The sequence below is a fragment of the Pleurodeles waltl genome, chromosome 5 (assembly GCF_031143425.1).
Source record: "Pleurodeles waltl isolate 20211129_DDA chromosome 5, aPleWal1.hap1.20221129, whole genome shotgun sequence".
NCBI classification, from domain to species: domain Eukaryota; kingdom Metazoa; phylum Chordata; class Amphibia; order Caudata; family Salamandridae; genus Pleurodeles; species Pleurodeles waltl.
In genome coordinates this window covers 134,204,125-134,276,213 of record NC_090444.1, presented here as the reverse complement: position 1 = coordinate 134,276,213, position 72,089 = coordinate 134,204,125, and the positions used below count along the sequence as shown (strand labels likewise).

At 43.1% G+C, this 72,089-nt stretch overlaps 1 protein-coding gene across 1 annotated transcript; it reads right to left on the bottom strand.

Moving 5' to 3' along the window:
- Positions 1-38,198: 38,198 nt before the first annotated feature.
- CAPN14 (calpain 14) lies at positions 38,199-70,743 on the bottom strand. Its single transcript, XM_069233808.1, has 22 exons — positions 70,214-70,743; positions 64,048-64,117; positions 62,751-62,869; positions 61,454-61,590; positions 59,998-60,172; positions 57,378-57,443; positions 56,610-56,695; positions 55,751-55,825; positions 55,154-55,314; positions 54,359-54,522; positions 53,887-53,898; positions 52,225-52,430; positions 51,424-51,454; positions 51,126-51,188; positions 49,974-50,031; positions 48,756-48,820; positions 48,249-48,317; positions 47,510-47,588; positions 46,722-46,838; positions 42,923-42,978; positions 41,361-41,750; positions 38,199-39,522 (listed from the first exon to the last, which is right to left on the bottom strand). Exons 1-21 carry the CDS (start codon positions 70,586-70,588, stop codon positions 41,724-41,726), a joined length of 2,211 nt encoding a protein of 736 aa, XP_069089909.1. The 5' UTR covers positions 70,589-70,743; the 3' UTR covers positions 38,199-39,522; positions 41,361-41,723.
- Between the last annotated feature and the right edge of the window lie 1,346 nt (positions 70,744-72,089).

The following is a 72,089-nucleotide window of genomic DNA, read 5'->3' as shown; positions in this document are numbered from 1 at the left end:
TGTTGGAATAGTGATAAATCTGCCCCTTTTGCCACTGTTCAGCACCTTCTCTGAGCTCTATACTTTATCGAAGTTAGAATAGAAAACTTGTCTCCCACCCACTGTCCAGCACCTTCTCTGAGGTAAGTACTCGGTAGATTTAGAATAATAAATTCCCCCCTAGTCACTGTCCAGCACCTTCCCTGAAATAACACTTATTGGAGTAATATATGTAATTGGTTCACACAGTTACTATATGTTTCTGCCTGGAATATTTTTTGTTTGGAAAAAATAAATAAAAGTAAATTATTTTTTTATATATTGCAGGCTTTTTTTTGCTATTTCAATTTATAATTTCTGAATTGTTGTTCACTCACAGTTATGACAAACTTCTACACATTGACAAATCAAAATGTTATGACAGTTGGTAGACTGATAGATCCTAAGGGGCATATTTAAGAGCCCCTAATGTCTCCTTGTGCCACATTAGCATCATTGTTTTACGCTAATGTGGCCCAACAAGGCCAAAATCGCAGCGCCAGATTTCCAAAGTGGCGCAATCCATGCATTGTGCCATTTTGTAACCCCTTGCGCCACATTATGCCTGCGCCAGGCATAATACATGCAAGGGAGGTGTTCCCTCGTTAGGGTGGCCAGAAAAATGGCGCAAAGGAATCTATAAGATTTCTTTGCAGCATTTTTATCTGCATTTTTTATGCCTGCTCAGACTGTTTTCAATAGACCTCCTAGGTGCTTTGCAGGATTAGCGTCAAAAGTTTTGATGATAAGCGTTGAAAGCGCCAAACTAGCATCCAAAATTTGGACGCTACTTCCCTAACTACCGCCATGGTGCACTGTATGTTAAATACGACACCCACACGGTGGCATTAGGGAGGCACTAAAGGGCGCAAGAAAAGTGGTGCTGCACTAGGTGCAGCACCTCTTTTCTTAAATCTCCCCCTAAATTCTAAAAATGTTTAAAAAAATTATTGAATTTCATTAACTGTAATATGTTTTTACCCTCTACCACATACTAGTGTGCATATTTATACTTAAAGTGACAGGTAGTTTTCACTGTTCTGCAGAGCACCTCTGTTGTAGTCCTGCTTTCTCCCTTGTGTGTCGTCGCTTCAGAATACTGCGTATTTGTGTATGATGCTTCACAAAATTGTGGACACCTGCTGTTATATGTTTAGTGAAGTTTAACAATTTTCAGTAAAATAAATGTTTTAGTCTCTGTTTTTGGGTGAAGAAATGCGTGACTAAAAGTATAATTATAATAATTATAGCTCAAGTGTTTTTTTGATATGCATTTGACCTTCTTCAGAAACTTTGTCCGCCATTTTCGTCGGGCACAAAGTTAAACAATGCATACTGTTGTGATGTTTTCTTTTGCATTGAGCTGTTTTCTGTTGCACAAATACGCACCGCACAACAGTACTTTTTATTAATCTAAAAATATTTTGTGTATATTTAAATATATTTGGTTTATATATGCAATTTTTCACTATCTTTAATCATAATTTTTACCAAGCATGGTAAAGGTTAGTGTAGTAAAGGTATGTATGGTAAAGGCATGCATGGCAATGGTTACTTTAATGTATTCCTATATACGTTTGTGGTAATAATGTGCATGGTAAAGACATGCATGGTTAAGCTATACATGTTGTAAAGACTACATGGTAAAGGAATGTGTGGTAAAGCAACGTGTTGTTCCGTCGTACATCCACTTTCCAGGCTTGTCTGCCCAATTCTAAAGTATCCCCTATTCTTTTGTTTAATAAACAATACTACTTTACTTGTTCTGTATTGTTGTTTAAAAAGTGGGAGTTCAATGATATTTTCAAAGATATTTTTAAAGCCCATACTAACTTGAACTTCCCCACAGTCTGCCTAGGCACACTACCAGCCCCCAATATGATGCCACTCTTGACCCCAGATAGGAGACTCATTGGCCTATTACTCTCAATAGCATCACAACTCACTGTGTTTGTCTCGAAGACCAAGCAAATTTCCATACACACTTGGTGGGTTTGGTTTCCCGTATCCATGGTGCTCACAATACATTACACAATGCATAATGCACCTCTACACATTATTCCAGAATGGGGAACACCCTGAACAGATTTTTACAGAACCTTGACCCCCCATAAACCAAACTCACTCCTCCCCAATCTTATACAACAGTTCTATATTCATCCTCACTCTCATTTAGCTACTCTCCAAGTACATGCTTTGTGTGATGATCCCCTTCCATCCCTACTATCACCTACCCCCTCTTCTCCTCCCTACCTCTCTCTGGCTCTTATCTTTCACATCTACTGCTTTAGCACAGTAGTTTTCTTGTCTTTTCTATCAGATAGATATACATGGATGTGTTTCAAGCAATTATGTTTGCGCTGCTCCGTAAGGTCATCACTGCACTACCATTCTACAATGTATTTTAACTGCAGCTGTTGCCTATCTTTTTATTGCTATGTTGCACCACTGGGACCATTTCCAACATTTTTGTTTTCTTTATTTCCTGCCCTGTACTAAATAATTTCAATAAAATGACTTGAAAATAAAAATGTGGAAGTTAAAATAAATACAAAGTGCCTGATGTAGAGTTTGGGGGAGGGGTCACTCTGTCACAAAAGTGATGGATATCCCATCCACTGCATTACAAGTTCCATAGGCTATAATGGAATTGTAATATGGCTGACTGGATAGCCTCCATGTTTATGACGGCGTAACCCCCTCCACCAAACTCTAAATCAAGCCCAAAGTGCCTGAAGGCTCAGCAGGAGATCAACTGGAATATGATCCCAAATAATTATGCCTTCAGCATAAAGCAAAGTATGTAATAGTTGTCTCACCAATGATGAATGCAGAGTTCCTAACTTTGGCAAAGATAGAGAGCAGGGCACAATTTATGTATACAGAAAATAGATGGGGTGCTAGAATACATCCTTTCTTCCTTCCGCCTGTTTTTGGGGGCAACTTTCTTTGATAAGCCATCATTAGTGGCGAGTAAAACCTGATATCACATGTCAAATTAGAATTTGTGAGAAAGTGGATTACTGGTTAAGGGTGGGGGGTGAAATCCTACTTAAGCAGCAACCACAATTCTTGTCAGTGTGAGGCAAAAGCAAACCCTAAATTAACCTGTGCTCAACCCTCTGCTAGCTTGGCACTGAGCAGTCCCTCTTAACTTTGAGGCAATGGTTAGAATATTTATGCAGCACATTAAACAGTACACAAATAAAAAGACAACACAAGAAAAATCCAATTTAGAAAAATAGAGTAAAATTTAAAATTTAAATCAAGACCAAAACTACAAAAATCCAGTCAGTAGAACTGGAGATATGCAATTAGAAGGATTTATGTGAAAATAGTGCCAAAAAGCCCAAAGCAGCACTCGTGGCCATCTGGTTATGTGAGACGGGGAGAAAGTTACAAGCTTGGGCTGACTGCGATGGAGCGAAGGTCAGATAGGGGGAGCAGGTTAGTCTCACTGAAAATGTATCTTCTCAGTCCAGCACAAAGAGTCCCATTCACATGGGAGGGAGCCGCCCGGAGCAGGGAAGTATTGCAGACAGTCATTGACCTAGGGCGAAGAGCAGGCTTGAGGTCACTGACAGACGTCAATACATCGTGAAGATCCTGATGTCATTTTGAGCAGTTAGGTCAGAGCTTTGCTATGGTTTTCCCAGTGAGCAGATGACTCTGTAGCGTGAAAGCTCCGATGAACAGAACTTTGTGTTGGTGGACAGTACAAGCGACTATGTTTTGATGCCATTGGGCTTGTTCAAGGGCATGAAGATCCCAAAAACTTCAATTCAGCTTCACTAAGGCCATATCAAGGAAGCAAGACTGGAGGGGAGCCACTTGGGGGTCAGGGTCCTCCTCCTGCTGAATCTGGGTGCTGGTGCAGGTGGTTAGGAGCCTGCCATGTCACTATTGCTCCGAACAGAGGCCAGCAGACTAGCTCTTAGAGTCACTCTGGGAGTCCTGGGTTCAGGCACAGATCCAATCCCTCTGACTCAGGCAGGGCGCAGCAGGGCAGGAAGGCAGCAGTTCAGCAAGGAAGTAGTCCAGCAGGGCAGCAGTCCAGCAGAGAGGCAGTCCTTTCAGCAGCACAGCAGTCCCTCTTCCTGGCAGAGTCTCCACAGTCCAGATGTGTAATGCGGAGTTGGTGTCTGGGATCCAATATTTCACTATTCACTATTACAGTAATAAAAAATAGGGCACACTTAGGAGCAATGGTGGCAGCTGTGGCAAGTAAAAATGTTTTTAAATGTATGTTGTATGTGCGCCTGTGGGTTAGAACATGTTTAAGTGAGAGAGAGAATGCCTATGTGTGAGAAAATGTTTCTGTATGTGTAAACATGTGTGTGAGTGAAAGTAAATGAGAGTCATGACAGGTAGGGAGTGAGGTTGTATGAGATTGAGGCCCAGATTTACTATTCTCTGAAGCAAGGAAAGGCTGAACCAAAGTTGCTGCACTGCCTTGCATCAAAGAGGGAGACAAAAAAGTAATAAGATATGGTGTATTTTTTCTCTCCCAGTGCAGTGGCACATTTTTGACAGCCATGCTCCAAGGCACATACCATTGTGCCAGACTGCCACATGTGTGCATTCTCTGAAGTATAGGTTTTGTACTGGAGGGACTTCTTTCCAGCAGAAAAACTACACTTTAAGGTGTTTCCCACTTTGTTTTGGAAAAACGACAAGAAATGAAAAACATTCTACCCATTATGCCTGCCTTGAGGAGACATAAGACTTTGGTGCAAATTCCTGTCTATAAATGTTGGCAGATAGGGATTTGCATCAAAGTCAATGGGTGATTGTATGGGAACACCTGTGCACCATCTATGTAACCCCCCTTGATACCAAATAATGCAAAGCAGCTCATAGTGCAACTTTGCATTAATTTGTGATACTATCCAACACAAATCCTCAATTGTTGTGATGTTAGGTCATATGACGCACCTTCCTGGAAAATGGAAAAAGATCAGGGTCAACCGTCATAGGATATCACTTTCTGTGATGTCATTGAGGCCACAGGGTATGTGATGTCACTTCTGATACCCCTAGCGTTTTGGTGAATTGACACCCTTGAATGTTTCACTTCCAGGAGTTCAGGATTTAACTAGTATGTGACTTGTACATGCATTATAGAGTGGAGTGAGAATTTCTCTTCATTTTACTGGATACATTTTTTAATGTTGAAATGGGAATTTCGTCTGGACTGGAGTTTCAGAGTTTCTCATAGATCCAATTAGCAAGGCTGAGACACTCCTCCGGGAGTGAGCTGTGTGCAGTACCAAGTGCAGAGTAAAGTAAAGTAGTGTCACAAGACTATGGGCCTAATTACGAGTGTGGCGGTCCTAGGACAGCCACACTCGCATTGACGGTCAGACCGCTGCACTCCGGACAGGCTGACTACCCAATTATAATCCTGGCGGGGGGACCTGCAGGGGACCGCCATCCTTGCCGGGAACATTGTTCCCGACGGGCTGACGGTGGTCTTGGTTGTAGTCAACCACGGCAGCATTGAACTCAGTGCCACCTTGCAGATAACAACCTTGTTCTACACAAGCCTTTTCATGGCGGTTTCACCACCATGAAAAGGCTAGCAGAGAACAGGTGCAGAGGTCCTCTGCCCAGCACCCTATTATGAGCCGGGAACAATCCCGCCACACCTTTCCCACTGGGCTGACAGGCAGGAACCTCGGTTCCCGCCCGTCAGCCCAGTGGGAAAGATCTTATTGTCCCAGAGAGAAGACCTCTAGGACCACAGGGGTCTTCTCTCAAGGGGACTTGCAGGCTGCTGGGTGGCCCACAAGCCTCGTATTGAGGCCCTATGTGCACTAGGATCCTTGCAGTTCTAGCAGACTCAATAGAGGAAATAAGTAGGTGGTGTTAAGGTGTGGTTATTAACAGTTATGATGTGATCAAAGTTTAGTATGTGATCTATGCTGAGGATGAAAGAAGTATCTTACAGAGAGAATTTGCTGAATGTAGGTACTGAAGCTAAAGTGGCTAAGATATCTCTGAGTTCAGCACATTTGGGCATTTTGATGTAAATCACCTAGCATTCCTTACTGGGCTAAAAGGCATTGCTGAAGGGATTTTCTGTGGAAGACTCTGCCAGAATGTTCCAGGTGTAAGCATCACATTTTGTACACAACATTCCTTGACAGTTTTATAGCTCGGAGTACTAGGCACTTACTTTAATTCCAGACACATGTTTTGCATCAGCCCACTGCTTAATTTGTAAATAACAAGGTGCTGGTGCTCAAAGCTCTCCTATTAAACACGCGCTGCGTCAGTTAAATGTGGGAACACGGAATACTGAGGCAGCGTAATCCTGAAGCCATCTTGGGTCTCCCATACCATTTACAGCCCCTCCCTGCCCCTTCAGCTCACTCTTGCAGCTTTTGGCTTTTTCCCATTGTGACGCTTTTTTGTTTTTCTCTTCCCCCGTCTTTCCCATATGTGCCTTTTGCTCGCAGCAAATGCTTGGGGAGGAAGAATAAGCGCAGGCCCTCAAAAAAAGTGCCGGTGCTCAGCACCGGAAACAACAAGCACAAATTAAGCACTTCATCAGCCCATTGACCTTCACAGACAGCAGACATTTCTCTCTGAACGTTATCCTTGTTCAGAAGGAGGGCTTCCTGCTGCATGTCATTTATTATGGGCGCTATTTCAACAACTCAGACAGGGAAAGTCGTTCGTATTAAGTGTGTCACTGCGCATATTAATGTTCCTTTCCTCTCTAGACATCTTTGCTGTGTTTTCTGTAATTGCGCGGCGTCTAACACTACGAGATACACGTCACTCCGGCTAAGGAGCTCTAGTTTCCTGTGTTAGGCGCTCATCGTCAGATGCCTGGTAAAGCCATCTCAAGTGTCATCCGGGTTTTGTTTTCGAATCGTCATTACAAACTGTGCGAAATCATCATAAATCCGAGAATTTTCCTCACGAAGGTTCCCCAGGGGAAAAAAACCTGGCAAAATTTGCAAGAGGTAAAGGATGGACAGAAATATTGAAATCTGCGCTTATCAAATGCAGAAACGCCAATGTCATGTTATTCCTCATTTTGAAAAAAGTCGTAAAAAGAGTGCTCATTTTAACCTGGCGAAAAAACACACCTTGTGGTGTTGGTCTGTCCAAAGACAAAACTACCAGCCGGTAAATCCATCAGACTAACAATAAACGTATTCGAATCCCTCTTCTCAAACTTTGGCAAACATATATATTTGTACTGCTATTATCTAAACATCATTTTTGTTATATTATGATGTTTTTTTTAAAGCTGGCAAGTACCCTCAGACAGGATCTTTTGAGCTACCTGAATAAAGAGATTGCAACACTAATATTTTAATCTGATAATTGTTTTTTTGTTGTTTTTTTGGGGTATCTGCAAGTGAACCTAGGCACCTTTTTAAAATGCATTCGGAACATGGGGCCAGATGTAGGAAAGGATTTGCAACTCGCAAACGGCAAAAACTGCCGTTTGCGAGTTGCAAATCGCATTTTCCTATGCAGAAATGCATTCTGCGAGTCGGACCGACTCGCAAAATGCATTTCAGAATCGCAAATAGGAAGGGGTGTTCCCTTCCTATTTGCGATTCCTAGTGGTATGCAATACCATTTGCGACCGCATATGCCAAAGGTTAAGTTTTTTTTTTTAAGTGCAGCTCGTTTTCCTTTAAGGAAAACGGGCTACACTTAAAAAAAAAAAAAACTGCTTTATTTAAAGCAGTCACGAACACGGAGGTCTGCTGACTACAGCAGGCCTCCATGTTTGCGAGTGCCCATAGTCGGTATGGGGCCGCAATTTGCGACCCACCTCATTAATATTAATGAGGTGGGTCATTGCGACCCCATACCGACTCGCAGACGGTGTCTGAGACACCGTTCTGCATGACATTTTGCGAGTTGCAAATAGCGAGTCGCTAAGACTCGCTATTTGCAACTCGCAAAATGCTTCTTTACTACATGTGGCCCATGAAGTGGTTTGAGGCAAAAGTCTGGTCTAAAGTAGGCAGCGTCAGGTCGCAGACATTTTCTTTCCTGCACCTACCACAGACCAGAACTTTGCTTGTGAAGCATAATGCAGTCTTAAAACAGTGGCTGAGATACTGAGCCAGTGTGAATATCTTAGAAATAGCTAGCTGGAGTTTACTAGCTCTGAATAGACGCCCTGTGGGCAATTTTTTGGTGTAGGCCTTCCTTCCCACTTAAGCACAATTTTAGGTTAATTTTGCGCACCTCGCAAATACCACTTACTTATCAGGTGCACAACTTGCCCTTTGGAATACCTATTTCCAGACTAGGGGACGATGCACTAATAGTTCCTGTTATTCCCCATTCTGATGTGTGCACCATTTGCCTGGACTAGTGCACCAGGTTTTACCCAGATGTGGCACAGGAGTTTGCACCGACCCGGTATTAGTGGCTGACTGAGAATGAAGGCCTGGTACATGTAGAGAACGAAATCGAGAACCCCCCCCCCACAAATTGACTCATAATACACATAAGATTTTCACCATAGTTATTCTGTCCTTGGTGGCAGAGAGGCAAGGTTTGAGTATCCAAAGGGAGGTTTGTATCCAGTTAAAAACTCAGGCTGTGTGGCTGACACTGGTTTGCGGCGCTCTGTAAGACCCAAAGCTCAGACCTGGGTGCCTCAAGTGCCACTTTCCATCATTACCATCGCCTAAGATTCCTTGGTGCTGAGTCACAGCTACTGACTATCCATCCAGTTCTGAAGATTCTTAATGTCCTTCTGAACACTGAAAAACTCTATCCGTATCGCCTCTCAAGCAAAGTGTGAGCTGGACATCAGCAGTGTTTATCTTGAAGTGAAGTCCGGAACAGCTCGGGCAAGCCAGTGTTTTACAGAGACATTGTATTTGAAGGGATACAGAGGTTGGACAAGGAGACCATTTGATGATGGTCTGGGAGGTGTGACTTCAACCAAGATAGGTTGGAACCCAGTAGCGACTGGTGTTAGGGCAGAGTGGCGGGGACAGGGGATTCTGCACAACACGAACATTAATAAAAAAACAAACGGATGAACACAAACAAAAAACACAAAAGAAGTTACCTCCCGCTCTTCCACTCCTCTCCACTGCAGCAAAGGCTCTCAGACTCGCCTGTGGCCAATCCAGCGCCGCTGCTCTTATGCTGCTGGCAGCATGAGAGCAGCATTGGGATTGGCCTGAGCTCCCTGGCTTTGCGCTCCCAGAAAGACTGGGAGCCTGTGCCTGCTGTCTCCAATCCAGCAACTCAGCTCGGGTTGGAGACAGCTCAGTGCACATGTTGGTTTGGCTGTCCTGAGACGGTCGACCACACCCACATGCACAGTGATAGCAGTGCACACCACTCCCCCTATCACTGTGATGGTGCCGCCCCCAAGACTCAGCCCGGCCCTTAGAACTTGAAAAATAAAACGCTAATAAACCTGTTTTATTATCCTTTTATTGTTCAACTTTCGGGGCTGCTGGCAGTGGGGGGTTGATGCTCCTCCACCATAGCCGAGGATCCGACGCTGATGGATCCACTGATACTATAGGCCCTGGCCACTTGACCAGGATGCATTGGTCTTCGTGTCAGATGCTGATGGTAGATCAAGTATATAGGGGCTGATTACAACTTTGGAGGAGGTGTTAATCCGTCCCAAATGTAACGGATATACCACCAGCCGTATTACGAGTTCCATAGGATATAATGGACTCGTAATACAGCTGGTGGTATATCCGTCACTTTACCGTCACTTTAGGGACAGATTAGCACCTCCTCCAAAGTTGTAACCCAGCCCATAGGGGGTCATTCCGACCCCGGCGGGCATCGGGCGCCGCCCGCCGGGCGGAGACCGCCAAAAGACCGTACCGCGGTCAAATGACAGCAGCGGTCATTTTTACTTTCCCGCTGGGCAGGCGGGCGACCGCCAAAAGGCCGCCTGCCCGCCCAGCGGGAAAGCCCCAGCAACGATGAAGCCGGCTCCGAATGGAGCCGGCGGAGTTGCTGGTGTGCGACGGGTGCAGTGGCACCCGTCGCGATTTTCAGTGTCTGCTTTGCAGACACTGAAAATCTTAATGGGGCTCTGTTAGGGGGCCCCTGCAGTGCCCATGCCAGTGGCATGGGCACTGCAGGGGCCCCCAGGGGCTCCACGACACCCGTTCCCGCCAGCCTCTTCCTGGCGGTGTAAACCGCCAGGAACAGGCTGGCGGGAAGGGGGTCGGAATCCCATGGCGGCGCTGCTTGCAGCGCCGCCGTGGAGGATTCCCTGGGGCAGGGGAAAACCGGCGAGAAACCGCCGGTTTCCCTTTTCTGCAAAATTGCCCCTGAAGCACCGCCAGCCTGTTGGCGGTGCTTCCTCCGTCCCCGGCCCTGGCGGTCCATGACCGCCAGGGTCGGAATGACCCCCATAGTCTTGAACCCATCTACAACTGCCACCAACTTGAAATTGTCCAGGTAAGATATATATACTACAGATAGCAGAGGCTTTAAGGGGAGCCTTTGGGAAGAGAAAATCCAAGAACTATGCTGAAGAAGACTTGAACTAGGACTGTTGAAGTTTACTGTAAGTAATTATGACATTTCTGTCTTGATCCTCTTGCTTATCATAGTCCCCACCTTATTGATGATGCATCATGTATTCTTTAGACCAGTGTTACTCAAAGTACGGCCCGGGGGCCGCATGCGGCCCTTTTGACCTTTACATACCGCCCCCAGCACACCATTAGCACAAGGCTGCTGTTTACTCGACTGAGCGCCAGTGTTAGGAGGATGTTAAATTAACAAGCAATCCTTTATTTAAACATTATTTGAAGTAAAGAAGTTGTCCCGCACTGCTTAACAGCAGGCACACTTTAATTCTTTAAGAAATCTTGTACCAAATATCTACAACTATGATAAGGGTTCTTAAAAATTCTAAAAGTGCATTTCATTAACACACAGAACCATTTCATCTTAGAACATCAGATTATATCAGTGCATGGAGGAGTATTCTTTAAAAAAGTGATAGATTTCAAACATAAATTCAGAAACATTAATTCTTCCCCCACTGTGATAACAATGCTAATAGTGAAATATGAGGCACGTCAGTTGTTATCTGCACACTTTGATTGGCCTGATTTCCTATTATACATGACCAACTTCATCATTTATTAAATCAAACACAGTAGAAGGGTTTGCACAGCGCACATCCTGAAGTCATGCACTGAGAGGTCTTCTTACATACAAAAAGGAAGAAAAAGAAGTGAAACTGAAATAAAACAATTGCCTAAGATAACTCAATTTGGTCAAGAGGGGAAGCTGTGATTAATGCCAGGTTTTCTGGTTTCACATTGTGCAATTCTGCTACTAGATCTATATGCTTTACTGCCCCGACACCCATCAAAAGCCCTCCCCACCCTGAGTCTTCTCCTCCCTTTGATCGCCACGCTGGTAGCATCAATGCGGCCCTCGGTCACACAACAGACCAAACTTTGTGGCCCCTGGGAAAATGTTTGTGAGTACCTATGCTTTAGACCCTACGAGTTAGATGGGAAAAATAAAGCACTCCATCCTAGGGTTGCATTACTGGAAAAACTGGTTAGTTTAATAAAACAATGATAAACCATGCATATTAGCCAACCACCTGCATCAGCTACTAGTGTCAACAGCACAGCACTGAAGGTTGGTACAGAATAAGCCATCTAACAAATGTCCTTCATGGATAGTACCTGAAAGCTCAACCAAATATTGCCTCGTAGAACTAAACCATTGATTATTACTGTGTCTTGTAGCACCCAGGACTCCAGGCACTAGAAGCAGGCCAGAACTTCACTGCTATTAAACTTCAGGCCCAGAATTGACAGAAGGCCGAAACCCTGCTGACATATATACTAATGCCCCAGAGACCAGGAGCTATTGAGTTTCACTTTCACTAAAACCGATGACCAGGCACTGGCCGCTGACAAAATACAAGCATTTGCAAAGCCAATAGGATGAGCCTAAGCAAGAGCACATTTTTTTTGCCAATGTGTTTTGGCCATGTTTTACACCAGAATGACTGCTGCTCAGCATGGCTAAAAGTTTGTGGCGTAGAGTGGCATTGAGTGAAGTATCATAGAGTGAGGTTGAATAGAGTGGAGTGTTGTGGAGTTTCATGGAGTGGGTTAGAGTGCCGTGGAGTAAACTAGAGTGGAGTAGCATACAAAAGAGTAGAGTGGATTGTCATGGAGGGGCATAGAGTTGAGTGGAGTGTTGTGGAGTGGAGTAGAGTGGAAGAGTGTACAGTGAAGTAGAGTGCTGTACAGTGGAGTGGTATAAAGTGGAGTAGAGTATTGTGGAGTTGGGTAGAGTGTCAGAGTGGAGTGTTGTAGAATGGAGTGGCATAGAGTGTCATAAAGTTGAATGGTGTGGAATGTAGCAGAGTGTTGTAGATTAGAGTGGCACAACATAGATTGGAGTAAAGCGGTGTGGAGTTGAGTAGAGGAAGTTGCATACAGTGGAGTAGAGTGTTGTTGCATAGAGGTAGTAGATTTCCAAAGAATTGAGTGCCATAGAGTGGACTAGAATGTCATAGAATCTAGTGGCATAGAGTGTTGTGGAGAGGCACAGGGTGTCAAGGAGTGGTGTAGACTAGAGTAGAGTGGAGTGGAATGTTGTCAATTGGTGTAGAGTGTCATAGAGTGGAGTATCGTGGAGAGGCTTAGAGTGGAGTGTCATAGAGTGGCCTAGAATGGAGTGGCATAAAGTGGTATGGAGTGTTGTGGAGGAAGTGCAGTGGAATAGCGTGAAAGGACAAAGAGTGGAGTGGAGTAGCATAGAGTGGAGTAGAGTGGCGTAGAGTAGAGTGGCATAGAGTTTTGCAGAGTGGAATAGAGTATAGAACAGTAGAGTGGGGTGGCATAGAGTGTCGTGGAGGGAGTAGAGTGGAGGGGCATAAAGCTGAGCAGGCTAGAGTTGAGTAAAGTGTTGCGGAGTGGGTTAGGGTTCTGTAGAGTGGAGTAGAGTAGAGTGTGGTGGAGAGGAGTAGAGTGGAGTGGCGTAGCTTGGAGTAAAGTGGCATGGAGGGGCACAGAGGAAGTTGCGTAAAGTGGAGTAGAGTGTCACAGAGTGAAGTAGATCATTGTAGGCCACACACTCTACCCCATCTTCTCAGCCAGCAACCACGTCTCTTTCAGCCACACCACCAAACTCAGCTGGACAGACCACCGCTGCATCCACTTCTCCTAACAAAAACCAGTCACTCACCACCACCGCACACAACCCCCCGACTCAACTGGAGCAAAATATCAACGGATCAACTGATCTCCACTCTCGCCCGGGCCCCACCCCCTGGGACCCCGGATCCCAACACAGCCACCACCAACCTGCATCGCTGGATAGAAGATTGCGCCAACACCATTGCACCGCTCCAAAAAAAAAAAACCACCTCCCACAGAATCAAGACCAGCTGGTTCACCCCAGAACTACAGGAATCCAAACAGCTATGTCGCAGAATGGAAAAAACCTGGCACCTTGACCCTACCAACTCCAACCACATCACTTTCAAGGATGCCCTACGCAAACATCACCAACTGATCCGCACCACCAAAAGGACCCACTTCAAAAACCGCATCAACGCCAAAGCTCACAACAGTAAAGAGCTCTTCGGCATTGTCAATGAGCTCTCCACCCCCAGGACCTGCTCCAACGAACCCCCGCCATCACAGGAGTTCTGCAACTCACTGACAACCCACTTCCGTCGAAAGATAGAAGAAATCCACAATAGCTTCAAATCCCAGACCCACCAGCTGACTACAAACACCCAAGAACCCAACGCTCCAAGCAACACCCACCTCCTCCACACCTGGACCCCCGTCAACATAGAGGACGCCGCCACCACCATGGCCTCCATCCACTCCGGATCACCATCGGACCCCTGCCCACACCATATCTTCAATAAGGCAAACATCATCATTGCCCCCACCTCTGCAAAACCATCAACAGCTCCTTCGAGTCAGCCACCTTCCCAGAAAGATGGGAGCACACAGAAATCAACGCACTGCTGAAGAAACCAAAGGCAGACACAGATGACTTCAAGAACTACCGGCTGATCTCCCTCCTCCCCTTCCCAGCCAAGGTCATCAAAAAAATCGTAAACAGCCAACTATCCCGGTTCCTGGAAGACAGCAAGGTACTCAACACCTCCCAATCCGGATTCCGCAGAAACCACAGCACTGAGACTGCACTCATTGCTGCCACGGACGACATTAGGACCGTGCTCGATGAAGGAGAAACAGCAGCACTCATCCTCCTGGACCTCTCCGCAGCTTTCGACACGGTATGTCATCACACTCTCCGCACACGCCTCCACAACGCTGGAATCCGCGACAAGGCACTCAACTGGATCTCGTCATTTCTCTCAGGCAGAACCCAGAGAGTCCGCATCCCACCGTTCCTGTCAGAAGCCTCCAGAATCATCTGTGGCGTTCCCCAAGGATCTTCGCTCAGCCCCACGCTCTTCAACGTTTACATGGCCCCCCCTCGCCAAAATCGCACAAACCCACCACATCAACACAGTTTCCTACGCAGACGACACTCAGCTCATCCTCTCCCTCACGAAAGACCCTACAACTGCAAAGAACAACCTCCACAACAGACTTCTCGCCATCGCCAGCTGGATGGAATCAAGCCACCTCAAGTTAAACACAGACAAGACAGAAATCCTCATCTTTGGCACCAACCCCTCAACTTGGAATGACTCCTGGTGGCCCACCTCCCTAGGAACCGCGCCCTCACCCACCACCCACGCACGCAACCTAGGCTTCATCTTGGACTCCACACTCAGCATGACTCAGCAGGTCAATGCCATCTCCTCTTCCTGCTACAACACTCTCTGCATGCTCTGCAAAATCTTCAAGTGGATTTCCATTGAAACCAGGAAAATTGTCATCCACGCCCTGGTCAGCTGCCGATTGGACTACGGAAACGCCCTATATGCAGGAATAACAACCAAACTCCTAACAAAGCTGCAAAGAATCCAGAACACATCCGCCCGCCTCATTCTGGACATCCCACGCTGCGACCACATTTCCCCCCCACCTCAGAGACCTTCACAGGCTACCAGTATCAAAGAGGATCACCTTCAAACTCCTCATCCACGCACACAAGGCCCTCCACGACACAGGCCAAGCCTACCTCAACGACAGACTCACCATCCACACCCCCACCCGCAATCTTCGCTCCGCCAGCCTCGCCCTCGCCTCCATCCCCCGCATCTGCTGCACCACCGCCGGAGGAAGATCCTTCTCTCACCTAGCCGCCAAGACCTGGAACTCCCTACCGCTCCACCTTCGCCAGACCCAAGACCTCTTGACATTCAGGAAACGCCTCAAGACATGGCTCTACAACCAGTAGCTCCCCCTGCCCCAGTGCCTTGAGACCCTAACGGGTGATTAGTGCGATCTATAAATCCTTGATTGATTGATTGATTGATTGTAGAGTAGAGTGGAATGGCATGGAGTTTTGTAGAGTGGAGTGGCATAGAGTGTTGTACAGTGAAGCAGCCAGGTAGAGTAGAGTAGAATAGTGTGTCATAGAGTAGAGTAGAGAAAAGTGGCATGGATATGTGTAGTAGAAGTTACATAGAGTGTCACAGAGTGGAGTAGAGTGTTGTAGAGTGGAATAGAGTGAAGTGACATAGAACAGAGTGTTATAGAGTGACATAGAATGGAGTACAGTGTCATCAAATGGAGTAGACTGAAGTGGCATAGGGTAGAATGAAGTAAAGTGTCATAGAGTTATGTAGTATGGAGTGTTGTATAGTGGAGTACAGTCCTGTAGAGTGTCATGCCTTAGAGTGACATGTCATACAGTGGATTGGCATAGAGTGTTGCATCAAAGAGTGGTGTAACATAGAGTGGAGGGGCATAGAGTGAAGGGATGTGGCATAGAATGGAGTGGTGTAGAGTGACATGGCATACAGTGGAGTGGCACGTCGTAGTGTAGAGTGAAGTGGCATTGAGTACATTGGAGTTGCGTGTCATAGAGTGGTGTGTCGTAGAGTTGAGTGACATAAAGCAGAGTGGCATGTTGTAGAGGAGAGTGAGTGGAGTGTCGTAGAGTGGAGTGGCATGTCCTAAAATGGAGGGAAGTGTCATAGAATTGAGTGGCGTGTCATAGGATGGAGTACCATGTTGTAGAGTGCAATGGAGGAGCATATAGTAGAGTAGAGCGCTATCGAGTGGAGATGTGTAGAGTGGTGTGGCATAGTGCGGAGTTTGCATGGTGTGGTAGCACACTGCCAATACAGACAACACATTTTTACTGGAAATTACCATTACATTAGCAGAGGCTTACAGTTTTAATGATGAAAGTATACAGTAAATAAACAATAATGTTTAGAAATGTCATCACCTAGTGTATTGATTTGTTTTGATCGTAATAAAATATTTGTTTCCACCACACTTCAGAAATGCAAAAAGTGCTTCATTTGTGTTTTTCTAATTCTGCTACATTCTGAAATATCTGCATAGTTTATTTACCGACATTTACATTTTGTTGTGTGCTAGGAAAAAGCCTTTTCATTCAAAGCAAGATTGTCAAAAAAATCCTCTCACTTTGAAGTAAAAGAAAGGTGAGTAAACTCCAAGCTCCCTCAGAAGACAGAGCTTGACATGTGACCTCTGTCTTTGAATGCACAGCAAATGTGACAATATGAAAATAAGATTTAAAGGTCTGTTTACAAAAAAGCAAGCTCTTGTGGAAGAATGCAGTAAATAGGTTATGCTCCACAGGAGGGACAAACTCAAGCTGGAGAGCCTAAAGCAAATAAAGCCAGCAAATAGGAAGCAAGCAGATGTGAGCTACAAAATACAAAGCTAATGGTAAGCAATGTGCGGAAACGTTCCAGGGGAAGCTTTCAGAATGTCCCAAAGATGTTATTAGCAAATCAGGTGGCTGCACTGTCTGGTAGGTGTCACCCTAACTACTGTCATTTTAACTGATGATGTGATGGAGTTGGTGGTATCTTTCTGATGTATCAATGGCAGGAACCTCCAACATACTTTGGTGGGCGCTCCACCACTTTGTGCTACGTCACTGTGCAGAGCTGGGCTTCATTATTTCAGGAACAGGAATGCTGAATAAGCAGAAAAAATATGACAGTCTTTATCAGCTGAAGTTCTCAAGTCTTGCCATTCAGAGTTACTCGCTTCATTCAATAACCTCCAAGGCTACTACCAAAGTTTTGAAATACAACAATTGAATGGCATCTTTTTTGCATCAAATGAATTTTCATAAAACATTGGGGGTCATTATGACCCTGGCGGAAGTCAGAGAAGCGGGGGTAAGACCGCCAACAGGCTGGCGGTCTTTTTTTTTGTATTATGACCATGGCGGTAAGCACTATCAGTGCCAGGGAATTCCTTCCCTGGCACTGATAGGGGTCTCCCCCAACCCCCACCCCGACTCCCTCCCCTACACCCCTCACCACCCCTGCCACCCCCCAAAGGTGGCAGGGCCCCCCTCCCCATCCCGACCCCCAACATCACATCACCCATACCCACACGACACGCACGCAGGCACCACCTACACACTTACACGCACACACGCCGACATACATGCCTACATCCACACACACAGTCAGACACGCACACCCACATACAAACATACACGCACACATCCATACAGACATACCCACAGACATACACGCACTCATTCCCAAAACACGCAACACCCCCGCAAGCATACACACACTTACACACCCCCTCTACATACACAGCCGCACACCCCCATGCACCCACACAACACACAACACCCCCCTCCCCTAACGGACGATCGACTTACCTGTTCCGTCAATCCTCCGGGAGGGGACGGGAGCCATGGGTGCAGCTCCGCCGACACCACACCGCCAACAGAACACCACCACGGCGAATCACAGGACGTGATTCGCTGGGCGGTGTTCTGTTGGCGTGGCGGTGGAAGTGGAGCAACCTCCACTTCCCCGCCTCCCGCCAGTATGGCTGTTGGCGGCTCTCCGTCCGTAAAAGGACGGAGAGCTGCCAACGGTCATAATAGGTCGAGCGGCAAACTGCCACCACTGGCGGTCTTCTGCACGGCGGACCCTCGGCGGTCTTGGAAAAAGACCACCGAGGTTGTAATGACCACCATTGTCTTTTATGTAGGCCCGTAGGTCATTCTCTGGTTTACTTCACCCTGCGCCCTGATGCGTGGTTCAAGGCGACGCAAAACCCTTGATAAATATGCCCATATATTGCTGCCCTTGCCACACTCACCACCACAATTAGCACATGACTTTAAAGTATTTTGCCATCTCCGACTTCTTTCAGTCACCAAAAGTCTTTCTCTACTTTAGTACCATTGGTGCTCATGAGTTGATTTTATTTCGAAACTTCAGATGCACCATGGGGTTCTCTGACATTTCCCCAATGTACACTAATAAATGCATGCAATTGGTTGAAGAGAGGTATATTTTGAGCTTTTTAAGTGTAGCTCCAGAAGTGATCAGGTATAAAAGATATATGTATGGCACCTTGTGTTGCCCAGGATTTCGCTATAATGTACTATTGTGAAACCACAGCAGTTCAGAACTCACAAGAATAAATAGTCACAGGTACCATAATGATGTAAGTCTCCAAAGGGGTACTGTCCTCCTTCAGCAAATATTTCTAAATAATAGGGGAATGTGGAGCAGATTTCAAGCATACTGAGGGAGAAGAGGATACCTAAGGGAAACGTAGGCCCTGATTTATACTTTTTGACGCAAATCTGCTTTAGCGCAGGTTTGTGTAAAAAAGTTTACCGCCGGCTAGCGCCATTCCTGGATGCCAGCCAAGCTTCATATTTAAGGAATGACGCTAGCCATAGGTAAGGCCCAGATAGCGTCAAAATAAATGACGCTAACCGGGTTGGGGAGACGTAGGGGAAACAGGAGGTTGTGCGTCAAAGAATGGAGAAAGTCAGGTTAGAGTTAGAAAAATGACTCTAATCCGACTAGCGTCATTTTTTGACGCACAACCCCCTTGGACATGACTCCTGTCTGAATAAAGCCCTCATGCTCAATGGCCATGCCCAGGGGACTTATTTCCCCTGGGCATGGCCATTGGGCATAGTGCCATGTACGGGGCCCAAGTTAGGCCCCCCATGGCACTTAAAAAAAATAATAAACTTACCTGGACTTACCTGGGATGGGTCCCCCCATCCTTAGGTGTCCTCCTGGTGTCGGTGGGGGTGACCGTGGGAGCAGAGAAGGGCACATGTGGGCTGATTCCATGGTCTCTGACCACGGAAATATGCCCACAGGTCCCCTAACGCCTGCCCTGATCCAGGCGTTAAATAAGGGCGCTAAGCAAGCTGAGCACCATTATTTAAGGCCCTCCTCCTCCTGTGCATGATTTTTGCTTGGGAGGATAAATAAGGCGCTATGGCCTTAGAGTAATTTTTTGCCCGGGAACGCCTACCTTGCATCTCATTGACGCAAGGTAGTTTTCCGCAGGCAAAAAATGACGTTAACTCCAATATTTTGACGCTAGGCGGGTCTAGCATCAAAATATAAATATGGAGTTGAGTTTGCACCGGATTTGTGTAAAAAAAAAATACGCAAATCTGGTGCAAACAGAGTATAAATATTCCCGCAATATCTTAGTTAACTCATTTAAAAACTATTGCGAAATGTTGAGAAATGTTGAGGAAGGTGCAGACACAGAGACCTTTCTTGACCTGAAATTAAAATTTTATTCTGCCCTCATAGAAAAAATCAGAGTAAAATTCATAGAACTATATTTTTTCCAAGAAGAGTATTGAAATAATTTATTAAAGAAAATAACACACTATCAAAATGATGAAAGGACATTTAAACTAAGAAACCACTAAAGGGGCACTTACAGTACATAAAGACCTTTAACATTTGAGTAAACAGAAAGTAAGCTGCTAACAGGAGTGGCTGGTCAAATTAGGTTAACAATATATGCCCAACCACAGCTCTTCCAAAATATCTTTCCCACTTAATAAATCCCTTCTCAGTAAATACCTTCCAGAATTGTGTGACATAAAAGACTGGTGTGTGAAGTCCTTGCAAGAGAGTCCACTGGCAATTAGAAAATACTCACCCCAAATTGTGACAACCGGGGTCTTTCACTTCTGATGTTTGACACCATTTCAGTTGTATTCCTGCCTATATTTACACCACGTCGGTGGTGTTTCCAAATTTACTCTAAGTACCATTTTGTTTTATTGTGTGCATGTGCATCCCTAGGGTTCTCTGCTGTGTCGCTGACAGGAGCAGAGCTGTTCATATCAAGGGTGGACTTGTTCTTGGCAGCAGCATCTGTATGCTTATATTTCATTACACCTTTCTGAAATACTGTAAGTATGGCTTTAAGACTAGAAGCCATAAGGAAATAAACTTCCAACAATCTGTTTTATTGCCAAAGCACTATTGTTAATAGTGCTACCAACATGAGTGGCAACATTAGGGATGGGATCAAAATCCAATCACTGAATGCCAAACTTGAGAGGCTACATAAAAAGAACTTGCCAAGTGGTGAGAGGCGGAATCCCTCCAAAAATATATTGACGTGGAATGTGTTCCTAAGGTTCTTAGGATCTTCACAGTCCCTACTTACGAGGACCCTGACATACTCGGAGACTGGGCTTACAACTCTGAAGATTGTTCCATCACAATGATGACGATCCTAGCAAAATATGCCATCAAGGATCCCAGTAAACTACTAGATGAAATCCACAAATTAACTGTGGAACTGGCCAGCATGGTGTCTAAAGAGGCATTTGATGAGTTCACAAACAACTTACAAGTATGTTTAGCCAAAACAGAGGAGGAAATTAAAAGCAAAAAGCAGAGCAAGTTTATTTGTGACTTTAAAGACTACCAATTAGGGAGGACCCTGACTTTTCACAGGAAATACAATCATATGTTTACTGATTTCATTACAAGACCGGAGGCTACCATTATGCATTCACCTTTTATTGCTGCCCCCAGCATGCAGCCCTCCAAAGAACATTAAATACATCATGAACAATATATTCCAAGGTGGAACCTTCAAAGCAGTATAAAGGTCCAGGTCACACAAACGCATTCCTCTTTTATTGGCTGCTTCTCACAAGATAAGTACTAAGGCTTTACGTGTACCTTTATAATTAGAGTTCATAACTTGATTTTACTTACTTTTTTGTAGGTTGTTATATTTGTTTAACCTCTCCAATATATGGTTGTGTTCTTTTCTCTCTCTAACTTTTCTTTCTTTACTATTTTTCAGGCAAGCTTTTTCCTTGTTCCTGGGTCTGGTTGGACCTCCTGGGTTGTCACACTTTCTTGGGAGACCGCGTGACAGCCTCCGATACATGAGGAACCTTGCAGGCTGCGAGTACCTTTGTTTTTGCCAAACCACTGCATCTTTTTAATAAGATGCGCAGGAGGTGCATACGGAGGACTCTCTGGCTCTCAGACACCAAGAGACTGGAGCGGCACCTCCTCCTGCTCAACACTGAGTTAGGAGTTGTGCATCTACCTTCCGTCGGCTACCCATTTTGCTTGGCATCTTCGACCACCCTCATATGCCGAGCCCTCGTTACTGATCGAAAGAGGACTCTGCATTTAGCCGCCATTTTCAATCAGGTTGTTTTGTTTATCACCAACAGTGCGTTTCTGCAGGAGTAGCATTGCTATGAAAATGTGCACCTATGACAGATGACTCTGCTTCACTGGACCTCCCTTCCTCAATACTTAGTGAGGATATGTTTAAAAAATATCTTGATAGGGAACTCAGATCTTCCCTAATATAAGCAGTGAAGCCAAATAGAGAAGGAGTTCTCCCTCTGTAGAGACATTTGTTCTCTTTATCTGAGGATGATTCTCCAATTATTACCAATTAGGGAGGTAAGGTCTCAAAAAAAATTATAACATATCACAAGGGAGGAGTCCATAGTCGTTAGAGACTTGAGACAGGTTAGCCTTAGTGCTACAAAAGACCATGGGTTCCATAGCGGCTGTAGGAAAGTACCACCTTGCCTGGCATGTTACCCCCAGTTTACTGTATGTATGTTTGTTTTTGCCTGTGTCACTGAGATCCTGCTAGCAAGGACCCCAATGCTCACAAAGTGTGCCGTATATGTGTTCCCTGTGTTGGGCCTAACTGTATCACTGAGGCTCTGCTAACCAGAACCTCAGTGTTTATGCTCTCTCTCTGCTTTTAAAATTGTCACTGCAGGCTAGTGACTAATTTTACCAATTCTGATTGGCACACTGGAACACCCTTATAATTCCCTAGTATATGGTACCTAGGTACCCAGGGTATTGGGGTTCCAGGAGATCCCTATGGGCTGCAACATTTCTTTTGCCACCCATAGGGAGCTCAGACAATTCTTACATAGGACTGCCACTGCAGCCTGAGTGAAATAACATCCACGTTATTTCACACCCATTTTACACTGCACTTAAGTAACTTATAAGTCACAAATATGTCCAACCCTCACTTAGTGAAGGTTAGGTGCAAAGTTACTTAGTGTGAGGGCACCCTGGCACTAGCAAAGGTGCCCCCACATTGTTCAGGGCAATTTCCCAGGACTTTCTGAGCGTGGGGACACCATTACACGCGTGCACTACATATAGGTCAATACTTATATGTAGCATCACCATGGTAACTCCGAACATGGCCATGTAACATGTCTAGGATCATGGAATTGTCACCCCAATAACATTCTGGTATTGCGGTGACAATTCCATGCATCCCCTGGTCTCCAGCATAGAGCCCGGGTACTGCCAAACTAACTTTCTGGGGTTTTCTCTGCAGCTACCGCTGCTGCCAACCCTCAGACAGGTTTCTGCCGCCCTGGGGCCTGGGCAGCCCAGTCCCAGGAAGGCAGAACAAAGGATTGCCTCTAAGAGAGGATGTTACACCCTCTCTCTTTGGAAATAGGTGTGAAGGGCCTCAGCGGAGTAGCCTCTCCTGGCCTCTGGAAATGCTTTGAAGGGCACAGATGGTGCCCTCCTTGCATAAGCCAGTCTACACCGGTTCAGGGATCCCCCAAGCCCTGCTCTGGCGCGAAACTGGACAAAGGAAAGGGGAGTGACTACTCCCCCGACCAGCACCTCCCAGGGGAGGTGCCCAGAGCTCCTCCAGTGTGTCCCAGACCTCTGCCATCTTGGATGCAGAGGTGTGAGGGCACAATGGACAGCTCTGAGTGGCCAGTGCCAGGAGGTGACGTCAGAGACCCCTCCTGATAGGTGCTTACCTTTCTCTGTAGCCAATCCTCCTAGGAGGGCTATTTAGGGTCACTCCTGTGGGTATCTCACCAGATAACGAATGCAAGAGCTCACCAGAGTTCCTCTGCACTTCTCTCTTCAACTTCTGCCAAGGATTGATCGCTGACTGCTCAGGGACGCCTGCAAAACCGCAAGAAAGTAGCAAGAAGACTACCAGCAACATTGTAGCGCCTCATCCTGCCAGCTTTCTCGACTGTTTCCTGGTGGTGCATGTTCTGAGGGCTGTCTGCCTTCACCCTGCACTGGAAGCCAAGAAGAAATCTCCTGCGGGTCGACTGAATCTTCCTCCTGCCAACGCAGGCACCAAACTTCTGCATCACCGGTCCTCTGGGTCCCTTCTCATCTTGATGAGCGTGGTCCCTGGAACACAGGAGCTAGATCCAAGTGTCCCCAAACAGTCCAGTGGCCCTTCTGTCCAAATTTAGTGGAGGTAAGTCCTTGCCTCCCCACGTCAGAAAGTAATCCTGTGTGCTGCATGAACTGCAGCTGCTAGGGCTTCTGTGCACTTTTGCAAGACTTCCTTTGTGCACAGCCTAGTCCAGGTCCCCAGCACTCCATCCTGCATTGCCCACACTCACTGAGTTGGACTCCGACTTCGTGGGACTCCGACTTCGTGGGACTCCCTTTTGTTGTGCTGAGACAACCTCCATGCTCAGGTTTTCTGAATGCCTGTTCAGGTGCTTCTGCGGGTGCTGCCGGCTTCTGCGTGGGCTCTCTGTGCTGCTGAGCGCCCCCTCTGTCTACTCATCCAAGGGGCTGCCTCCTGGTCCTTCCTGGGCCCTGGCAGCACCCAAAACCTTCAACTGTAACTCTTGCAGCTAGCAAGGCTTGTTTGCGGTCCTTCTGCGTGAAAACAACTCTGCATCCTCCAGCACGCCGTGGGACATCTTCTGACCAAAGGAGAAGTTTCTGCCGCCTTCCGTTGTTGCAGAATTTTTGGCTTCTTCCACCCGCAGGCAGCCCTTTTGCACCTTCATCCGGGTTTAGTGGGATCCTGCTCCCCCTGGACACTTGCGTGTTTTGCTTTCCTTATCTTATGACCGAGCTGACAAAACTTCTCTGGAATGCACTTCTTAGTTTAAAGAAGACATTTATTATTATTACTTCACCACGAGGTTCCTGAGAGACGAGATTAGTAGGTTGGAAGCACACGTTTAAAAGTAGTCATAGCAATGAAAGCAAAATATATCAAAGTACTTCTCAATTGCAATGTACACAGCAAATACATGTGATTATATTATAGCATAACTTCAAAGCAAAGAATAAAAGTAAAAATTAATCACCGTAGGGCCTATCACTGCTCGTCATCTTTCTCATGCCTGCAAGTTGATGACTCCTGTTCAACTGCGAGAAAGGGATTTTCCACCCAAACAGGAGGTCAGGCAGCTGACATCCACTCCTGACTTAAGCCTTGGAAAATTCCCACTTGCTGCTGCCCAGGGACACCGTAAAAAGCCTGCTAACAGGCCCCTTAGTCAAAACATGCTGGCTCAGAGTGGAAACAGAACAAGAGTTGGAGAGTGGCCAAGTCTCCAAACCTCGCTCGTTCCCAGGCTGGATAGAGAGGAAAACACAAAATATTTGCTCTCTTATCACGCTAGGGTTCGGTGTGAACACAATACGAAAAATACGGCTTGGTCTACCATGTGGAAAAACACAGCTCATCTGCAATATCTCAACTGCAATGCCGAACTCCACGATAAAGCCAATAGGCAGCTAAACTTAATACAAAAATGTAATGTCTAATGCCAGGTTAAAGCCAATAGGCAGCTAACCTAAATACCAAATTTAATGTCCAATGCCACGTTAAAGCCAATAGGCAGCTAAACTGAATACAACATGTAATGTGCTACTGATGAACATTGAACAACTAATATGCGCAGTGGTGAAACACAAAGTCATTGGTCAAACACAATTAATGGCATAACACTTGCATGACTCTTGGACTTGGTACCCTTCCTTTACAGGTCCTCAGGTCCAGGAATCCATCTTCAGTGCTTTGAAGTCAGTTGTTGTCTTTGCAGAATCCCCTATCTCGACTTTACTGTCTTTCTGGGGTAGTAAGGTAACTTTACTCCTACTTTTCAGGGTCTTGGGGTGGGGTATCTTAGACACCTTTAGTGTTTTCTTACACTCCCAGCGACCCTCTACACACTACACTAGGCCTGGGGTCCATTTGTGGTTTGCATTCCACTTTTGGAGTATATGGTTTGTGTTGCCCCTAGGCCTATTGTCTCCTATTGCATTCTATTGTGTTCTACAGTAGTTGCACTACTTTTCTGTTTACGTACCTGATTTTGGTCTGTGTGTATTTTTTGTGTATATTACTTACCTCCTAAGGGAGAATATCCTCTGAGATACGTTTGGCATATTGTCACTAAAATAATGTACCTTTTTTTTTAGTAACTCTATTGTGTTTCTTATGATATAGTGCTAAGTGATATAAGTGGTATAGTAGGAGCTTTGCATGTCTCCTAGTTCAGCCTAAGCTGCTCTGCTATAGCTACCTCTATCTGCCTAAGCTGCTAGAACCCTCTAATCTACTAATAAGGGATAACTGGACCTGGCCCAAGGTGTAAGTACCACAAGGTACCCACTATAAGCCAGGCCAGCCTCCTACAGCGGCACAACAAGCAGGAGCGACCATTTTGATACAAAAGAGATAGGTGTACATTGCGGCACAAGCAGAATGAGTGACCTTCGTGGCACAAAAGGCAACAATACACATGCTAAGGATACTATGTATGATGATGATCTGGATCAGATGTACGAATATATATTCGATCCTCAAAAGACCTTAGAGACTGAGGCCCTCATTCTGAGAGTGTTAAAGTGGTGGTAATACTGCTGGTGGTAAATATCGCCAAATTATGACCATGGCGGTGATACCTCCCATAGACAGACAATGTACCACTCCAGCCGCCAGGGTGTTAACACCACTGACCACAGCATTAGCCATCAACAGCCAGACGGAAGACAAGGTACTGTCCACCATATTATGATATAGCAAACTGCCAGGATTTCCGGGACGGTACCAACGCCATCAAAAGCCTGGCGGAAACACTGCACAGAAGACGAAAGACTCACCTTCAAGGACACAAAGGATACTGCCGCCGCCATGGAAACCGGAACTTCAAGTCTAGCCGATGCTCTTCTACACCATGGCCCTCCTGGAACACCAACGCCGACGAAGATGACGGTGGTGAGTACAGCCACCTAGCACACAAGGGAAGGAGAGAGTGACACACACGCGCACAACACACACCATTCACACACACCATACACAGAACCAGCTGCAGAGTAAAACGAATGTCACAGGACCTGTAAAATTAAAACAAGGACCACAATGAGAATGAACGAACACTGTAATTTGATGTCAACAGCCACCATAATGTTTATTCAAAAGGAAATGCAGGCTTCAATGTCCAGAATGGGCCCATGGCCAGTACAAAGTACAAAAGGGCCACATGGCCACAGGGCACAGCCCAAGGCCCAACTTGACTCCTTACACAATCTCGAATCCACTGTGCAGGGGCATCATGTTGGAAATGGACAGGCACCTCAGGGGGAAGCGAGGAGAAAAGGGGGGCACCTCAGCTGAAGTGGGGAACATGCCCACTGGTTCTGGAGGGGGCTCCTTGCCCAATTGTCTCTGGATTGGGCAACATGCCCACTGGTTCTCGAGGGGCCTCCTTGCCCAATTGTCTCTGGTGCGGGTTATAAGGCCACAGTCTCTGGTTTACCGCCGTTGAATGTCCACTGTGATGATTCTTGGGTCATAATGTGGAGGGCGTTGTTTTGTTGGCGTGACGGTATGGGTGTTCCTACTGACACTTTACCACTTACCTATGGACTGGCGGATATGTGTTTGTGGCAGTATTCTGTCGGTTTAGTGTGTGTGTCATTATATGGCAAACGGATGTTCGCCGCCACAACGATATGTTGGCGGCTGTCACCGCGGCAGTAAGTGGTATTTTCTGTCAATGTCATAATAACCCCTGAGTTTTTAGATGAAGACCTAGCACAGCCTTTAACCTCATGGGCTATCAAACACCCTGTAGGGGCGGATATGTTTAACCCTAACCTCATTACGCATGCAAGAGGTTCATACTGGTGGCCTTTGGACTACGTGGCTAACTTTATTAAGTATTGGATACTCAAGTTTCTCGATAAGGAGACTCATAACCTTATGAGGGCTAAATGTCCAAGACTGTTCTTGGATAACAATGCAGGAACTACACCTAATCAGGATCCCAAATTAATCACATTACTCTTTAAATCAGGGAAGGACCCTAGAAAACATCTAGATCACTGCCTAAAACAGTGTCAGGACACGTTATTGAATGTTCTGGGTCCAGCAGCAGGAATTGACATGGCTGAAGAAACAAACTATAAAGCCATGCCTGTGGACGTGGAATTAATCAGAGGCTGGAGCCAACAGGCTATATGCATGCTGGAAAATGCCTTTGCTGGTTTAATAGCAGAGAGGAAGAAGACCATCCTTATGAGGATGAATCCTAAATTGAGAGATCTAGCCAACAGGGAGGAACCAGGTCACCCGGATGGGTTGCTTTTTCACAAAGGTTTAGTGAAACCCCTAGGCAAGTACGTGTCTACATTTACTGCCTTTAGCAGAGTGCAATCCAGCATGCATCACTTATTTTCCACAAGAGTTTTTGAAAGGGTTGACAGGAGGGGACTGGCTGTCAGCCGAGGATCACAAATGTCCTAGTTCCATTATCAAGACCTGCGAGGCTACGGATGGAACTACATCCTAACACAGGTTTCTTCCCGCAGAGAGGACATACCCCTCATTCCTGTGGAAAAAGGGGTTGAACACAACAACCAGGAGATCAAGGTGAGCCTCAATCCTTTGCTTGGTTTTTACGTTTTTCCTTCAAAATTGGTTACTAATAATGAAAGATCCATGGGTTATCCAAACTGTAAAAATGATTCATAACAGACATTTGGGAAATTCCTTACCAAAAGATTCAGCCAAGGGATTTAACTTTAGACCACAATCAGATGGTGTTGGTGATTCAGAAGTCACTCACTGATACATAAAGGGGCAATGTCAGAAGTTATGGATTCAGAATAGGGTCTTGTAATTAATCTCTTCCGGGTCAAGAAAAAAGGCAAAGGTTGCGACCTGTGATAAACTTGAAGGAATTAAACACATTTTTAGTGTACAGGCACATCAAGATAAAGGGAATCCATCTTTTACAGGATGATTTACAGGAAAAAGACTGGCTAGTGAAGTTAGATCTGAATGCCTACTTCACAATCCCTATGGACGCAGACTCTCACATATACTTGCAATTCAGATGGAAAGGTATTTTGTACGATTTCTCCTATCTTCCCTTTGGTCTGTCATCAGCTCTTTGGTATTTCACCAAGATACTGCATCCTGTGGTAGCTTTTTTGAGGGAAAGGGGAGTATGCTTGATAACATACTTAGATGATATATGAGGGATGTCTCAAGGTCAACAAGTGTTGCTGAAGCACCTAAGCACCTCCTGGAGGTTTTAGGCTTCATTATCAATATACAAAAATCTATCTTGACTCCTACACAGAACTCGGAGTTTTGGGGGTTTCAGGTTGATACAAATTTTGCCCAGTTATACCTCCCTCAGAAGAAATTGACAAAAATAAAGAAAGAAGTGGGTCATGTCTTAGCAAAGGAAGTAGTGACTTTGCAGGCTCTGCCAAGGATTGTTGGACTTTAGACGTCCTCTATTCAGTCCATTGCCCCAGATCCTCTTCATTAAAGGGCGCTCCAGAGATTGAAAATCCTGGGTTTGAGAAAGGGTCTGTGCTATACAGATGTAGTTCCCCTGTCACAGGAAGCCCAGGAGGAGGTTGAACAACACGGAGAGCTGGAACTGCAAGGCAATTTTCAGGAACATTCCAGACTTCACTGTGGAATCAGATGCCAACAATCTAAGTTGGGGAGCCCGACTAGGAGATATGGAGACTGGAGGGAAATGGTCCAGGGTGGAACGATGTTTACACATTCATTTTTTGGAGATTCTAGCAGGTTTGAATGTTTGATGAATTTCAAGACTATTCTAGTGGGCAGTGTAGTTCTGATTCAATTGGACAACTGCACAGGTGTATTATATATCAATCGTTTAGGGGGAGTAAGATAAAAATGTCTTGCAGACCTAGCCAGGAAAATGTGGTATTTTTGTTTGGAACACAAGATAGTTTTGAAAGCAGAATTCTTTCCAGGTCAGCAGAACCTCAGGGCATGAAATCAAGGAATTTGAAGGATTCCAGCAACTGGAGGGGAGTTGTTACACTTTCCCTCCATTTGCACTGATTCAGAGAATGTTGTTAAAAGTCTGAAAGGAATGATGCAGCATTGTTCTAATAATTCCCTTTTGGACCTCTTAAGTTTGGTTCCCTGGAGTAGTGAAGCTAGCAGTAGAAATTCCCAATTTGAGTCTAGTGAGTCCGGGCCTTTTAGAATGGCAGGATGGAGAGGAGCATCCTTTAGTACTAGAAGACAACATGAACCTTCTTGTTTGGAGGATTTCAGGGGTTCAGGTAGAAATTCTGGCCTTTCGGGAGCAGCTAAAAATCTACTGGATGAGTCATGAGCACCAGGTACCAGGAAAAGGTACAGGTACACTTTTGTATTGTTTCTTTCTCTTTTTCACCCTTGTATCTGCACTGATTGAAACTGAGAGTAGCCAGCAGAGCATCTTTTTCTACACTTTTTTAGCAGCACACTATTTATGACCAGCTCCCTAGAGACTGTAAGACATGTTAGCCCACTTAGGTAGGATTGAACATGTATAGGTATTCTTACAGTGTTTATCATATCCTAGCCTGCATTTGGCCAGCATAATATACTGAATAAATTTAGTTTTCTCGGGACGCATTTGGTGATATAATTGCCCACTTGGTCAAGATTGAGTTTATATAATATAAGCATATTGTATGTGGTGCAGTCAGTGCCATGGTTTATCCTTATTCTTGGATGTGATACCTCAGATAGTAATGTGCATGAATATTTACCTCTTATACCGTAGATTCTGGTGCACACATGCGCACAGTTAGTCACTGTAATCAGGCATTGTGACCAAGCCCTCTATGAGGGCACAAATGCATTATTGCACAGTATTAACCAATCTGTGGGATGTTTTACTACACAATGCAGATGTGTGAAGTGCTGTGCGCTTACTGCCAATATGTCAAGCAGTACATGTGCCACTAGACACCTTGGAATACCAGTAGCTGTGTGAGGGCACATTATACCTTTGTGGCTCATTATTAACATGTTGGCACCAATGTATGTTCGCAACACAGCATGTCTATATCCTTCTTATTTTTATTTTCTCGTTTTGGCTATTTGATCAGTACGACAGTGCTGGTGAGTGTACACTGTATTTTGGGTCAGGTTTATTTAATCCATCAGCAGACATTACTTTAGCGCTGGTGCATTCACACTATACACCACTGGTCCATGGCGCTTCATCAAAAGGCATTATCCTATCTTTTTATGGCATTGACACGGTCATTCTCAATAAGAGAGCAGGAGACAGGGAGAAAAACCTCCAGATCATGGAATCTGAATATATTATCCATTTGAACAGCTGTACACCTGGAGGTCTGAACTCGGATAAGGAGCTTTTTGTTCACACTGGTTGAATTGTTTACCTCCAAGCTGTGTCCGAACAAGATTTAAGTCTCTGTTTTGTAAATTTGGTTGATTTTTGATTTGCTGGCATGGAAATTATAGGGAGTCTCATGAATTAACTGTATGTACTGTGCACTGTTTTTCTAATTTGGGGTACGATGGCATTATTTGGTTCCTTTGTTGTGTTTTAATTTCCTTTGTACAGGTTTCTGAGTTGTACTTTGGCCACGTGGCCATAATTATTGAAGGTTATGACATTTATGAGATACCGAGCACGTAGGGAGGTTTCTAAAATGCATATCATATTTGCATGAATAACCATGTAACCTCTATGTCCATTGAGATTTTCTTTTTCTTCTTACTACAAAAAGTGTTAATTGTAAATGAGCTTTTCTTATGTTTGTATAACTGCTGTGGCTCTTAATTGAAATGTAATGTTACATATTTTCCTTTGTTTTATGTTCCCCATTGTTAAGGAGAAATATGTGCACTCCTGCTTATCCCCAATGTAGCATGCTCAGTGAAACTGTGAGTCTGTGTTTTTTGTATTGGTTCCAACACGGAGGAAATAATGAGTCTGTTTTCACTGTTTTCAATTTAGGTGTAGTACTGTTTTAAAGGAAGATGTGCACGGTTTTCAATATGGCTGTGACAAAGATCCTTGACATAGAAATGCACTGCCGCAATAAATTTTCCTTGTGAAACCTGGTCCTGGAGTGCAAGTCTGGTGTTTGTGCAAAACCGGCGACACTGCATCTTTGATTTTAGTGGCATCCCCGCTCCTGCGACTCGCACCGGCCCTGCAAGGAGGAAGTAACTAGACTGAGTCGGGGCGTTATATTTAGGTTCTGAATTTACTCGTACAAAACCATGAAAATTGAGCAGTTATAGTTAGAGTTCTTTCAAGTAACTATATCTTGCGCCTAGTTTCTATAGAAAAAACTGTTTTTTGCTTGCCTATATCTTTGGTGCCACTTGATGAATCTTCACAAAACTTTCAAAAATGTAAACAGTAACCTAAGCTGCTGTCTTGAAAGTTTTAGGGGTGATCAGTCAAGCGGGGGCCGAGATAAAAGGGGGTGAAACTTAGAGCGTTTCCAAAGTTAATTCCCACAGGAAAAATTGAACAGCGATAGAGCAAAAACTACTGGACGGAATTACACCAAATTTGGCAGGAAGGTAGCTCTTTGTCCAGAAATAACCCTTTTTGTTTATTTGGTGTAAATCTGTTTAGTAATTTTTGAGAAATTTAAGGAAATCCAAATTTGTGTATCTAGGGATGCAAAGGATTTGCGACCCCTCCTGATCTCGTGCTGAGATCTGATTAGATGCCCGCACGTCAAACCAGGTACCGTTGGCAGCCATCTTGGAACTCTGCTTGAGCCGAGTCCCAGAAAAAAAGAATAAAAAATTAAAAATATGTAGGGACCCCAGGGGAGCCATCTAGGGGTCCCCTGTGGCTCCAGATAGCCCATAAAGGGCTAAAAAAGCAACAACAACAAAACTTAATAGCTCGATGTGAAGGTCAAAGACCTTCACAATGAGCCATGAGGGTCTGAGTCCAGCTGGACTCGTTTCTCTCCATTTTTTTAACTACAAATGTTTAAGGCTTAAACCGAAGGGTGATTTTACTCTTTTTAAATGACAAATACATTTATTTATCTTTTCAATTTGTCCAGAAATATCTCATTCTATGGATATCATATATCAAAGCCTAAAAAATTCTCTATCTCTCTCCCTATCATTCTCTTTTTTTCTCTCTCTATCTTTCTCCCACTCACACACCCACTCAGACAATTATGCAGCCCAAATTTGACCCACTCAAACACTCACGTACCCACTCACAAACCCACTCAGACCCTCACGCACCCACTCACAGCCCCTGTCAGACCCTCACACACCCACTGACAGACCCACTCAGATAGTTACACACCCACTCACATAACCATCCAGACTCTCACACACCCACTCACAGACCCAGACACCCTCATGCAGACCCGCGCAGACACTGATGCACCCACTAAAACACTGATGTACCCACTCTCACGCCCACACTCTCACAACCACTCTCACCCCCAGATACACCCTCTCACAACTATTCTCACACCCAGAGAAGCCATGTCTAACTCCCGCTGCGCACGCCCAAAAGGCCGTGCACAGCATGGGGTTGGGTGGTTAGTGGGGGTTGACCGCAGGGTCTGGCTGCAGGCCAGGTCTTGCGGGCAACCTTTGCTGTGCATAGGTGAAGGCCGTGCAAGGTGCAAGGTTGGGTGCTTGTAGGGGCTTGGCCCTGTGGATTAACCTATAGTACTGAAAATTACTATACATTAAAAAAAACATAGAAATTCACTAAAAAAACAAAAGTTATAGAGAAGTTATAGTTAGGAAAAAGAATTTTAAAAAAACAGAAATTCACTAAGAAAACAAACGTTACAGGGATGTTATAGCTAGGCTCACATTTTAAATTTACAAAACCATAGAAATTCACCAGTTATAGTTAGAGTTACTTCAGGTAACTATAACTCGTGCCCTACGGAGACTATAATTTGCTCCCTCGCCATGCACTGTTAATTAATCCACAAAATTACTGCACTCATGACATCTTTGATAAAAATCATTGAAAATATCAATGTAATATTTGCAGTAAACTTTTTGATGAAAAAAGACACATCAAAAATAAAAATAGACACACCTACAGCCCGAACTGCTGGAAGGAATTACACAAAATTTGGCAGAAAGCTAGATCTTGGTCCTTCGTGTAATCTGTTCAGTAGTTTTAGAGTTATTAAAGAAAAAATATTTATGTATACCCAGAGACGCGGATTCACCGTGGATCCACTGCAGTAGAGCTGCATAGCCACGTGCCAACAGCAATACCATGATTGGCTGACCGCAACCTGAGAGAAAAGTTGTAGCCACTATTTTGTGAAAAGGTGACAAAGTTCCTAGGGTGAAAATGAAGTGTGAATAAGATATAAGGGGTCAGGGTAGAGGAATCCTGGCCCCATGGGACTGATGGAAGAATCTGTGAGCAACCCCTCAAGGACAAGAAATTGCCCAAAAACATTTTTTTGAATGGTGCACGAGAATCTGTGGATCCTCAGTGGCACTTAGCATGGCCCACTCACAGACCCACTCCCACACTCACTCACGTACCCACACAACCACCCACCCACACATCCATACAGCCACACATACCCCCACTCATGCACCCATACTGTGACTCACACATCCACTTAGAGACCCACAGAACCACTTACACACCCACTCACAAACCCACACAGCCACTTATACACCCACTCGTATACCCAAACAGCAAAACCACTGATCCATCCACTCACACACCCATACCACCACTGACACACTACTTAGAGCCCAACATGCCATTCACACACCGACTCACAGACACACACAGACACTCAGACACCCACTCACATACCCACTTACACACCCACACAACCATTCACATACCCACTCACACATCCATACAGCCACTCACACACCCACAACACCATTCACAGACCCACCGCAGCCACTCACACATATACCCACTCATACACTCACACCCACTCACAAATCCATACAGCCATAGAGCCACTCACTCACTGACTAACAGACCCACAGCATGGCATTGGCTGCATGTATGGGTTTGGCCACATGGCCTGGCCAACCCCCACCGCACATGGCCAAAAGTCATGCATGGCGGCGGTTGGATTAACATATGTAATTAAATATTACTTAACCATAAAAAAAACTAGATATTAACTGAAAAAAACTAAGGTTACAAGAAGGTTATAGTTAGGTTCGTCCTCGCCATGCACTGGTAGTTACCCCACATATTACATTGATAATATCAATGCAACATTTGCAATAAAATAATTGATGAGAAAACTGTGCATGGCGGGGGTGTGAGTTATAGTTACCTACGGGCACGAGTTATAGTTTCTTGAGATAAGTATCTGAATGTGAAGCTTACTATAATGTCCCTGGAGGCTTTGTTTAGTGAATTTCTGAGGCTTTTTTAAGCACCTTTTAAATTTCACTCCTTGCTACCCAAGTGTTTTTGGTCCAATTCAACTCTTATTTTATGAACCTTCCTTCAATTATTTGTGTTTTACCTTGAAATAGTTTTTGAAAATGGTTTCCATCAGTTGTTTGAGTTTTTAATTGAAATATTTTTTTGAACAAAATTATTTCATCTTCCTCATCGGTCTCCGTGTCACCTCTGAATGTACATCGGTCTCCATTAGTTGAGTTAAATTAATTGGTGAATACACAGATTATTTCACCTTACTACCTCAGCTTTGAAAATTCACACATGGTGCTCTATGTGCTACAAATGTAGTCTTTGACCACATGTTAATTTTCCCATATGAATGTCTGCATTGTGAGGTACTATGAGAAGAGTTCCTTAGTAATCTTGATTGAGGTACCAATAATATCAAAATGGAAGTTAAAATCCTGATACTGCGGTCAAAACCGAAGACAATATACTTTGTAAGTAGATTACTAGAATGGAACTAAATCACACACAGAGAGTTCAGAAGCAAGAGAGTCTCCTACTTGAAGGTAACTGCTGCAAATCTGAGTTTATAAATCAAGGTCAGTCCCACACTTAGGGCCTAATTTAGAGTTTGGGGGATGGGTTACTCCGTCACAAATGTGATGGATATCCTGTCTGCCGTATTACGAATCTCATAGGGTATAATAGGATTGTAATACGGAAGATGGGATGTCCGTCACGTTTGTGATGGAGTAACCCCATTTGCCAAACTCTAAATCAGGCCCTTAGAGTTTTATTCCCAATATTCTCCTCACCAGACTTAATACCATCCATTACAGGGAGCAACAGCTTTGGCTTTTAATAGTGTACTTGGTATTCTTGGAAAAAAAACATTTATAACATTGGAAGATGGTTTACATCATTCGAATGTTCTCCTTGTTCCTTGTCCGCGCAAGGAGACGACTTAACCTCAACATTGACGTGCAAGATACAGGAATTACATTGTTTCAATCATTCTCCAGGATTTCCTTCCATGCCTATACCAAGACCTCTAATGCTTGTTTTCCAACCTATAGCTCATATTCGTTTACATCTGAAGAGTTATCACAATAGAAAATTCAGCAAACAAGATTTGTTTTATGTATCCTAGTTTGTTTCTGTAATTGATGTGGGGTTCCTCTTTAGGCAACCGCTGCTGGGGCTTCCTGATTATCAATCCCTCTGTGGAAAAGATTACTGGAGAAAGGCTGCTTTGAGTCAGTTTGTGGCAAAGAGGTTCTCTCCTGACTTCATAAATTTGTAGACGACCCTAATTTGGAAATCCTGTTCGATAAAGGGAAGTGTGGTTGCAACTAGCCAGAACTTCAAGAGGCATTGCGATCTTGTCGCTGTCCAAGCCACGCCCACGATTCAGTATTTATACACAAATCCACTCCTGGTTTACATTTCATCTGCTTATAGCTATTGGCTATTAGTATGATTGTGTTTCTATATCTGGAAAAAAAACAGTTTTTTAAAAAATTCCCAGTGACATATACCTGCCTGTCAATGCATGGAGCTTCAACTATTTATTTGTTTTGTCACACTTTTCAAACTATGGGTGCACGTTTTGCTTGTTACTTAACGAAGAATCATCTAATTGTGCCTGACTGCCTCATTTTGAGTAAGTTCAGAATCACATGCAAACAATATGCTCAGTTTAGAATTAAGGATTCCGCACTATTTGCACTGGGTGTGATATGGGAAATACCATGCAGTAAAACCTTCACAAAGAGCACTTTTGCACACGGTTTCACATTACTGGGTGGATAACCTGCCACTCAGACACAAACACCACCAACATAGCCAGCAACAATGGTCATTTATCTGCCATGTTTTGAGAACACTATTGACTACAATCTTCAATGAGCTACCACTAATATCAAAATAGAGATTACAATTCTGAAACTGTGGTCAAAACTGAAGAAAATATACTTTGTCAGAGGCGCCTGGGTTTTTTGGATACTCTAGAGGTCCTAGTGGATGGAGAAGATTTGAAAAGGTTTAGGGAAAGAGTGTTAGGCATCGGTGTACAAGTGCATCTTTTATTCTAGTTTGAATTACATGAGTATTAGGAGCAGTGCGAGTGGCAGAGGGAAGTCCTTTAATGGTCTTGTGCACAGATGGAGAAGGTGTGTCTAGGTCTATTAACCTTGTGGAACTTTTAAACACCCAGTCTAGCCAGGTCTGGGCTGAGTAGTGTGTGATCATACCCATAAAGCCATTTTTTGCAAGGTGGACTATTTTTTTGTATCACACCTTTGTAACGGATTATGGTTTTGGCCGAATCCTGCAAGTGGTCCTACTTTTTTACTCCTTTGATTAGTCAGCTTCCACCTGGAATAGCATGTGGTGGACTTCCCAGGAGTGCAGTACTATTTACACATAAGCTCCTGCACACCACCCTGAAATTGGGAGAGGTGAGGAGTGCTTTGTGTTCTTGAGAAGGCAACATTGGTATTAGCTGTGCTTGTGCTATTTGTTGTTGCAGGATTTGAAGGTCAGATGTGAGTCAACTTGGAAATCAAGTGATCTTGCACAGAATGATTGAGGTGGAGAAGACCACTAAGGCTCACGCAGAGACATAGGGCTGAACTTGAGAGTGGTGGCCACATCTGCGAGTATTGCAAATTACATTTTTTTGGTGGAGTTTACATTAAGGAAGATCACGGATACCTCAATTTAAATGTGGTTGAAGGAGGCTCTTGAAGGATGGGTTTGGCTCTCTTTATAGTTCTCATAGTGTTTATATAGGTATAGTATGGAAATACTATCCCAATGTTTAGGATAACTCTGCATGCTCATCTCTCTTGCTGTTTTTCTTCAAAAATATGCGGACATATTTCTACCCACGCTATGAATCCTGCACAAACATTATCCTCCTACATATACAACCACATCAGTTACACAAACAGTGAGGGCACGAGGAACTACTTTCAAGTGTCCCTGAGCCTACATGGTTCTCCATTGGTTTATCATTTCCCTAACATATGTCAGATATTATGAAAAAAGTGCTAGAAAGACCCACCAGCCACAGCCAAAACCTTCACAATGACAGTGTCAATAATCATATTACTGTCATACTAACCTAATAAATGCACTCTAGTGGTTAGAGTGCCACACCGTAGCAAGTCACTATCGAATAGGATTCATACACAATTCTTGTTCTTCCAAAGACATTAACTCCCGTGGATGGACAGAAGTGAAGTGTACGAGTCAACAGATGTAGAAAATATATTTTATTACAATACAATACAAAACTGGGACATTCTTGTGTCATTCTGAGGTTCAGTAAGCTATAAGGCGGCTATAATACATGCAGCTTAAAACAATTATCACATTTTTATGGAATAAAAATAAATATCTATTTTCATAACATTTACTACCTATATAATATAACTTATTTCAAATAATCAGTCTCGGTGGTTCTGATGTTACAGAACCACGTAACGACAACAAAAATAGATCACAGATTGAGCAAGTTACCAGCCAGCAGCAACAGAATATCTAAACCATAAATACATCATATATTAGTTCCAGGGCGTTATACAAAACCTAAATTCTACAACACAGCCATTGTGTGCATTTCCCATAAGCAGCCCTACAGTGCACACTGCAAAATGTTCAAGGTGGGCAATGTCTAATTCTGGAATTTTTTATGAGATTTAGCAATTCAACAGTAAGAATCTTCATTTTAGTTGTGATCAATTTTATCTAAGCGGGATCCTTATGCATTTGTCCCTACAGTCTGTGTGGTCAGAGAAAGGGAACTTTGTGGGCTATACCAAGAAAGCGGTTGGAAATACTAACACCGCTGTATATTGTGCATGTGTATTTTTACTTGGCCAAACCTGTACTAGATAGTCACTAATTTGTAGAACTTCTTCAAGGGAACCTGTGTCACTGCAGGGAAGTGCAATCTCATTAACATAAACACTTCTCTAGGCTAAATGCAACATTGCCACTAGTGAAGCGTACAATCAGTTTTTTCCTTCAAAAAACATTTGAGTTTTATTTATTTTTTCTTCTACCACCAAAAGTGAATGTTGGGATTCTGTGTGCAAGCTGACTCTTGGAGTAGCCATCCTTCATACTGGGATTGATTCACATTATGGGGCATGCGCTTTGATGTGTTGAGACAAGATTTGTTCACTTATGGCAGAGAATACTTATAACCATCAGTGGTACTCTGTTTAAGGTAAATAGTATTTAGCAAGCATCATGTGCACACAATAGTATCACAGTGTTTTCATATCAAAATAAAATTCCTTCAAGTAAATTATATTAACCATAACAATTATAGGAAAATGTAAACACAATGAATTTTCTGTGACAGTCTTGGTTTGTGGTAGAGCTGCGAAAAAGTGGAGAACACTGCTTCTAGTTGGTACTTTGATGTGGTGTGTCCAGTTATCTGTCTCCCATCTGTGCTTTCACCGCACGACTCCTCCAATTGACTGTCTCAGATACCACCAGGGCTTTAATGAATTCCCTACAAGGCCAGATCTGCTGTCCAGGAAAAGCTGCAGAAGACTGAGTAGGTCTTTGATGTCCTTCCTGGGGGTAGAATTGGCAAATGAGGCCCTTTGAAAAAGAAATGACAGAATTAACTCTGTGAACTTATTTTGGTTACTTCAATAAGTTACTATTAACTGGATTTAGCTAAAGTAAAAACATTAGGGCAAGTATATAATTTCCTCTTAATGTTAATATTGTATTGTCGTTTCAAAATGTTTCTGCATAATTAATTTTAGAGTCTTGGAACCCAGCTTCTAAAAGGTGCTTGCAATAATTGAGCCTTTGATACACAAAGATATGCTATGATTTGCCCAATAACACAGGCTGTATTGGAATCTTACAGCAGAAATCAGGCTCCTAAATGTGAATGCTTGACCTGAAGATTGTCCCTCCACGCATCTCTTGAGAAGCTCTGGACTAGCGAAGAAAGTCCAGTGCCATTGGAGTGGCTTCATTCTCATATAGGAGTCATCAAAAGTCATCACAGAACAGAGCAACGGCATCTACTATTTTTAAGATTGTGTCTTAAAACACACTTTAATTTAAAACATTTTAGGGAAGTGTTAGTTACTAATATCACTGGCACACTGTGAGCACTAAGGTGACGACTTTATTCATTATCCCTGATAGCCAATGGGGTAGAGAATACTCAATACAACACAAAGTTATACAACTCAAGAGGGATCAGATGTGGGTAAGGATGGGGACATGAATGCACCAGTCAGGCTTGTGTAGTAACATTCCTCTGAGGTGAATGGTAATACCTTAGAATTAAGATCACAGCCCTGCAATCCAGGGCACTGAAGGCTTTTTCCATGAGTGACCGCTGATGTAGCAAACTAACTGTAATCTGAGACTGTGCAAACTGTGGGAACTACTGTACATTTAGATTTAGATTTACATATAGATACAATGTTTGCAACTACAATTACTCACAAGTTAATACAGATCAGATTGTATTAAATTTGAAAGGATATTTGTTCTATTTTTTCTAAAAGCAGGACTTAGGTTGAGTTCTACTCTTGAGGAGCTGAGTTAAGTGAATTTTGGAGGCAGGACAACTAGAAGGTGAATATAAACACTCTTGTTTCTCTGCAGCTAACACTGTGATATTTGCAGTAGATCCATGTATGCAGTTGTATGAATTTAATAATATCTACATGATTTAAAATGTAGATGAAATGGATGAAAAGATGACATCAGAATAACAGGACATCAAAGTTAATTGTCCAGTTTGGATAATGCTTCTTGTTCGAGGGTGCATTTCATTTTTAAGTAATTTTATTCACTTTTGATGTGTATTACAATGAATCATAATGAAAGCTTTGATAAATGGGGTGAGCCTGTTTGTCAGCATCCCCAATTTGTAATGCAACTGATGCAATGGGAGATGGGATTTATCTGCATGGAACCAGTTGGTTCCATGGACTTCCTAGAATTTGGAAGGTGAAGCCAAGACTGGAAGAGTGCACCATCAATGAAGAGCGGCAATGGAACTTACCAGTAACTTTTTAAATGCCACTCTTAGTTAGCTAAAGACATTTTTTTTAGATGTGGCCAATAAGTACTATGCATAAGGCCATATGGGTCAATGAACATAGCCAGTGATGGACAACTGGGAAAATGCTGAAAGGAGAATAAGTTGAAATATATCAGGAAGCATTTGATGCAAAAGAATGTTTTAGATGACTAATTGTTATCTGGTGGTAAATAGTTGCGAGGTAAACAATGGTCAAAGTAGGGCCGGCCAGAAGAATCGATAGAGTGACGGCTAAAGGACACATGTTACATTGACAACTTTATAACTGAGGTTCATTAGTCAATCGGGCAATAAAAACTAAGCAGATTCTTGGCATTTTGCGACAAGAAAAGTATGCACTGTGACTGCTCGTAGCGACTGTTACCTGTGTCATTGGTTGCAGCGATTTAGGAAGTGAATCCACTTGAAAATTCAGTCTCCAAATTCTTTAATTCTCCAGATTGTGAGCTTCATTTGTAGAAGTTGTTGTGCAACATTTATGCTCATGAAATGCCTTAGGACATGCAATATAAGGTACAAAATACGCGACAAATAAATAAAGCTCCTTTCTTCTCCAGTCGATGGGGTAGAACTGCTGTAAAAAGGCAAGTCCAGTCTTTTAGGACCTTCCTGGCAGTGCTTGGTCAATGCCTTGTGTCAAATCACCGTACAATATCCTGTGTGAGGTAAATATCCCAAAACTGCCAGAGGTCAGCCAAATTCTGCAAGAGTCGTCCGCAGTCATCCTTTATGAGTAGAGTGTGAGCATCATCCACTGCAAAAAAGGAGATCAAACTGGTTGGTTGGGACACATGGAAGAAGAAGCTGGCAAAAGATACAAATATTGTGTGCAATTCACTGGCGGATGCTTGGGAAAAGCAAAGGGTAATAGCAAGTGCAACAAATACAAGTAATTTAGGCATGCGCAGTACTGTGTGGCCTCCCCTGAAATGGTGTCACCATGGACCATGTCCATTAGAATGAATGAGCGAGCCCTATGCACAGGGCAGGAAGAAATAGATAAAAATAAGAAGGTAAGGAAGATGCAAGGGATGGGAAGAGTGGTACAATGATAAGGGTAAAAAGGAAAAGGGGAGGGGAAGACTTATGGGAGGCGGAGAGGCAGGGAAGAAAGGAGAAGAGGCAAGACAAAAAGAAAAGAAGAAGGAAGGAACAGAGAGGCAGGGAAGAAGGAAGAATAGAAGGAAGGTAGGAAGGTAGGAATAAAACAAGGGACAGTGCGAGGAAAAGAGCAAGATAGGGAGGGAAGAACAAAGCAAAATGAAGTGACAGGAAAGGAAGAAAAATAAAGTCAAAAGAGGGAGAAATTAAAAAGTGGAGAGCGGTGGATACCGAATTGAGAGAGAGTGGGATGAAAGAAGGCAAAGGTGTGCAGAGGGTTAGACCAAATGATAGATAGATAGATAGATACATAGATGATAGATAGATGGATAGATAGATAGATAGATAGATAGATAGATAGATAGATAGATAGATAGATAGATAGATAGATAGCCTAAGACTGGCACTTGCTCAGGGGCCTCAGATAACCGAAGCACAGGTACGGCAGAGCTGATGCAAGGCAAAGCTTGTACTAGACCTGCTCAGGACAGTTGAAATGTAAGGCCAGGGGACACTGCTTAATGGGCTCTATCGTCCCTTTGCCTTTAAATTTGCATTCTTATTATCTGTACCCTTTGGGATGCCAAACACCATTATAATATTTGCAAAATCAGCACTTTAAACCTAAAGGATTTGCTTCCCAGCCCAGCCTTTAATTTGCTACCAGTAGATGCTGTGAATCTGTTCTGTTAATGTCAGGGGACATGTTGTGCTAAATTACCCTCCCCAAGCAAGGCTAAAAATCTGTTTTCCAAAATCACTACATATTCCTCTGGACCCCAGTGCTCAGCAGATATTTATATAGCAATAAACCATCCAGCTTACCTCTGCCTCTTGAAGGTAAATCCCTTTTCCATCTCTACTTAAGTTGTGAAACACTTCTGAAAAGATTGAAAACAATGAAGAGTTAGTTGGTTCAGAAAGCAGAGCCCATGCAGACAGGTAACAATCCAAACAGTGCATGAGTGTCAATCATATCCTCCGCAAACAGAAAGTTCTTCTTCTGTTCACTTTTGTTGTTCACATTTTAGAAATGAAGGAATTTCCACCACTCTAGACCCAGAAACCAACCCATCACCCTGTGTGACAGTGACAAGGCCCCTTCTTTTGTTCTGGGGGGAAATGAGCAGGTGGTTGATGCTCCTAGAAGAAACACTGGCATCAGCAGTGTGGGGGGTAGAGGATGCAGAAATATACAATTGAGGCAGAAGGGTTAGTAAAAGTAGCAGCTAAGCTTGCAAGACATCAGAACATGGAGATTTGAAGTAAATGGGAGGCCAAAAATTCTAATTTGCATCAGCATAGTGTGTGATTTTTTAAACACATTTTTCCAATTATTGTTTGAATTCAGAGATGAGGAGGGTGGTTGGAGGGAGCTGCACCATTGGAGTGCAAGTATGCAATTTGGAAGATTAGCGGATTCTCTCAAGATTTGTTTAAAGCCGTCACAGCATGCTAATTGCAAGAAGAGGCAAGGCAATGGAGGCACCCTCAATACCCTCTCCCCCTAACCTCATACGCCCTCTTTTGGCTACGCTCCCTGCTTTCCTCTACCTACCTCTGTCTCTGGGGATACCAATGTAATTTTTTTCCCTTCCAATTTCAAATTTCTTCCCATTTACAGAATGTTTCAAATGTTTCAATTTTCTATTTTGCATTTTTATTTATCTACACCTTATTATTCAGTTACAATTATTTAACTTTCTAAGCTGTAGCAGACTCCCTTAGTACTGTTCGCGGACCCCCAGAGGTCCCCGGGACATAGGGTAAAAACCGCTGCTCTAGTTCATCTTAAAACAAACTGAAATGCAAAAAGGATTGGCGGTAACTGTACTGCATGCAATATTTATTGCACAACAACAAATATTGCATCCACTCCACTGCATCAGTGAACTAAGTAGATGTGCAATTAAGAATAGAAGATACTTACATTGAGAGTGTAGCAGTAGCGGATGTACTGCACGCAATATATTGTCAACCTCTAAAACGTGACATACTGCCATGAAATGCTCAGGCCAGATGTCCACATGATAGAGTTTGGCAGTGTTCTTTCAAATGGTGACTTAACTTTCTGAAGTTCTTATAGAACAGAAATAATATTATGAATGCAAGCATTTCCATACCACCCAATGGAGTGCTTGTGGCTCAACTGCCAATCAGATTCCAGAGAATGTGTTCTGTAAATCAAAATGGAAAACTACATTCTTTGAAATCTGCTGTTGATGAGTCTGAAAAAAGGTTACTTGCCTTATTACAAGGGAGGAATGCCTCCTCCAGGCCTGTCGCTCCAGACTGTGTTGGACTTCAGCGCCCACCCATTCTACTCTGGCAGAGAACAGAGGATGCCGGGCAGGAATTCGTGGGATTGAGGCATATAAACCCCGGTTGTGCCTCTGTGAAGATGATCGCATGCACCTCCCCCCTAGAAAAAGAACATTAAATCTACTGGTAAGTTACTTTCTTTTTATAGGGGGGGTGCAATGGGCATTGGGAGACAGCGCTTGTTATCTGCGGTAGCTATAGTTTGGGCACATTAACTCTTTGTATAATACTTATGGGATGTGGCAGCATTTAATTTGAGCAGGTGGTGGCAGATGGGGTCTACCAGCAATCAGTTTTTGGGACAGTAACTAATTTTTCCTCATCAGACTTTGACCCGGAGCAAGAGAGAGAAAACACACAAAGGAGAAAGCATGAGGAAGTGAAAGATGGAAAAAATGTGGCAAATGGAGAAAGCAGGACCTGCAAGAGCGATTTAAAGGGACTATCTGTTGGTGGTTAAAGATGAATAAGGTGGAATTAAAACTAAGCAGCATTGGTGTTTGGCCCACCAACATTTAATATCACCAGCCACAGGCCTCTGTGCAAACCGTATGGTCTGACACTTATTCTTGTACAGATTAAGCACTAGAATGAGGGTTGCCAATGTGGTATGTACAAGTTGCAAATTTTCAGCATTCGGGACGACAATAGGTCCAGAATTATGATGCATTCTACTAACAGCTCCCTGTGACATGAAAAACCTATATACACCGCTAAGCATAAAAACCAAATCCACTTCTGAAAGGCTACAGGGAATAAAGTAGAGTAAAAAATAAATTATCCTTTTGGAAATATGCACAGGATTAAACAGAAAAAAATGGCATGGTTGTAAATGGGCTGGACAATAGATTCTATTAGACATAGTAACTTAAAGGGTAGAAAACAGAATGCGGAAATGTAAAGAGTTCCTTAAATAAAAGGTAATTACAGAATAGATGATAGACTGTACATAAAAGAGTGTCAACAGCAAGGAACAAATAAGCAGAGTGCAGGTTTAAGGGCTGGTTTAAGATAATGAGACCTCCCAGAGATGTAAGCCATTAAAGCAAAGCAATATCTGGGCTTCAAACTTCAATCACTAACAGAAGGCAGACATTTCATACTAATGAAAGAAAAGAAGTGACCATTGTCCAAGGTTAACTAGCTATTCCTAACAAGGACAAACAGTACTGCACCTCCATCATTATCAATTACCTATATGGACCCGTTTTTTGGAAGTGGTAAGTTTCAAAAAAGGAATGAGAATGAGGAGATCACAGAAGAAAACGTACCAGATGAAAATCAATTTTACTGTGACTTCGTTGTGTAGTACTCATGAATTTGAAGAGTAAGTCAGGAAAACTCCTGGCTTACTGTTGAAATTCTTTAGTAAGCCTGGAGTACTGCAAAAGTTAAGTCTCATCTATTCATACACCAATATTTGTGTATTGGGCCCAATATTGAGAGTGGAAGGATCAGGAGTGTGAGTCCCCTTACCAATTTTCTCAACATGCAACAATATGAGGTTAAATCCCTACTTCCAATGAACCCCTTTCATGGTGACACTCTTAAAAAGTTACCATGAGATGGACCTAAAGTAGGGACCCTAATACTACAACAAAGTAAAGTAGAAAGTTTAGTCTACTTGTAGAGGAAGAATGCTACACTAAGCATAAGGGACAGAGGTCAATTTATCCCTGAAATGTGCTTGAGATCTTAGAGTTAGTGCTTTAACAAACCTAACTATCTATGTAGAATGAAGTAGTGATTATTGATGTTCTAATCCAAGATTAACTCTGGTGGAAGTGAAGTGTGTTACTATAATCACCAGCAATCCTGGCACCTTTGGTAGATGAGTGACTGTAATATTTGGAGCTCTAATGTGAATCGTGAATGAAAACAATCCTTAGCCACAATCTTGTGGAAATGTTGAGCCAGTTTCATGAAAACCAGCTACTATTTTTTTCCATATATCAAAGGCAATATTGTGACACACAACTTAATTTCAAATTAAAAATTGGTATTGTTCATCCCAAACACAATTTGCAAAACAGGCACCTGTCATTGTTTTCTGATTATAATTCAAGAAAATATTTTTGAAGAACCTGCTCAAATATCTTAGTTCATATACCATTGAAGATCCCATCAGTGAGATGTGCCAGTGGTGCAGGAATTTGTTTTCATATATAAATAACAAACATGCAGGTGTGTATGTTAAGGGTGTTAAATAAAAGCATGTTGTTACACATGTACTACTAGTCGCCAATGCCTAGTCTTTATTTTGATAGTTGTATATTTTGCACAGCTAAAAGTTTTTCCTTACCTCCATTGATCTCCAGCCGCAGCATGAAACAGACAAAATTCTCAAAGGTCAGTTTTAAAGATGAATCGCCATATCTTGTAGCCATCAAATTAGAGAATCGATTGCTAAGTTTAATTCCTTGTGACAAAATAGAAAAGGTGAATTTATTTGTATTGAATTAGGAAATGTAGTAATAATAATAAGAAGAAGAGGAATAACAATATCTATTTATACAGTTACAGCACAAAAAAGGAGCTTGTCTTATTGCTTTAACACATCTGTCATTACCACCTAACTTAACAGTACTGATTTTAGCAACCTTGAAAGAATGAAAGGCTGAGTCAGGAGTACCACAATGTGAGCATACGCCTAACAGCTCTGTTTGCTGATGTCTGCCCCCCCCTTGAAAAATACAGCTGAAAGACAGAAGAGACAATCTATATAACAGCCTTTCAAGTACAACATTTTTCATGATTCTGAGAATGCTAGAATGAGTTACATGTTTTCCCTCCAACATGATTTTCTGAACAGTAAACAAGCTCAAACAAATAAGAGGATTCACTACCCAGCATTTGCACCATTTTGAACTTTATCCTCATTCTCTCTTCCATTTAATAGTTCTATACTGCATCACATTTGCACATTGCTGATCGGTGCCCGGATTTGGATTCAACTATTCATAGTTCAACGGAGACACGATCTAACAAGCAGCCATGTTTTTTAGATTATTTATATTCCCATTAGAATACATTTGCAACATTTGTGTTTTACTCACTATTACAAATCAGGAATATATCTCTGGTAACTACCTTTTGTCTCTGCAATAGCCTGCAGGTCGTTCAAGTTAATGTATCCAGATTTGTTGGTATCTCTTTTCTGAAACATCTCCTGTAATTAGAAAGAAATGTGAAGGTTAGTACTTCACATACAGTACTATTTATGGATTGAAAAAAGATAAAATTTTCAGCCTCAGTCTAAGAGTTGTGTTTTTTGCACCCAGTAACAGCACATAGGAAAAATCCCATGAACACATGTAGCAGTTTTTGCCCCAACAGTGTTTCCTCCCCACTCTATGTTGTGAATGTCAGAATGGGGACTAAGCCAGTGGTTATTCTCATTACCAATATGCAAGAGTCAGAATGGGCAGATTATATCTAAAATAATTCGCATGGTTAGCATCACAGTCTAAGTGTTATTCGTGACAAAAACAGTTTTTCAAAACATAGCAAGCTATACTTGAACTTGAATATCATGATGCATTGTAAACATAGCAAGCTATACTTGAACTTGAAGATATCATGATGCATTGTAAAAGGATATGTGATTGGTGGTCATTGTACTAGTGACTATGCCATTTGTCTTTGAATGTTTGAGAAAAATTCACTTTTTTCTTCTTGAGCTGGCGGGCTTCTCCTCACCACCATTATTTTCAATCCAACACTACTGCTCATATTAATGGCTGTTGTTTTGTTAATGTCACTGTGGTTTAAATAGGCGCACTAGAATCTCCATCCTTAATCCGCTATCCGTAAAGTTAAACCTACATACCTGATAGGTAATCGTTCGCTTCCACAGACTCCGGAATTCTTGCAAACTTAAGGTGCCAGATGTATCAAGCTAAGAAATTGGTTAAGAAAGACACAGCAACAACAAATCTGATACAGTTGAATTCTTTATGCACATAATTTGTCAAATATAAAGTGAGAGTGAATTTTGCTTCTTGGCCTGGAAGTAGATTTTTCTAAATAAATGTGATTTATGTGGTGTTTATTGCTGAAAGTCCTTTAAATATATGAATATTCAAATGGTTAATTTGTCAGAATGTTGATGACAAAAATATTATCTAAAATAAATATCATGGATTAAATATATTTTGCAAAAATATTGGTCCAATAAATATACATTTTTTATTTATTAACTTCAATGGGGTGATAATTTTGTAAACAATATTTAGCACATAAAATGTGTGTGAGATGATACTCAGGCCTCGATATTTTTGTAACATAATTATTCAAAGCATTTCAGAAATGTATTCTACATAAAATGAAAGGATACATCCAGTTGTGCCATGATTACTTTGCAACCATCCAAGCTAAATTTCACTGGTGTCTGTCTTGAATCTGGGGGAAAAAAAGAATATTGAATGTTATGGTTCCATATTTCTCCTTGAATCTAACGATTTGTCTTTCTAAACTTAATATTAAATAATAATACTACCCTGTTGGAATGTGTGTGTGCATCTTTTCTCTAACAGTCTATAATAAAAATGATACTTTCAGTTCAGAGCACAGTGAACAAGTAATTCGAAACAAGACAAACTATCCAGCATAAAGATGAAAAACCTAGTGAACCTGGTTGATGTGTCACTATCATAATAATTTGTAAGATGTATTCTATTTGCTGAAAATATGTATCATGCTTCTTGTGACTCACTCAGTGTACACTGACTCCTTTTATTAATTATTTTTTTATTAAATACATTTTATTAGATATAAATACAACCTCAAAGTTCAAACCTTACATTGATTATTGGAATGTGAATAACCAAGTAAAGTTGTCTATACTGAAATGATAAACGAAATCATAATTCCCAATTTAGAGTTCGCCAAACAAGGTGCTCTACCACAAATGCTGAGGACTAGCCTGTCTGTCAAACCCTCAGTCCACCCAGTTGGGCAGACTATCTGCGTTTCGAAGGTGGTACGTCCACAGGGTCAGCCATCAAAAACCTACACCGACAGCCTGGCAGATTTGGGGCCATTTGTGTACGAACAGTCATCTGCTTGCTCGATTCGCAGTGGATGGTCCCAAATTATTTTATTTCTGGCACCAACACTACATTCACCAAACAATCTGTGTATGAGCACGCACTATTCATAAAATAAATAATAATTCTGCCTATAATTCCCAGACGCAAATTACCACAATGTGAGACTTGGAAACCTCAAATGTAGTTCTTTATGTTGCATTTTAAGTATACCTTTTAATGTATTCAATATTAGATCTTTCTAGAGGAAATCGACTGTTACCTTTTGTTTATACAAGTATCAGATTATGGTCTTTGTGCAATAACGGTAGCTGGAGTATAAGGTAAGTTTAAAAAACTACTTGAGTATAAACATTTCTGATTTTCAGCTGCTTCATAATAAGGGAGTGTCTGTATTTTTATTGTGCTGTCCTACCTAGAAAGCACAGATATCCTTGCATGAGATTAATTACTGACTTATAATGGTGCATAAAACACTACATAAATTATGCTCTCAGGATACTCACTTGACCAGTTATTTTTGTTCAGGAGTGTCTGTAGCTGTCCAACATTGATTTCTGGATGCTAAATAAAAAGGAAAGAAAAATACAAGACTTTAAAAATGTGTAATGTAACATTCAAGTTTGTATTCGCAACTTATTGATAGTGCCATCCTAAAAAACCCTTAGACATTCTTTTAGCTTTAGTAAAATTGTAGAAAATAACAACTGTTTCGAGTTGTTTATATGTGAGACAATTCTTATTTTTATACGTGTTCTTTTTTTTCGTATCATTCTCACAGTGCTGTTGTTGTGCGCTCATAATAAAATGCAGAATAATGGATCTTTTATGCATTTTTAATTCAAGAAATAATTATAATGTACCTAAATTTTTGGAAATATTTAATTTCTTGCTTTATGGCCACACGTGGCACTTGGACTGCCACAACAAATGTGAAAGCTGTGCACAGTATGTGTTGTTTCTATCTTCAGATGCTATAGCAGGTATGTTACACTGTTGCACAAAAAGTGTCTATAAATCACACAATCCTTTACAACTATAACTTATCATAAAAGCACTTAAAAATAAAAGCATTTTAAAATGCCAAACCCTCACTAAAGATACACTTGGAATTGCAAGCAATGTCATTCACTGCTGAAATGTATTGATCGTAAAACTTTCCGCAAAGTCAGAAACAGTAGGGATTCGTAGATATTTAGAATATTTTGTTTAAACATTAATGGTTGAAAAATACCAACAAGGTGTAAAATTAAAGTATGGCACAGAAATGTTGTAAAATGTGGTAATGGCTTAACCAAAATGAGGACCCTTTTTCCTTTCCCCTTTTCACATAATTGAACAATAAATGGTCTCACCCCTTTCCCGAAGCTAGAAAACTAATAATAGGCCCATAAACAATGTTACGCAGACAATATGCATGCAAATCTCACTGCTCCAGCCCAGGCTCCAATAGTATGAGGATTAAAATTCAGCAGCATTGCGGGTTGGTGTTACTCAAGGAAAAGCGTTGAAGTAAAATTTTAAGGTATGTGAAAGCTATTCAGCATTGTATCATTCTATTAACGGTGTAACATAGTCAGAAAAACATCTGGTCACACAAAACAGGTACACTGGCAATAGGAAGCACTAAGAAGGAGGATCACATTGTAGTCACTTACATTCTGGAAGAAATCTACAAAGAAATTTTCCCAGATCTTCTCATCCTGTTTGTCAGAAATTTCCTTTATGGGAAAGAAAATATTAACTTTAGTTCGTCGTAGGTACAATGAAGTGAATTTTAAATGCACTGTGATCTTTTCCAGTGTGTCATGGTAACAGAGCACAATTGACAAAACAGACCTGACTAAAGAATTTGCTAAAAAATCAACCTAATTCTATAGCATCTGGTCCTTCTCATTAATATTCACAACTTGTTTGGACATACATTCAATTTATGTGGATTGAGGTAAAGCTTACCTTTTGACATAGAACCTGGTCTCCATGTGCACTGAAAAGAACAAGGAAAACGTTAGATGTCTTCATAGAAACAACTTTATAATTTGTAACACCTGTTTCAATCACATATCTGTTCATTCATTTCATCATTTTAACTATATATAATTTCTCTTTTTAAACTGAAATGTTATAGAGAAAGAAATGCGAGAGGACACTGCGCAACTTTGTTCTTCATTGCACGAGATGTGCTACGTTCTTAAGAGTTTTTTTACATCACAGATAGTACTTTTGTTTCCACCATAACAAATATGTCTTACTGCCTAATTTAGTAATGGTTGGAATAAAGGCTCCCTCCCGTTCTAAACAAGCCACCTACATATCCCTTTGTGAACCCCAGCAAAACACCATTTGTTATTTAGGGAGTTGTTCACTGGACAATAGATTCATGAATAATAATAATCATCATCATCTTTATCATCATCATCATCATCTGGTACATCTTATTCTACAACCTCCTGCCCATGTTCTGGAAAGTGGCATGTTCCTGTGAAATTTGGCTTTCCCTCGTTTGGATGTGAAACACCTCTGTGCAAAAGAGGGATTCTTTATTTGCCAGACTAGTCAGCCCTGAATGAGGATTCTTCTATAATGAAGAGGTGTGAAGTGTGCAAGAAACCACAACAAGCAGGAGCTATTCTGTGGGTTTTGAGCAATGCATACATTTTGGAGTGAAGACCTACAGGGGATGGGATACAGTAAATGTGAATCGTGAATGTATTCCAAAAGAGTGAATTGTCAAGGAAGGAGGAAACAGGGCCTTACTAGAGCGTGTGCTTCCGGGAGAAGACGCGCAGGATGAACTCGCACTCCTGTTCAGGGTCGGCAGTCGAAGGGACAATGACGTAGTCCCCAGGCGCCAGGCGGAAATCCTGGGTCACTTCACGCTCATTTATGAAGACGCACTTCATGTTGACTGGAGACTGTGTGTCAAAGAACTTCTTGGGGAGCCTTCTTTTCTCATTTTGATACTGGATCCAAGTGGTGGGGGAGAGAGGAAGCGAAAAAAAGAGATACAAAAAATTAACATTTAACGCAGGCCAGAAACTTCCCAGCCTGATACATATTAACAAGATTGAACTTTAGAAACAGACTTACAGACATTTGCACCTTGTCTTACGTTGTGAATGTCAACTGAAAGAATACATATGTACACTTTTTTTCCACATGAGGAAAGGTTGTTTGTAAGTAAAATATCATTCTCTACTGCAATTGCTCCTTTCCTTTGTAGCTTCAATGAATACCAGGTACTCTAATGTTGCTATAGATTATCCAGTACCAGTCAATATTAAGATGTGTTCTTTATCACAGCCACATCGATATCCTTTAGTTGTAATTACTATTGGTGTTCAGTAAGACCGGTAGTCCTGGAGCTGACCTCCCGGTAGCCCACGCGTACTAATTCATTGCGTGACCAGCCGCATCCCTCACTTTACAGCGGCCTATGATTTCTGCACCTCACCCCTCGACTTAAACTAATTACTGCGAATAGATAGGATAGAGGTAAAGCTGAGGACGAGCTCAGGCTTCGCTGTGCATTTCCAAGCAGAGCCCAAGGAGCATCCTATTTGTGAATACTGCATCATTGCTATCCAATTACTGCTTCAATGCACCATATTGATTTTAACATTCTTGCAGGTACTTTGCACAACGAGCTAGGTTTTTGTGGGAAATGGGTGGACATTTTAAATAACAGGGCATCTTTTCACTGTCTAGCCATGGTTGAAATCCTGAACCTGGTCATAAAAGAATTTGCATATATGATTTTATTCATCCACATTTTACGCTAACGCAGTATGCATTCAAATCATTTGCTTTGCAGCCCACATGTTTTTTCTATTACTTTAGCCCTTCAAGTCCTACATTTTAAAAATTCATGAAGACATACATCTTTTGAAATGGCTACAAGAAGTCTGCCTGTGTGGCTAGCTGTTCATATCACTGCATGCCATATTCGCGCTGTAGTTAATTGACATTACTGCCTTGTCAATCCTCCCATCACGGTATTTAATTAATGAGATGAAGCATTACCTCGATTACTAAAGGTCGTGACGAGGGAGGCCTGCACTTGGAGTAATGAAGATTGCCAGTAAATAATCAGCCTTATAATGAACTCGTTATCACTTGGGATTATAGATTATCTACTGAGGGGTGACATAGTTTGTGTTATATCCTACAAGGTTAGAGAAATGAGGAGACATTCTGCATTTGTCTAGTCTTTGGGTCTTTTGGGACGTGTGCAAAATAAATTACTTGATCGGGGTAAAAGTAGAGGACGAATTCAGTAAATTATCACATTAAACTCCTAGATTTTAAAGCCACATTCAGGACCAAACATGCTTCAGTCGCATTCACATATTTTATCATACTACCAGGCGAGGTACTGCAGGTCTTGGGCACAAGAGGCTTCCAGACATAAACACTCACCTCATGTGGCACCTACAGAAAAAAAAACAGAAAATGAATATGTTAAACTGCGAACTTTAAATAACAAATCACGCCAGCACTTTTGTTTCGACTAACCATTTTCCCACATTTATGAACCATTACAACAATACTACACTAATTTGAAATGTTTGTTCTTTTTTGGAAAATACAATAGGGTTATTAGCTTGCTAAAGGAAATAACATTTGTATGCATGTCAGAATATTTAGATTAGCCCCTGTATGTGTTACTGTGATCCAGGAGTGGACGTGACAACAGTTAAAGCATACTAAGAAGCTATGTCCCCGGTACCCACAACCCATCACAATTCAGAAGCAAAAATACCACCAAATAACATTAGAGGGACTGACTGTTCTAAGAGTGCCCTTTACGCTTGCTGCATGCACTGACCCTTTTTTCTACTTTCCTTATGCGCTCAGGTTTTTGAGGTATGCATTTAAAGGTACCACCCACCCTGAACACGGAGAATCCAATGTACAGCGGAGGCGACTGGTTGCGGTGCTTGTGGGTTTGTTTCTGAAGGAGAGACACCAGCACATTGCAGGTATTTTTGAACTTTTCCATGGAATCGCCCGGCTTAATTTTCAGTCGGAATTGTGGATTCTTCGAAAATGTTTCTGAAAATAAGATAGTGTATGTTAATAATTCAAAAATGAGAGTTTGTGCAGTTCTAGCCCTATCTCAAAGGCTGACTTAGTGTTTGACAATAGTTCATGATGTAGTTGTGAGGAGAATGATTTAGTAAAGGACTAATTAACATAAAATCGGTATCTATCCATATTACAATAGTTGTTCAGAAAACCCATTTAGGAATTATGGGTAATACTAATGAAGATGAATGGCCAATAGCCTTAACTCTTACAGCTTCTTTGCTTTGACTTTTAGGAAATTTTAAGCAAAGTCTTCAACCCAATCGACTTGAGACTCGCGCATTGCTGCTTGCAATAGCATGATATTGGCCCTTCCAAGGACGTGTAGCCGGAGAATCGTAGGACTCATTCGACTATGGGCCTGATTTAGATATTAGCAGACAGGTTACTATCCCATCCGCTGAAATCTAAATCCCATTATGTCCTATGGGATTTAGATTCTGGTGGACGGGATATCAGTCACCGTTGAGATGGAGTAACCCATCTGCCAATATCTAAATCAGGCCCTATATCTATGGTCCACTCATGTCGCCTTTATGTAGTTTGGCTCAAGGTAACACAACACTATCGCTGGCGTGCACTTAACATTAAAAAGTACCTCTGAAGCTCATCCGTCCTCCCGCTGACTCTCCCGCGACCCAGCTGCCGGTCTGCATGGACAACGTCCACTTCTTGCCGTTTTCTAAGCTCATTAAATCCGGAGTCAACTTGCAAATGACCAACTCTACAAAATGAGTCTTGAAGTCTTCCAGGGACATCCTGTGAGGAACACCAAAATATGCCAATGTCAGAGATTTGTGTCATCCGATTATAGTTTCATAATTCACTACAGGACAAAAGGGGCTATATCTTAATTTAGGACTGTAATTGTTTCGATGTTTTGTTCACTCACTTACTCAATAAATAAATGTTACCAATAAACACAACTACAACACAGAACTGCACAGAATGCAGTTTTGACGAGTTGGGATGCTTTTTTCATGGCACATGCAGATAACATGATTAGTGATTTTGCAGGGAGGGATGTGTGTAAAAAATGTAGGAAAACAAAATCTCTTTTGTGACTAAAACAGGATGTGTTGTAATAAAGGTGGAGTTGCAACTGCACACCCCGCGCAATTACACTGTGGGTGTAAATGTGAAACAGAGGCTGCCATGTTTTGAACAATAATGCTTTCATCTACCACTCGCTCACCAAAATTCGCCATCTTCTCTGGTTCGCCGCAGTAGAACCCTCTCCTTTAAACTCAGCTGGTCCCATTTCGAGGAACTAGAAGAATAACATAAATATTGTAAAGCACTGAAATTGTCTGGAAAGATGCAAATTAATAATGAATATACAGTAGGTGTTGGCCAGCCTCACACATCCTTCTTTCTCTCTCTCTCTCCCTCGCTCTCTCTCTCTCTCTCTATATATATATATATATATATATACATACATACATAGATAGATAGATAGATAGACAGACAGACAGACAGACAGACAGACAGACAGACAGACAGACAGACAGACAGACAGACAGATAGATAGATAGATAGATAGATAGATAGATAGATAGATCGATCGATCGATAGATAGATGATAGATAGATAGATAGATAGATAGATAGATAGATAGATAGATAGATAGATAGATAGATAGATAGATGATAGATAGATAGATACTGTATGTACACAAACACATGTTTAAGTGCATCCACACACACATGCGTGCACACACACACACACACCAATGCCAGTTTTTGGGCTGCTCCCACACGTTTTTACCACTTAAGGAAATATCTCTCGCTCTCCAAGAATTCTTTGACTGTCCTTCATATTTTTACTGCTAAGGGTGAAGGGTCACTAGGATATGCTTCTGATAACTTTGGCACATACACTAAAAATCTGTGAGGGCGGTCAAAACACCGCATAGAACCACCCAGGACGTGGCTCCTAATAAGGAGTGGTAGCCATGGATGGCAGACTGTAGCCTCTCCTGTTAGTTTCATGAATACCTCAGTGGACGGTGGCATTGTATTCTTGAATATACACACCACTAGCAGTGTACTCACCAGTCACTCCAGTCTCCTTTCCATTCAATCTTGCCCCATGGATTCCGCAGCCTCACTAAAAGCTCTGACCCGCTTTTGCTGCTCACCTGTAAAATGTGATGGAGGCAATGTGTTAACGAGGTAATTCTTGTACAAGGGAAGCATCTACAAACTCTCCAATGAAACCCATTGTATAGCTACATGATATGAATTTGAATCAGCTGTTCTTGATCCGGGCGCTCTTACATATTTAACAGCATATGCGCTTTGTTTCTGTTGAAAGGGCCATTCATCACATGACTTCATAGTTTATCTCAAAACCCCAGATGACATCATCAAACAAAGAAACATTCTAGAATGCCCATTGTTGCCCATTGTTAGAGATGCAGGATTGGGAGAAGAGAACTCTTTTGTTCTGTACACTGGAGGTACCCTTTAAATGATGGTAAGCAATCTGCAAGGTAAGTCTTCATAAGGAAGAGGCCCAGGGCTACCACACCCCTTTTTACTGTTTCCCCACCCCTCCAAGGGCTGTTTGTTAATATCTTCAATCCATAACATAAAAATTGCCAGGAGCTCAAATTTAGACAATCAGTTTTTTGTGATTTAGATGTTATTCTTTCTTACAAAGTTGTGGGGGAATTTCTGAGGCCTACACAAGGGAATGTGGGCCTTTGCAGGACCCGCTGACCGTGAGAGATGCGCTGTTGCTAGTGGCAGCAGGTGGTACCCCTGTGCTTGATGTTTAAGATGTGTTAGAAAGTAAGATAGGCGGGTTTGGTGGTTTACCTTTCGAATGCCGGTGAGCGTGTACGCGTGGCCCGCCACCAGTCCATTCTCTAGGATCCTTTCTTCCTGGAGTGAGAGAGGGAAAGGACATATTAATAGCATGTCACCACATCAACAGGACATAGACATTCATCTGCACTGTTCTCTACATCCGGGAACAAATCGCTCCACAACATTACAGCATGTGAGATACACCAGCAGCTTTTGGAGATGGTATAGAAGCTTTGCCTAATAAGGTCGTCAGGTCCATAAGATGAAGTAACATAGCAGCTGCAAGGTCACACCAGCAGAGGGCAGCAAACGGCACCATACTGGACTGAGGCAAAGGGATAATGTTGCCTGTGTTAGCAATATTTCTTCCAAAATTCCTAGTTTTGACACATCTGAACTACCCCTCAGTCACTTCAGATGGCACAGCAATGGCAGACAGCTGCAGTTGGTGTCAGACACCCTCAAAGCGTTACCGTGTTTACAGTCTGAAATTATTCACATGTATTTGAAATTATCATGCGAAACGTGGGTGTGTCACTGATAATCTTCTTACACAGAGCTTTTCCTTGTGTTTTGAGTTTGTGCAATAGCTCTGAGGCGGGGACGTGTGGCGTGCACTAATCCTAACGAGCATTGATTGGTTTAGCTCCATATAGCAGTGGATGAGTTTCACAATCACCACACGCTAAAGATCGTTGATAGTAAGGGTGGACTGCCCCGGGGCTTGGATGTCACTTCCGGCCACATCAGGCACTGTTTGTAAACGGTCCTACAAGACTCCCATCATGCAATGTGCTCTTCAGTGTTAGACACGGGCCGGCTGGAGGTGGCAGAGGGCCACTTGGGAGCAGTGCCTAGGAGAGTCCTGCACTCCCCACTCTGGCAGAGGGCCACTTGGGAGCAGTGCCTAGGAGAGTCCTGCACTCCCCACTCCAAGGGGACATGAACTCTGACGTGCCATCACTGAAGAAGAGTATCGATATTCTATGGTGATAATCTGGATACCACATATACTACAGATCTGTAATCTGTGAATAAATGAGGGGGGAGTCGTGTCAAAGAACACAAAATGTATCTTTTCAAATGCAGATGAAAGAAAATTTGACGATTTGCTGACAAAAAGTAGTTTCACTACCGTTCTGTTAAACAGGTTTCGATATACCTGCACATTGCTGATTTTCTGTAAAATATGGCAACGCTGTGAAGCCCTCAAACTCAGACTTCGCTACAGCATAGGCGCTATATATCTGTATTATATAGTTATTCAGTGTCCTAGAAGGCTACCTTTGGGTAACACTAAGATGTGCCCCAGGGCGTGTCCTGCTGTTTTCGGGTTAGCCCCTGTATAAAGCGCTAGTGAGACACTGCGCCATTTTAGCTGAGGTGATGGCCCCGCCCACTGCACATGCAGTGAGCAGCAAGTAATTATAGGTGTCTCTGCTGAGAACAAAGCAGTTTGCAGGCATTATCGTTACAGATACATGCGGCATTCGTCATCTAATGTGTCTTCGTAGGAAACGTGAGGGTTTTCTTAAAGGCACAGAGGCCAATTCAGCACCAGGAATTTTTCAGCGAAGAGCAGATACATGAGGGCATTCCTAAATCAAAAAGAACTTTTAAGTGGAATCACAGCCACTTCAGATTTGGAGGTGTGTCTATAACCTGGTACTCCTGGGAGGTAAATATGTTCCTGAAATACCCTGATGTTTATGAAACACATGAAAACGTGTCTACCCCAGCTAGGAACACATCATTGATTTTGGAAAATATACAAGTACAACTATGAATGGTGCAATGACATCTTACACACCAGTAATAATGACATTTTGTCTTTGGGGTGCTCCCAACCCATTGAAAATCAGACAGTTTATTGGGTTTCATTTCAGTTTGTTGCCACCACTAAAAGGTGCCCCGAGATCACTCCTGAGGGCCCTCTATACGTACTTTCTAATCTATAATTTCTAGGGCTGGGCTTGTCAACCCACTCAACACTTCAATCCAGTAAGGTTGTCATTATGTACATGACGGATATGCATCAGGAACGTTAGATGAAATCTCGTTGAGATTGCATATTTGTTGGTTCTGAAAACCCAACGGGATCATTGCACTTGGTGGGTTTATTGGTTCAATGCTACATGCCATTGTTTGTCATTGGATAGATCACTGCCATTGTTTGACAATGGATAGATTGGCATTGTTTGACATTGGATAGATCATTGCCATTGTTTGACAATGGATAGATCATTGCCATTGTTTGTCATTGGATAGATCATTGCCATTGTTTGATATTGGATAGATCATAGCCATTGGATAGATCATTGCCATTGTTTGATATTGGATAGATTATAGCCATTGTTTGACATTGGATAGATCATTGCCATTGTTTGACAATGGATAGATCATTGGCATTGGTTGACATTGGATAGATCATTACCATTGTTTGACAATGGATAGATCATTGGCATTGTTTGATATTGGATAGATCATAGCCATTGTTTGACATTGGATAGATCATTGCCATTGTTTGATATTGGATAGATCATAGCCATTGTTTGACATTGGATAGGTCATTGCCTTTGTTTGAAGCACACACCAGCCGCTTAAGCTAGGCCAACCAGATGTCCCTTACCCCTGACAGGGTCTGGCAACCCATCAGTGATCCGCTGTACGCTGCGCGGACCAGGATGTCCCACAGGCCGGGAGGGGAGTCTTCCAGCTTGATTGAGAGGTTGACACCACCAGTGAAGTCTACCAAGGCTTCGGACACCTGGCCAATCTGCATGTCCTCATAGGAGCCGCAGACCCTGAGGAGAGAAGAGTGTTAATAAAAGTATGATAAACACAAATACGCATGAAAAACACATGTACACATGCATAACATCTCACAAGTTCCGCTAGCAGAACCACGAAGGCAGGAAATCACCGTTTGGTGTTTCCCTAGAACCACCTCTCTTTCTGAATCCCTCTGTCTCTCTTTCTATAGCTCGTTCTCTCATTTGTTTTCTCTTTCTCGCCTCTCTTTGTCAGTCCGTTCTCCCTGTCTGTATCTCTTTTGCCTCCTTCTCACTCTCTCTTTCCATCAAGATATCTCTCGATCCTCTCTCATCATGCCTCCCTCTTACTCTTTCTCTCCACCGCCCTCTCTCTCTCTTGCTTGTTCTTTCGGTCTTTCTCTCTTTCAGTTACACACTTTACCTCTTTCCATTTTAGGGAGCATATTTACATGCCCCTAGCGCCTTCCTGTGTTACATTAGCCTCATTTTTTTACGCTAATGTGGTGTTAGGAAGGCTTTTTTGTTGCACCGTATTTCCAAAGCGGCACAATGCTCGCATTGTTCCACTTTGCACCCCCTTGCGCCACATTATGCCTGTGCCGGGCAATATGTATGTGATGGGGAAGGCGTTCCAGCGCTAGGAGGCCCGTGAAAATGGCACAGTGAAATCTACAAGATTTCACTGCACCATTTTTGGCGTCGTATTTAACGCATGCTCAAAACAGGCGTTAAAATGACGCACCCTTAGAAACCTATGGGCCTCCTTGCACTTTGCTGCACTAGCGTCAACATTTTTGATGTTAGTGCAGCAAAGCGCCACAATAGCATTAAACATTCTGACGCTTTTGTCCTAACAACCGCCAAGGTGCGCCTTATTGTAAATATGACGCACCCAGGGTGTTGTTAGGTGGGGGAGGGGCAAGGCAAGAAAACTGGTGCATCAGTACTGATGCAGCAGTTTCTTGTAAATATGCCCCTAGTTTCGCTATAGGTCCCGGTTTCTCTTTTTCTCTCTCCATTTCTCGTTTTCTGTCACTCTCTCGCTATTTCTCTTTCACTCTTACACTATCTTGGTCTCTCTTTTTGTTTATCTTTCACTCTCTCTTTATTTTTCTACACTTTCTTGTCATTTAATCATTCCTGGGAAAACACACTCCTCACATGCAGAATCCAAAAACATCAAATGCGCAATCCTACTCTTCGGACACTAGTTGTTCTAGTGACATTTTACGCCCCGCTGCGTGATCGCTTATGTCTAAATCCTATACATTTCTTGTGACCAGTCGGTCATTTGCACTGTGGTTTACTTACTTGGCGTAGGCTTTCTCAAGGAGTGCTCCCCAAAACAAGTTCTTGTGGACGGAAGAAACGAAGACCAGCTTCCCATCCTCAGTGACTGGAAGTAAGTCATCGATAACCACATCAACCCACTCTCCAAAACGCCAAAACTGCAAAACAACGACACAGAATGCAGAAACTAGGTGATTAGAACTGTGTATCCGCCTGGCATATTCTGAGGCAAAGCTGATAGGGTATGCTATTTCTATATCTGATTAGCTGTAAGCATGAACCAATCACAGTTTACTATACATTTTCTACAGTACAGAAACCAAACAAGTCGTAGGACGAGGGGCTAAGTCGATACTTCCTTCGAGGCCTGTCACACTGAAGCTTAGCCTACTAGAGAGTGTGATTGCACGTCCACATGATGAAAGACCCTATACTTCCATAAACTTTAGGCCAGATTTAATAGAAAATGATGGTGTGTGGCGCTGCGCCAAATTTGCCAGCGTCACGCACTATCATTTTCAAAATGCAGGGATGCGCCATATTTACTCGAATATGACGCACCCCTGTGTTTCCCCCTGCGCCGGCACTAAATTTGCTGCTGAGCGCCACCATAGTGCAAGGATGGCTGGGTTGAGAGGGAGATTGTTTTTGTGCAGGAAGGAACACCTTCCTTCACAAAAACAATCTTAAATGGCGATTTGCTCTTTCTATGTGTGCTGCACCATGCAGCACACATAGAAGGAGCAAAAAACGAGGAGAAATAAAACCATTTCTCCTCGTTGCGTCAGGTGGTGTTTGATTTTGGCGCGGCCTCAGGTTTACCAAAACTCGTAAATCTGGGGCAGCGTCAAAATGCAATGAGTGTTGCAGTGGCAGGCCCACAGCAACACCCATTGCACGCCCCTTCCACACAAAGGGCTGCGTGTGAAGGGGCCGTATTTACCAGTTGGCGTTAAGCCACAAATAGTGGCTTAACGCCACCTTGTAAATACAGCGCAGGGCATAGCGCGACTGGAGACTCACTAGAAGTGACGTTCCGGTGGCACTAGGGGATCCTAACTATGCCCCTCTGTGTCACACCCTACAACACAAAGAGGAGAGTAGCCTTTTCAAATGGGTCCAAGGGCAACCATTATACAGGGGTGCTGGTGCCAATAAACATCAAGGCATAGAAAGAGACGCATTATTCTCAGGCTCCCTTTGGTACCCTGGTGCATCAGGAGGGCAGTTCTGTATTTCTGCCAATCAAAGCCAATGTGCATTGCTCGACCGCCCATCGCCCCGCCACGTCTCTTCATCAACCTCCAGCAACACTTACCCGAAAGTGGAAAATGCCGGCATAGTTTTTGTCAAAGCTTTGATTCTGAGGCACCACGTTAGCCAGGATGTCTTTATGGAACGTCAGCGAGGCCAGGGCAGCCAAGAACCAGCAGTTTTCTGTGAAAGAAAATGGTAGAACAACATTCAAACATGAATTTTTGATCCGGATTGATTTGAGATTAATTTTTGATTGTGGACGGCATTGTGAAAAAACATGGTTTCTTGGGAAAGAAAGTATATTCACACACACTGCTGAAAGTAATATGTATATTTATAAAGTGCCTGTCCATATGTTATGAGGCCACTGCACGTCTCCGATGAGATCTGTTATCCAAAGAGGAAGGAAGCGGAGTTTCAAAGAATGCAATATTCAGTTCCCTACACTGCTGTCATGGGTCACACTCTGACTTTATAATAGCAAAGTGTGTTTGTTGAAGACCTCACATAAACCACCATAGTGTTCTGAGCTTGCTTTTGGTGGCACGGACTTCTTGTAGTGAACATGTGTCTATTACTTGCCATACACACAATCACCCTGCATCTGTCCGGCCTATCTATAATTTCACGTCTTGCTGAAAGAACAGCCGGAAAAGGCTTCTATAAGAGTGACAGCAAGCCACCCTTGAAATGACACAGGTCGCTGATAATGCATGGATGGGCAAAACCTGGATCAATAGAAACTGATGTTGTCACAGCACAACTTTTGGAGAACTTAATTTATAGTGTATTTAATGCCCACCGTGAGCTTTTTTCAGTGATGGCTCCTGAGAAAACAGGATACACCAGATGAAATAAATCTAACTCACTATGTGTTGGAGCTTTGTGCTTTTTAAAACTCTTTGGCAAAAAAGTTGTAACTTCTAACTTGTCCATATAAAAAGAAAAGCATTTAGTAACTGTTTACCTCAAAGTCTGGTGGGTTTAAGGTTTGGTGTTGAGGTAAATGGGCAACGCGGAGAGCGATGCTGTGTCTGAAGTCGTGCCCTGTGAGTATTATGCAAGCAGGATAATATTTTTCAAGTCTTTCTTGTAGAATGGAAAAGTGAATGGTAAAGACAAGTGACTGCCGAACATCAGAGGAATGTTAATTGGTGCATGTTTCTCAATGCAGTCACAGCCTCAAGCAGCTCTTAACTGCTGAGTGTTGTAATTTCCGCTGAGGTCTTAATGCACAGGTCACTTCCTGGACAGGTCACTTCCTGTCCCCACCTCTGCCTTCTTGCTAAGCGCCAGCTCATGGAGCTCTCAGAACTGCACACACACTACACCCATCAGGCCACAAACAGCTGACATACCTGAGAGCCCTTGGTGAAGATCGAATCTGCTCGCGTTTGTGGCAAAGAACTGCGGGTTCTTCTCGATCTCCTGTGGAAGGGAAACAGGGAGAGGTGTGAGGTGGGAGGCAGGTGTAATCCCATAAACAATCACTTGGTTCATCAATAGTCCACTTTCTGCGTTTAATGTGCGCTGCCCAAGATGAATGGTGACTAAAAGCATTCTAAAATGTTCGGCTTTCCAGGCAGACTGCTGAATAATTGATGTGATTTTTACAAAGACTGCTAGTTCCCCATGCTTAACACTACAGAGTGCACTCACTTACCCACTGTGGAAAAATAGCCTGATATGCAAATGCACATTTTTGTCACTTTTCTTGTTTCTCTGCAGGAAAAACATTATTCCAATGGAGAAACCTCTTCCCTTTGCTAGAGTAAAACTCTGACCATTGCCAGGGTGGCAAAGGATTGAATAGGAGTTTGTGAATGGCCACAAACTTACAAGATAAACTACACCTTCATCCACCCACTACCCATCCCTTGAATGGCGTTTAATACTCTGTAATTCCTTACACTCACGGCGGGGAATAACAGAGTAGCGAAACCATTTATGCCTGGCAGGTATCCTTCTCTGGTCTGCACAGACACAGCTCTAGCTCTTTCGCCAGCTTCATGTTATAATAAATATTAAACATTTGTTATTCAGCGCCAAGATACCCTTCTGGGTGATCATGTGCGTTACAAATACACATTGTTACGTTGTTTTATAAAAGAAAATCGTAATAAAAATGCATGCACATATATTCTATAGAGGCCTTCTCTATTTATTGTCTTTTCACATTTTGCCATTCAACTTTTGTTCCCACCTAGGTTTATGGGCCTGAACTGTTCTATGAATAAGGCCCACTCGTCTGCTAATACCTACGCTCTGTTTATATTGACCACAGCTGTGACATAGCTAGTGCCAGCGTGGCACCTGCTCTCTGAGCACAGCCATTAGGTGAGATGTGAATGTGAAGCACAGAGTGCGGTGGGGAGGATGGCAGAATGCCAGGTGTGTATAATTTGTTAAGGAAGATGCGTGCTTCTGTGCTGCGTTGCGTGAAAGGGAGAGCGCAGAAATGCTCCATATTTACAAAGATGTGAAGCATTTCTGCTCTGCCTTGCGCTGGTGCACCCTGTGCTGCCTAGCACCATTGCAGCGTTCTTGCACAATCCAGATAGGATTGCCTTTGTGCAGTAAGGGACACCTTCCTGCACAAGAATAATCCTCAGAGACGCATTCCTTTTTCTATGTGTCAATGACATAGTGAGGACAAACAAAGATATTTCTCCTTGTTACGCATCTGTCGGGTAAGTGCACCCTTTTGAAGCAAACCTAGGTTTACAAGTCTTTTTAAATCTCAGTTTCCGTCAAAATACACGGGTGGATGCATGAGAACGCCCATGCACCACCCATGTAACGCCTATCTGATGCAAAGTAAGGCAAGGCAGTGCCACACACTGCATTGTTACTATGTATGTACTTAACCCCGCAAAGCCACACAAAGTGGCTTTGCGTGTCTTAGTAATTGTCCAAAATGATTTTGCATAAAGTCATAATAAATATGGGCCCAGGTCTCTGCGCTCAGCTCCCGGGTCTGTAGTATTCCACCCCCTACCCCCAGGCTCCCCATGATGAATAAATAGATGGACTGAAATCAGTCGCATTATACAAGAGCATCATCTGTGAAACTACTCATCACACCCAAAAATCATAGGCCCTGTCTGTTCTCCTCAAAGCAGCCGCCACCATTGTTATCTCTCTCCAACAGTGTTTATTTGCGCTCCCCTGGTACGAGACTGTGATTAACTTAACAGTAAAAAAGCAGGCTGCTCCTTGTGAGGGCCGAAGAATGAACCGGCTCACGTGTTACATCGACGCCAACAATTTCAAAAATCGCGTTTCAATATGGGTCACCTGAAAATGAGGGAGGAGCAGTGTTTGAACTATAATTAACAGCTTAGTGTCTTTAATAAAAGCCATGCTGACGAAATGTAATTGTTCTCGTGTTTATAATGTTGAGCTCGGCATCTCTCCGCTTCCTTTGTTCGGTGGCTTGACAGCATGGAAATACGATGCTGCAGCAGCATCTAGTGGCAAGATACTGAAATGCATCGATGTGCCGGTAGCTCCTGTGCGCGCGGTAGCAAAGTTAGACCCAATAAAAAACGTGAGGTCGTTTGCTCAAACAACAGAACGGCGAGTCAGTGGCTGAACTTACATTGTGTGGTGCCTAACAGGGCAAAGATGTTTTAAGGCATGGGCAAAGTTGGCTCTGGCCCAGGGATGCAGCCTTTGAGGGAGACCCCTGATAGAGCCAGCTCTCTTCTGAAGAGAGTTTTGCCCTGATGACCATTGAACTACCATTTTCCGTTACATTTATTCTTAATGTGGGTGTCGTGTGAGAGACTAGTACAGCCATTTTGCAGAGAATGTATTTATTTTCATGCAACATCTATTAAAAAGTTTCTTTTTTAGATCACATATGAGAAATGGTATGGTGTCACAGAGAATATTTGGAATAATATGAGTAAACTGCAGCTGCGTTGTAATACTGAAAACACTGTCCCTGAATAGTAGAGGTAAACAAATTTAGAATTTGGACAATTGTGCTTGTACAATGCCAGTGACCTGGCCAAAGAGGGCATGAAAGAGCTCACATTCCATCATACATTCAACACTGTTCTGAACAGCTCCCCCCGCCCAAATATATTTGACCTAGGGCCCCCAAAATCCTTAAGATGTCCCTGTACCTGTGGGAGATGATACCCACCCTGCAGAATAGAAGTATCTAATTTCTCATAGAAAATAATTGGCCTTGGTCTGAATGAAGGCACCTTAATGGGTTGTGGAGGTCCTGCTGTGCCACAGAGACTGCATGGGCCACACTACAGTGCTTAACTTAACAAATAATTCACTCTAAATCTTCTGCAGGTATTCTAGCCACACCTCATCCCCTTGCATACACCAATGAGCCCATTCCTAAAGGAAAGTGAATTAATCAACACACACAATCTGAGTGTCTTAACCATCAGACACTCTGCTTCCTCGGGCCTAACCAATTGGGTAATATTCTACAACAGATCAATCAATGAAATCACACTTTGGGTCAGTGCTTTAGTCGTTAGAGTGAGAGTTCTCTGAGTATCTTAATCAGTATACTCCGTGCAGTTTTTAGATATTTAGCATATACCTCTTTTGTGTGGCTTAGACTACACCTCATTAAAGTGCTTTATCACCTAGACCATACCTCTAGTGTCTTACCCGCTAGATCACATCCTCACTCAGTGCCTAACCCACTGGACCAAACCTTCTCTCAGTGTCTCACCCATTAGACTACATGTCCTTCCGGTGTCTAACCTGTTAGACAGTGCCTTATTCACTAGATAACACCTCCCTCTGTGCCTTACCCTCTAGGCCGCACCTCCTCCGGGCATCTCACCCACTAGACCATGCCTCCTTCCAGTGTCTCACCTGCTAGACCACACCTCCTCCCAATGTCTCTCCCACTAGACTATGGGCCTGATTACAACTTCGGCGGAGGGGGTTAATCCGTCCCAAATGTGACGAATATTCCACCCGCCATATTATGAGTCCATAATATCCTATGGAACTCGTAATACGGTGGGCGGATATCCTTCACATTTGGGATGGATTAACCCCCTCCACCACAGTGGTAATCAGGCCCTATATCTCCTCCCAGTATCTACCCTGTTGGACCATGCCTACCTTTGTGCCATACCCACTTGACCACGCCTCCCTCTCTGCCTTACCCCTTAGACCACACCTCCTCCCAGTATCTCACCCACTAGTTTACATCTCCTCCCGGTGTCTAACCTGTTAGGCCATGCTTCCTTCCAGTGTCTCACCTACTAGACACACTTCATCCAAGCGTTTAACCAGCTAGACCATGGCTTCACACAGAACATTTCCTGCTAGGCAGTGCCTCCCCAAGTGTCTTACCCACTATATCGTCCCCCCCTATGCCTTACCAACTAGACCACACATCCCCCAAGTGCCTTACCAAATCGAGCACCCCTCCTGCCAAGCCTCAACCACAAGATCACTCATTGTCCTAATGCATTTACCAACAAACCAAGCCTTCTCTTAGTGAGTTTCCTCTGAACCACATCTCATTCTTCATTGACAACACAACTCATCCCTGAGATTTAACTAGTAGGTCACTCCTCCCACTTCCTCAGCCAATCAAGCACCAGCCCTGTCAACTTCCAGAAAACTCACCATGTGAGAGGAATGAAACAGGAGGGTGCAGGACCTTAGGAGGGAGAGGGGGCTTGAGCCCATAACCTTCCCAGTCAAGAGTGTGCTTCGAAGAGGGCAGAGGCATTGAGAGGGGGCGTGACAGTCGCTAAAACTCTCTCTAAAAGAAACAGGCAAGAGCGTACAAGGCTGCCACTGTTGTCCTGGGGCGGTTGCCAAACCTTGATGGACATCAGCTGTGCTCAGTCTCCGCACACGAGTTGGAAACCTGCTCACTGCGGGGGTTTCCAATGCACATCATCAGCTCCTCACCGGGTGACTCTGTGATATTATGTGACACATGGTGGCACCGAGTAAGCTGGCAGGTCTGGAGCACCCCCTTCCCATTATCTTACACATTAGAGTACACCTCCTCCTAGTGCCCTCACAGCGAATCCAATCATCTTTTCAGTGCTGGACCACTAGTCCGTACCCCCCAAGCCAAGGACCCTTGTCGTTCCTCAACCATCACGATACTTCCTAATATTACACCCGTCAGCGCATCACTTCTGAACTATGTCGAGCTGCGCTCTTTTCCTTAACAGCACAGTAATCTGTTGCCACACTTCCTTGATAGTACATCATCCCCCTTACATTGCATCAAGCTGCCAAAACTTATACCACGCTTCTTCGCAGAGCCTGCCTGTGAAATGTACATCTTACCAGGAAGTCATAGCGCCTGCCTCTCTTCCTCCAAGACCACTAGCCGCTAGACCATGTGTTCACTCTTCAAGGATTGCAACCCCCCACGAGCCATCATCACAACGAGGAACCCACTCACACGGCACACTTTTCTTGACTCTTTCGTCACAAGCAGCTCATATTTCTGAGCCCCAAAGCCATGAAACAACACAATACAATTTGCCAGTGAACCGGCGTCAGGAAGTGGAGACGCGTCATTCCAGCTCTAATTGCAGCTAGATAAAACGTGAGCATGACAGTGACAGCACCGAGCACGTGAGGCCAAAGAAGTAAACATCGAGGCATTCTCGTCGAAAACCCACGGGTTTAGGTATCTAAGAAAGGTAGGGGGCGAGCGCGTCTAAAGAAAACTCACAGATATAATGAACAGATAGGCTGTTAAATACATTGAATATCTAGATATAGACATAGGTTGTTTGTATGTGCGTGGGGGGGGATAGATGGATAGATGGACTGATGAAAGATGGATAATAAGATAGATAGATAGATAGATAGATAGATAGATAGATAGATAGATAGATAGATAGATAGATTGTTGTATCCATTATTAAACAAGGAAAAGACGTTCAACTGCATATATAGATAGAAAGATAGATAGATAGATAGATAGCTAGATAGATAGATTGTTCTATCCATTATTAAACAAGGAAAAGACGTTCAACTGCACATAGATAGATAGACAGACAGATAGATAGATAGATAGATAGATAGATAGATAGATAGATAGATAGATAGATAGATAGATAGACAGATAGATAGATAGATAGATAGATAGATAGATAGATAGATAGATAGATAGATAGATAGATAGATAGATAGATAGATAGATAGATAGATAGATAGATAGATTGTTGTATCCATTATTAAACAAGGAAAAGACGTTCAACTGCATATAGCTAGATAGAAAGATAGATAGATAGATAGATAGATAGATAGATAGATAGATAGATAGATAGATAGATAGATAGATAGATAGATAGATTGTCCTCCATTATTAAACAAGGAAAAGACGTTCAACTGCACATAGATAGATAGATAGATAGATAGATAGATAGATAGATAGATAGATAGATAGATAGATAGATTGATTCAGGTCTTGCTGCTAGATCTGTAACCTGTGATACCAGGGACATGCAAAACATTGACTATATAGCCCTGCTTGGATCGCCCCCATTTACTTACATGTGGCCTCTTCCACTGAATGTTCGCCGGCATCTTCTTCAGGAGGTTCCCAAATCCAATGGAGGGGAGGTCAGCCGGGAAGGTCTCATCCACGAAGAGCTTCTTGGAGTGCAGGCACACTTCCAGGAGGGTTCGGTAGTCCTGGCTGAGCAGCCTTCGAGGTTTGCGGAAGGTTCCAGTCCGCACCAGCTGCTTGGTCTTCTTGTCCACGCCCTTGAAGTTCCTGAAAGGCATGGTGAAGTAGGACTGTGAGGGCAGGTGAGGCCCCCGCGCAGGCACTGTCAGGAAATAGTCCCTCTTTCGAAGTCTCTGGAAAAGAGTAAAGGGCATCCTACTGTTAATTCGCCGTTTATCTCCTCTGGCATTCCTTGACATGGGCTCAGGACAGAGATCTGGATTTCCTGACTCTTGAAGAAGTGTTCTGTCCTCCAGCCCCTCACTCAATGCCAAAAGCCAGCTAGGTGAAGCTGGGACCCACAATCACCCCGGTGTGGATGTGGAGCGAACCTCTACGTGATGCTGCAGGGCAGTCAGCCTTCACCTTAATGACTACAAACACAACAGAACCTGGCAAAGATACAAGACAGCACGAGCAGCTGATCATGCTAAGACAAAGGCGTGACAGGGCATGAGTTGTACAGCAACAGGCACACACCCAGGCAGTTCATCACTCAGCCACATTCCTAAAGTCAAAGCAGTTCACCCAAGGGCTGATGGGAAACATGTGTATGAATTCTGAGTTAATATCAATTTGTAACACCAGAGGCTTTTGGTGGTGAGCTCTGTGCTCCTCAAATCCCCTGTGAGACAACCTTCGGCTCGTGGAAGGACTTGTTTTCAACAGTTGGTCTTCTTTACAGAAATATTAAAGTCAATATCCAGCTATTCTAATCTCTAACTGTGTTTGGAAGTCTGCAAAACAAAAATACTTCTAAGACCTGATGACCACAATTCTGCATTTCCTCAAAAAAAGGCGCTGAAAAAAACTCACTTTTGTGAAGAGTATGTTATGTTATGTATGTAATGTCATGTTACACTTTTCAGTTTCATGAAACATTTGTTAATTACATGACATCTTTGCACTGTTGGGGGATTCAATGGGTAAACTTTTTTCTGCGGCATTTTGGATTCCCCTGTGTAGAGGTTCTGTAGAGAATGTGCATCATATGACCTACTACTAACCATGCCAAGTTCCAGGAATTTATATCTGGATTGGCCAAGGGTACGCTTGGGTGGGCCAATGTGTGCCCAATTTTCGACAATTCTGGAGACAGCCTGGGCCACTGCACCTGCTGCATCATTGGCAGGTAAACCCCTGTCTCCTCTTCCCCAACACACATCCCCCCGTCAGTAGCTTGCCTCGATTATGAGCTAAGTTCGCCACCGGGCTTTTTTTCTTTTCACTGGCATGCCCAGAGTTTTGTCTCAGACAGTAGAAAAATAGGGAAATCATCTAAAGGTGGTACTTTTCTCCCTATCAATACACAAGTAAAAAGCTATTATCAAAACTATGCACTATAAAAAGTATTCTAGAGATTTCTCACTGACCCCTGACTGATAATTAAACAAAAGCGAAAAAAAATCACATTTGCCGACATGGAGGCAGCACTTAACAGGTGCTTTCTCTGTGGCCTCTTTTGCTGTTACTGTGAGGGCCAAGGGTCATGTTTGGGTGGGCCTGGGCCACGTGGCCCACCCGCTAGAACTGGGGCTGCTACTAACACCCAACTGAGTATGCTTAAGCTCAGTGTGCATCTCTGTGCCTGCCTCTCCTAGTGTGTGTGCTGGTGTCTTCCTCTCCCCGGACACGTCTGCATTCTAGCGACCAGGCCCTTGTCCGCCTGTCCTAAAGTTATTTTATGCCAGTATGGTGCCT

Coding starts and splice junctions, on each gene's coding strand:
- CAPN14 (XM_069233808.1), bottom strand. CDS start 70,588: ATGTCAAGGAATGCCAGAGGAGATAAACGGCGAATTAACAGTAGGATG. Junction 56,696..57,377: donor CGCTCACCGGCATTCGAAAG/GTAAACCACCAA, acceptor CACATTTTACAG/GTGAGCAGCAAAAGCGGGTC. Junction 50,032..51,125: donor TTGTAGATTTCTTCCAGAAT/GTAAGTGACTAC, acceptor CTTTTTATTTAG/CATCCAGAAATCAATGTTGG.